Genomic DNA, 60,948 nt, shown 5'->3' with positions numbered 1-60,948 from the left:
GTGTTACACCGGAGGGAGAACACTGCAAAATAATGGCAGGGGATAATAGATGGCTTGTTTATTAATTAATTAAACACAGGTATGACTACAGTTCAAATGCAGAACTAGTGTTATATTAAAATTTTATGATATGATAATACACATGTCTACAGTTGGTACATGTTATTTAAAAGTGTCTAGGAATGTAAAAGACTTTTACACTGAAAATAATAATTAAAATCAACATAGAAAATTGCATATTGTGGGCCTGCAAGCACAAGCAGCGGTGGATCAATCAAGCTAATCAGGGAAAGCTCTTCACCCACAGCCCTGGAATAAAACACAAGACTATCTGCCCACATTCAGAAAATAGAGGGAGGTCCCTAATTCCACAATAGCCTATAGGGCTTCAGATTCATGTAGGAACCTGTCAGAGGAAAGAAGCATGTTTATGAATGAACAAGCTGCTTCTCTGCCCGAGTTCAGTGTGTAGTCTGTTTAGCAAACGGGTGAATAAGGAGTCCTGTGTGATGTGGAAACATCCATCATTGCATTTAATCATGTTTTGTGCGTTTTACGCATTTCCTTATTATGAATGCATACATTAAAGCCTTAATAATGTGTAAAACAACAGAGATATGGGCGGTGCAAGACATTTTTTGCAGTTTGTGAGCTGTGTACAGTGGCTATTAGAAAGTTTTCACATCCCCAGCTGTTCGGTTAGCCAGCTGATTTACAGAATATGATTGTGATGTTTGGGTTTTACGCAGTGGTTTCTGTATCTCCGCGGCCTCAGAGATGGGTATCCGGCTTATTGATAGTGGTGAATGCCAGCGGGCATTAGAACAGCAAGCGGCCATCTGCCAGCCTAGCGAACTAGCAACCCCACCAGCTGCAGTCGCAAAACGCCCTACAAAGCAGGACATGCATGCAGCTTCTGACGTCTGCGGCCACACTGCGCTACAAAGCCCAGAAAAACCAGGAGCGGAAACAATGAGAATCAAGCTTATAGACGCCGCATAGGTCCACGACCAGCAAGTTTTTGAGAAGAGGCAGCCGTTAAGTGCACATCAGTTCATTTTTGGATGACCGGTTTGTGCGATTATTTCCCCACGTTGAAAAAATATATATAAAAAGACTCATGCAGGGGCACTTTAATACCCCGACATGGCGACGGCAAGAAAAGGGAGAGAGCTTTTTACTATTTTGGAAACTAGCGCGGACACAGAAAGTACCACGGTGTGCGACAGTCAAGACTCTCCGCTTAATCTTTCAGCCGATGTGAAGTGGTTCGAAATCCCTTACAGAAAGCCCGACTCGGACGAGGAAGACGAAGTGCGGGAGGAGGAGGAGGACGGCGAGGGGGAGAATGGATTCACGAGCACGGCAGCCGCGGCGGAGACTGCAGACGCGGCCAGCTTCATCGCAGGAGGAGGCTGCAACATAATTTTGGTCACTGGTAGTAATGGGATCAAACACGACGAGGAGGAGTACGCAGAGGACTGTTATTATTCCACATCCACTAACTGCTCTGATACCACCTCAAACGATTCGGATATTGATTTCTCCGATTTGGAGGAGGAGGAGCGCAGGAGTTTTTTCAGCTTTGAAGATGACTTGGACGATGACTGCACTTCTCCCGACTTCTGGGGTGAACCTGACCAGGTCATTTCAATCGAACCATTCTCCGCTGTCAGCGGCCCTCAGCACTCGCTGGGGGACGATGCTGACACCCGTGACTATTTCCGGATACTCTTCCCAGATTCTCTTTTTGAACACATGGTAGAACAAACAAACAAATACGCCCTCTATCGGCAAAGGAGGAGTGGAAAATCAGACCCCCACTGGCACCCCACAGATGTCAGAGAGATGAAAGCCTATGTAGGTCTGAATATTCTTATGGGCATCAACCAGCTTCCAGACACTGGCATGTACTGGGCCAGTGACATTTTCATAGGCAATGCAGGCTTTAAAAAAACAATGACAGCCAGGCGCTTTGAAAAACTCACCCAGTATCTCCAGCTGTGTGACCGTGAGTCTGAGCCTGTGCGTGGAGAGCGTGGTTATGATGGCCTCTTCAAAGTCAGGCCTCTCCTTGATGTGGTGGAGAACACCATGTGGGATGCATACACGCCCAATCGCTGTTTGACCATAGACAAGTGTGCCATTGTCATGAAGGGACGCTTCTCCCCCACCCAGTACATGCCCTCCAAGCCACTGAGGAAGGGGCTGACGGTGTGGATGCTGTGTGACTCACGCTCAGGCTACTGCCACCGGGCCAAGATCTACGTAGGCAAGCCCAGTGAAGACGAGGCAGCGGCTTCCCTGGGCTACAGGGTGGTGACCTCCCTCGTGCGTGGCCTGGAGGGTCAGTACCACCATCTCTTCATGGACAGCTTCTTCACCTCAGTGCCCCTCCTCCAGCGGCTGCTGAGGGATGGACTATACGCCTGCGGGCCCACCATGCCAGGCCGCAAAGGTTACCCAGAGGTCCTCCGTCCCCGTAATGTAGGAAAACTGTCCCAGGGTGAGTTCTACCAGTGCCAACGGGGAAACCTGGTTGCTACAGTGACACGGGATGTCAAGGTGGTTAGCTGCCTCTCCACCAACTCTGCTCCAGGGATTGTGGGTATAAGTCCAGGCAGGCAGCAGCGAGAGACAGACGGGGAGGGTGAAAGCGACAGCATGGAGAGCTCAGGTTTGTCTTTCGGCGTACCTCGACCTCTGCCCTTGCTGTTGTACCAGGAGAACATGAGGGGCGTTGACCTGTGTGACCAGCTGAGGGAGTGCTACCAGGTCGGCAGGCCCTGTAAGAAGTGGTGGCGCTACTTCCTGTGGTTCTACGTCAACCTGTGCATCGTCAACGCCTACATCATCCTGCGGGAGAGCCGAGGGGGAACGCCACCAGCAGGCTTCAACGGCAAGCAGTTCACCCAGCGTCACTTCCGGGTGCGCCTGGCGCAGCAGCTGATTGGGGACTACCAGGGGGCGAGAGGCATGGAGCGGGCAGCACGCAAGAGACACGCAGATTCACCCATAGAGTACGGACACCGCCTGGAGCGCATGTCAGAGCGCTCTCGCCGCTGCAGGAACTGCACCAACAAGGGACTGCGACATGAAAGTGTCTTTGGCTGCAAGATATGCAATGTCCACCTATGCAGGGGAGGATGCTTCTCTGAGTTTCATAAATAAATTTGAACTTTTGTTTTTATATCCTTTGTGTAATCAAACAACTTGTGTCAAGGGATTTTTTAAACAGTAAAAACTATTTGTAATTCCAAAGGTTACCACTACAAGTGCACAATATAGTCACACACTTTATGTAGAGCTAGTTTTAGGATAGAAGTATTATTGCACGTATAATAGAGAAAATAAATGGCGAAACTGTAGATTATTTGAATTAGTATAGAATGTTTTGGCAACTTGCCTTCTGTAACTGACAGAATTGCCTTGTGTCACTTTTTTATACGTTTAAAATAATGAGAAGGATTTTATATGAAAAAGAAGAAATTGACTTTTCTGCACTTACGATAGATCAGAAAATGTTTACTATGGGAAGTTTATCTCTCTGCTTTTCCAAAATAAAAACTTCATTATGATGTACTTAAGTGAATCACCTGTTTCTTTATGCGCCACTGAAGCCAAGAGGAAAAATAATGTTAATGAAATCTGAGCTTGAAATCAATCTACACTGCTTTGAAATAGGCTCAGTTTTGGACGCTCCTGTTCTTTCACATATATGAAAATCTGTGTCTCCGGTCCTTCAAGGGGACACAGCTTGGAGCAATTAGAGAGTAGAAAAAGCCCCTCAGTACTCTCCAGCCAGCGGACCTAGAGATGCCATTTCTTCCTCCAACCGCACTACAGACACAGCCATCTGTGGCTCTATTACACTGGGTCCAAACCCAGAAAGTAGTACTTGTTACTGACATGATTGGAAAACGGAAGAAAGATGGCAGAAACACTGGCAGAAGAATCTTAATGTCAGATTGTTCAGAGTAAGATGAGTGAGGACATTCATTTAAATCATGTAAATCGGCATGGACACAATTAGTTAAACGAGGGTGTGCTGGATCAAAGCGGTTCCTGCAATCCCAAGAGAAGAGGACAATTGAATTAGGAGATATTCGTGACTAGTGAAACACAATGTTGTGTGTTTTCGTCAAAGCTTTTCTGTCCATACTGGTATCAGACTTGCGAGCTAAAGGCTGTATGTAGGCAGAGATAGGCTGCTTCAGCGGGTCAGACTAGTCGTCTCCTGTGTCTCCTTCTGAGGTCTCTCTCTCTCTCCTCTCTCTCTCTCCCTCTTTAGCACACTGTCTATCTCTCTCTCTCTCTCTCTCTCTCTCTCCCCCCCTCCTCAGGCTCTTCTGTGCCATCCTACACATCCCCACACACACACACACACACACACACACACACACACACACCCTCCCTTCCCCTTCACTCCGCTCTCTTGCTCTCCCTCAGCCGTTCCCCAGCTGGGAGAGGGTTAGTCAACTGGACGGCCATCCCGCTGATCTGCAGGAGCCCCTTTGGGGAGTTACCATGGCAACCGTGGCTGATGAAGACAGGGAGTCGCCAGCAGGCCCGCATGGTTGTCATGGTACTCGCTCTGGCTACGGAGGTGGGAGGTGCCAGAGGCCACACCTCCTTACCCCTACTCCAAAACCAGGCAAGGCTGTGGTGTGTGTGTGTGTGTGTGTGTGTGTGTGTGTGTGTGTGTTGTGTGAAGGGAGCTGGCTGGTTGACAGCCTGCACACTGTACACGGAGCCAGACTGGTTACCAGGCAGGCTTTGCTACAGCATAGCCAAGACCACGACTGCTGCCAAAAATGAACTGAATGACATGAAACTGCTGCTCTGGAGACGTCTTTATGCAGGTGTAGGATTCAGGGATTAGAGGAATTTGTCACACCGTGTTCTGCATCATACCAAACCGCACTGAAAGTTTCTATTTTAGTTTATTGAAGAACATGAACCACACTGCTGCTTTGCAGATATCTTCATGCAGGTGTAGGAGGCACAATTAGCTAAATCGGCATTGTGTACTGTGCCACATAAAACCACACTGCAAACTTCTACTCCATTCTATTCAATCGTACAGCATTAAGACCCTGTATTTTCCATTTCACATTTTATATTGTGTCAGTGGCTGTCAGTCTTCCTCCCACAAAGTCATTATACTATCAAACTTATTACAGTTGCTTGCAATAATTGATACATTAAAAGCTGTTTTAAGGAATTTTTATATATTATTTGAATTACCTTTTATGTGTTTCCACTCAAATATGAATACATTTTCTAAGAAGCTCAAGTGACACATGATGACAAGTCAATTATAGCAGATGTGAGCTGGAATGGTTTAATTTTCCAGTTCCCACAATAGCAGCGCAGAGGACATGTACACCAGAACAGCGGAATGTGAAGCCCATGTTTGTCACTCCTGTGCTTAATGTTCAGAGTCGAACATTGTCAATTTTCTTCACCGTTTTGTGGTCTGAACGTGAAATCGTGAGGCCCTATTTGTGCATCAGAATCAAACACTGCTCTCTCCCTCTCTCTCCCTCCCTCTCTCTCTCTCTCTCTCTCTCTCTCTCTCTCTCTCTCTCTCTCTGAGTAGGTGGGTGTGCTGTATGTGGTGTCACAATAGCCAGATCTAATGTTTCCAGGATGAATCCCAACCATAAAATGCTCAGCTCTCAACATGTTTCCCCTCCTGGGCAGGGAGAGATCTCTGAGTCTCTGATCAACACCATGGGCCTGGTTTCACTTAGGAACCGCTGGTTGGGTAACACATGTACTGTTAGAATCATGAATGTCTCTTTGTTCAATACTTTCCTGTGTTGCAAAAAGAGTGCATGGACAAGGATGAGCGTGAGAATCCCCAAACATCTAATTCTCAGCTCTTAGTAATTCATTGTTTGTCTCCCCGCTGCGATGTATGACTGTTTATTCCCAGCAGTCATGATGGTGAATGAATTCTTAAATCTAAATTGTTCATATCTGTTAAAATGACTAGTTTACCACAACATCAAAATTCTACTTTTTACATCATAATGTAGTGGTGGACTAATGAAGTAAATTCATTATAATTCATATTATATGAGTATGAGTATTATATTTTATACCACTACTCAATAGTCCCAACAATTCAGAGAGAAATACTGTACTTTTGTGCACCACTACATGTGTGCTGTTACTTTTCCCAACACACATTTTTACATTTATATAGAAACGTACAAACGTATATAATAGATAGATAGCGAAAGATTAAACCAATGTTTTCCAACCATTTTAGGCTGTGACCCTTTACAAAAAACCTCTTGTCACATTTCAGATATCTAGAGTTCCAGTTCCACCAAAGAGACATTTCCCCTCTAAACCTCTCACATGGTTTTATTTAAATAAAGTGTTTGAGGCTCAAAGATGTAAAATTTGCCAATATAACACAAAAATGAAAACAGCTTTGTGTGGCAGAAGAACTTTGTTTAATAAACTACACTACTTGGTGTAAAATAGTTATACAGCTGCACATTTCAACCAGCTACAACAGTAAAATGCTATAAAGTAATGCCGACAGTATGCATTGATACATCAATATAAACAATCTCATAATGTAATAGATTATAATGTTAGTCACATTTTGATGAGAACTTTAGTTGATAATACTTAGATTGACTTAAATGCAGGACTTTTACTTATAATGGAGTATTTTTACATAAATGTATTGGTACTTCTACTCAAGTAAAAGAGTAAAGGGGTGGATTTAAGTACATACACTCAAATACACTAAAATTAATCAACTGTTAAGACTGGTAGACTACTTCGTGACACACATCTCCCTCTAGTGGACAAGAGAACACACAGTGAGCAAATTCCCGGGCACTTGAGGTTGCTTGGACTTCCCCAAGAAACATCCAGCAGCATCCTTCTAAGCAGGAAGCTTTCTAAACCAGATGGATCTCTTTGGTTTCTGTTGATGTGGTTTTGGTGAACCCAAGAGAACAACCACAGGAAGTCGGATCTCTGGGTCTCTTGCCAGAGGGACATCAAACGTGACCTGTTACCAAGGAAACACAACTTTTAAAACTGTTTTAGCTCATGCATACTTTATCTGAATATGAATTACTTCAGTTAATATAAATTCAATAATAGTTCTGTAAAGTGCATGCTAATGTTGATACAATATTTTATTATATTTTATCTCACTGGAATCTTATTCTCTTCTTTTCATTGTACTGACTCTGGCTCTCTGTCACTACACCAGTGTTTAATGAAAATACTAACCTAATCCCTTTGGAGCTGATGGTAGGACAGAACAGGTTGGGCTGTAATATGACACCTTTTCCTACATGTATCTTCACTAGTGTGTAGACACGCCACAAGGGCTGTTCCATTCCCTCTTTCTCCCTCTGTTTCTGCGTCATACTGCCACTGTGTGGTGCTGTTGTCTTTGTGCGTGCTCCTTTTCAGTTTGACAAAAGGTTAACAGATGTGTTTTAGCAACCACCCCGTATCCAAGCCAAGGGTATTTTTCAAACAGCAAATCATCAATGGCATCTTAAAATGACCCTGAAGTCAAAAGGAGTTTTTCACGGTGCAATGACTCATCGTTTTTATGAAGAAATAAGAAAACTAAAACCAGATGTCACATGTTTAGGGTGTGGACATTTGCATTGCTCCATATTGAATTAAATTAATCCCCATTACACTGTGTTTATGAACACAGTATAAATACCTTGACTCTGTACTCGAGCTTCATCATGCAGCAGTTGAAGAAGGTAGGCGGGAGCTGTGGAGGGATGCTCAGAACTTTGGTTATAGTCCGACTGGTTTTAGCTGGAACCGAGTCTCCTGTCCCAAACAGGATGTCATTTGTGTGTACTATCCTCTTTGACTGAGCAGCAAAGGTCTGCTTCTCACACAGGTAGAATTTGGGTGTTACTGTGCGTGTGGATTCATTGAGTACTTCCACAGAGACTCCCATCGCCTCACCTATTATTTTAAGGAGGGAAAACACAGATCATTAATGTTTCTGTTGAGGCCATTCAGAAAAACATACTGAGTGAAATCAGCTTACCTTGCTTTACTCCCATTTTTTCAGAGGTAACATTCATAGTAACCTTTTCAAAGCCATAAAATGAAATCCTGGTCGCGTATTGTTGCTCCTACCGAATGAAGACATAAGCTGTCAGGGAGTAAAATCTTTAAATACCAGTTTGAGTCGGCATTAGCAGATCATTATAATGTTTGATACTGTTGACTGAGCTATAGGGATTACACACTTGACTGGAAAAACAAGTGGAAACTAAAAGAAAACCTGATTCAGTTACAATGGAAAATCATTTCCATACCTTAAGTCCGATGATTATCATGTCTGATTTGGAGGCAAAGGGGAACTCAGACTTGGTCAGGAAAGGGAACTCAGTCTTTGTTTTGTGGACAAGCCAGATTGACTGAGTCAGCTGTGCTCGCAAACTATATGTAATTTTGCCCCATTTCCCCTCATAAGATGAAGGCATATCTCTGTAAGGAAATATTTGAAATTAACAACATTATTTACCTTATTCACCTGCTGGAAGGGTTTATAATATACAAATTCTATGTACTGTGAAGAAGAATTACGTTAGAGAAGCAAACGTACACATTTGGAATCGCAAAGGTAAATGGATACACATTTCTCCCGGGGCTGATGATTTCTGAACCTTGTAAAAAGAAAATAAAAAGGACAATTTTAAATGTACATTAATCAACTTCACATCACCTTCAAGCTATTTCATTCTTTTTTTAAATTTGGCTTAAGAGAGAAACAATACGAACCATCTCCTTTGTTTTTGTCCTGAAGAATAATATGTTCAAAATAAAAGTATTTCTTCTTGTCGCTGTGAACCCCTGTGGCTTGTCCTTCCTGTTCATACCATGTCACCTTAGCTTTTCCTTTGGCTTTGACCAAAAAACACTGCACTTTGGTTTCCCCGCTGGTCACCACTGTCACCCTTCCTGAGAGGATGTCCCCAGGAGAGAAAGTACCTCGATCATTCACCTTGTTGTACTCCACTGAGAAATGTTTAACAGTCATGGTAAGACTACATCAAATAACCTTCCCAAAGGTTGGGGAGAGAAAGCACGATCCTCCTTGTATGAATTTACTGGAAGCAGGTTTGAACTGATCCACGGTGGTATTGAAGCGGGGCCTTTCGCCTTACAAAGATCAAGGCTGGCATATGCACTGTAGCAGCGGACCTCTCCAGAACCTGTATCTGTGTCACACATGATCACATGATCAAGAGCTGCAGGTGTCACTTTCACACAGGTAACTCTAGCCAGCAGCCCTGCAGGCTAAATTAGGCAAATGAATTTAAATTGACATTATGAATGTACTAAGGTAAAATGTTATAGCAGGATGCTATATGTGTGCAAATGCATTGGTGTTCCTCAGTGAATACTATTGAAACAAAGGTCAAAACCAAAATACAGCACTGCAAAATGAGCATACTTTATCTATAACATTATGTTTACAAAATTATATACCACTGTATAATGTGACTGCTAATGTGAATGAGTGGAATAATACAGAACCTACTATATTAATGATTCATGCAGTCATTAAGCATCAAGAGCCTTGATACATTTGTGCTCCAGAAGGTATACCTCTCCATAGAAGATGGTTCAGCATTCATAAAAGAATCACTACAGGTTGTTTTATTCAAGAGTTTTGATCAAAGAAACATCAAAAACAACTTGGCAACAAAGCAAAATGACATTGCGCCTGTTTTAAGGGTGGCCTAGTGATAACAGATTCAGAGTCAGTTCACGTTCCACAGCGTTTTTGTTCATAAGATAGTGCTGTTTACCTTCAGCCTGTACTCTAGCTTGATGATGGAGCAGTTTAGGATGGAGAGCAACTGTTCTCTAATGGTTGCTGGGACTAGGAGGGACTCACCTGCAAAAGGGAGACAAGAAAGGAAATCCATTTTTAAAACTGAATCAGTAGTTTATAGCAACATCACTGCTGCCTTTACCAATGTGAAATGGATTTTGACCTTTAGACGTCTTTACACTGAAAATATGTCGAGTATGTGCTATGTAATTGGAGTTACGTAAGTTTGAGAGCAAATAGAAATATATGCAAATTAAACATCAAGCTAAAGTAAAAATCACCTGTCAGGAAACTTAAACCAAGTGCTATGGAAATAAGAAAATGGATTATAGATTCCTTAGAGACCACCACGATGATTCTTCCATTAATGTTATCTCAACTTGTGAAGGTGTTTCTGCTGTTGATGGCATCATATTCAACTGAGACAACTTTGATGGTCATTTTACACAGAAAAATACACAGTGGAAAATAAAAATCTCATGTGAATCAAACAGCTGCTCAGCTCCATGCATGCAAATCTTGTTAAACCTGTGATTCTTACCTGTGGCCACAGGCGAGACACACGTCAGACAAACAGTGAAAGGAAAGAAAACATTCAGCCCTGCAAACTCATCACAGCTCACAAAAAAATATACATATACATTAGTTTGCTTCCTTAGTTGAGCTCAGCCTTGTATTTGTTGCTACCAGGATGCAGCTGTGGTAGCAACAAGAGAGAGAATTATTTTTGAATTAACAAATATATTAAATGGATATGTGCACAATGGAGATCAAAAATGAGTTGCAAGGATTTTGCACTGAAATGACAGCTGACAGCAACAGAGAAGGAGAACAGATTTAAAGTTGGACAGCGGCAGCGTGATTGGCTGAAGGGGAGATACATATCTGATTAGAAAGGAGAGTGTGAATGAATGAGGCATAATGAGAAGGTCGTCCTGACTGAACTTACGCTGAACTTTATTATGTGGTCAAGTTGAACCACCATGCCCAGAAGGGAGTTTTGCTGCTACCGTATAAATGTTGCAGTCTACAATTTCACCACTAGGTGGCAATAAATCCTACACACTGGTCCTTTAAGTTTTTTATTTGGCACATGCACACAGTCACAGTGAAACAGTTGTTGGCAGTGTTATCCTTGCTCTCAGGCTCCCTCCAACAATGCTCTGACAACAACAAAAGTCACAAAAGTAAAATGAGAAGCGAGCAAAAGAAAATCTAAGTCAAAGACAGCCCCCAGGTTTATGACAAGGAAGAAGAATGCATAGAATAAAAAAGATTATTATACCTTTTTTATATATATCTTTCGTCAATGTTCAGGAGTGCAATGCTAAATCTGTGGCATATTTATAGTGCACTGTGATATTTGTCAGACTCAATAAAGGTGGGATACATTGCATATGTCGCATAGGTGGGTGGGGCCTCCACAGGTAGGGGTGCTGCATGTTGTTGGGGTATTGTTAGTCGTTGGGGTGCTGTGTTCCGGGGTGCTTCCTTTGGGCTCGCAAATGCTTCAAATCCAAAGTCATCAGAAGCCGGTGGTTGTTTCTTAGCAGGAACCTCAGAGGCAGGAAGGATGACTATAGGGAGTTTGATCTCCGGGTCTGAAGCACATTTGACATCCAGATGGACCTGTGGAAGAACATTGTTGATGTTATATTGTTGGATTTAGGTAGGTTGTAGGTTTTCTCTCTCTTAACTTGAGTTGAGTTCACTAGTGTTCATTAGAGTTTAGAGCCTTTTTACAAGTTTCTTTTGTTACGTTTAGTATTTGCTGGGCTAGTTTACTAACAGTCAGTGAGAAAAATGTTCCCATTGCCCTTGTTTATATATATTATTATATATTTCTAGAAAGTATTTGTTTATAATATCGGTTGTTGATTTTTACAAAACTCAAAAGTGAAACTTCATTTACTAACTAAAAGTACAAATAAGACACAAACTAGCTGACCATCAACTTTACCTTCAGCCTGTATTCCAGCTTGATGATGGAGCAGTTCAAGATGGAGGGAGGTAGTTCCCTGGGGATGTTGATCACCTTGGTCACAGTCTCTTTGCCAGAGGATTCGACAGCCTCAAACTTCTCCTTAAGGATCTCATTTGTGCAAACTCTCCTGCGACCCTGCGCAAAGAAACTCTTCTTCTCATACAGTATGAATTTGGGCTTCACTGAACGAGATGAGCAGTTGTTGATTTCAGCTGTGACTTGGAAAGCCTCACCTGGAAAATGGAGAGAAGAAAGTTTGTCAATTTCTAAACCCAGTCAGTAGTTGATAGCTGATTATGATTGTGTAAGAGGATCATGTGTATGCAGTTTCTCTGTGATACACAGTAGGCTGATCAGTGGCCAAAGGGACACAAAAAAGTGCAACAGTATATTTTTACCAAAGACACAAAGAAATAAATAATTGAGCATTAGGTAGTAATAGAACAACACTAATGGTGTGGGTGTACATGTCACCCAGTAAGTATCAACAAATAATAGTACAGCAATACCAAAGCAGCTTTGAGCTAATTTAGAAACATATTTTGTCCAATAGTTTGATGAGTGGATTTTCCAAAATGTAAAATGCACATTATGTGTTTTTTTCTTTTTTTTTTTTAACCTATGGGATCCATTTAAAATTGTTTTCTTTATGTGTGTATATCAAAAAAATATATAATAATCCAACAGCACTGTCAGTCGGGCTATAGTAAATATTAAACTAAAGTCTAATATAATCTTATCAAATCTGCTAAAAACCTGTTAGTATAATCATTAAAACCATAAATATACTGCCTCATATGATGCCACTCAGTCTGTAATGTTGTATGTCACACAGGTTTTGCCCTCTTACACTGACACTTTAATAGTTTTCTATCTAAGTATTATATTCTATCTATTTCATTTTATCTAAGTATTTTATTCTATTGTATTTTATTGTATTTTAATGTACCTGGCTGCTATGACGACCCAATTCCCCTCCGGGGATTAAAGGGGAATTTGGCAACTATTTCAACTTAATAAACCCATTTAAAAATCATTTGGATGGTTAAATGGCCTGTTCCGGTGTTAATGGTGACTTTCCCCGCTCCCCCTAGCATCCCCAGGCGGAAAACCAACCTTGCAACTTTGGGACTACTGTCCCGTTAAGTTGGAAATAGTAAGTATCGTGAGAAGCAAGAACGAGCGAGAAACACAAACTGCTTTACGGCAATTCCACATAAACGCAATGTTCTATGATACTGTGTGTAATGTATTACCCACCTCGGTGGACATTGCTCCACACGAAAAAGTTGCCCGGCAACAAATGCACATCAGCAGCGATAGAAAGGGGGAGCAGGGTGCCGCAAGTGAGTTTTTTTACGACAGTTGTGTTAAATTATACGTCTGTAGGGGGCAGCTCGTTGAGAAAACATGCAACGACAAAAGTGAAAACCAGCGAAGAAATGGCTAGAGTTGCCAAGTTCCCCTTTAATAAAGTCTATCTATCTATCTATCTATCGATCTATCGATCTATCGATCTATCTATCTATCTAACAGTGATTCCACAAACTGAAAAAAGGGACTTAAAGTAAAAACATCTACAATCCCTCCCCACTGTTCCAACAGAGTGATCCCTTAAGGTCCAGCTTCATCAGCATCAGCTTCAAATGGGTGGACAGGTGGGCTGAGGCAAAAAATATGGAGCAAAGGAATAAGGAAATGTTGATTTATGGACACTAACATCCTGGTGCTGATTGGTATGTTTATGTTAAGGTGGAAAATACAATTTCCTCCTTCCAGATTAACACATGCACCAAAGCAAATATTTGTTGTTGGACCTGTATTAAGCCTCCCCACACCTCACACTCTTTGTGCTTTTGGTATGTACTATGTTCAAGTTCCCAACAAGTCCAATGTACGCCTCCTGGTAATCTAGCTGTCTTTCAAGAGAAAGTTTTGCAGTGTCATCTTTCTATTATGCTAGAGCATCAACAAATGAGGGTTTTCTTCTGCCAGTACCAAGTCATTCCCATGATTCCACTCCAGAGAGTTCACAAAAACATTTCTTCATGACACAGTGGGTTAGTTACGTAGGTCCTAAATTTTCATTTTCATGTTTCCAGTGGCTGAACAAGTATTAGGCAAGGAATCAAAATCCCTCTGGATTCTTACCTTGTTTGTATCCCATCTGCTTGGTGTGAACATCCATTGAAATGGTTCCAGAGCCAAAAAGTTTGAGAGATTTGTCCTTGCAACTGTACTGAGGTTCCTAAAAGAACAGACCCCCACCTTAAATTCACAAGTTCTACTCTGCTTAGACAACATTCATTATTAATTCATCACGCTAAGAGAACAAAAACATAGTGATTCAGATTTTCCGGTGATTATGCACTAATGAAAACATACCTAGGAATATTATATATGAATATAATATTAATGTTACACACTGGACCTTTAAATGGTTGCATTTTTAAGGGAGAATATTTCGTACCATAAGTCCAGGAATATCCATGTCTGCTTTGGACTCAAATGTGAAGTGGACTTTGGCCTTTTTTGTCAGCTTCATCGATTGTTTCAGCTCTGCCTTCAACTTATGAACAATTTTCCCTATGGAGGCTGTGAAAGATGATGGGATTTTTCTGTAAAGTACACAATACATTTTATTTAACTTAAGTAAACCATCAATCTAAAATAAAGATTGAGTAAAGTATAGTTACCTGTCAGGAATCTTGAAGGAAAAAGGAAATACATGTCTTCCTTTACCAAGGACTTCAGTTCCTGGAACAGAATTAAGTATTATATATCTTTAAACAGCATGTTTATAATGGTTATTATTGATTGCATTAGTTAGAATGTATCGCATATCAATGGCTGTATTAATTAAAAATGTTACCATCTTGTCTTGCCTCTCTCAAGATGTGGTGTTTTACATCATAATATTTCTCATCAGCCCAGTACACGCGATGTTGATTTTGCCCGTAATGTTCAGTCCAACGAACTCGAGCTATTCCTTGTCCAATGAAAATAAGCGACTGGATTCTACTCTCCTTAGAAACCTCCACAATGACTCTTCCATTAATGGTATCTCCATTTGAGAAGGTGTTTGTGCTGTTGATGGCATCATATTCAATTGAGAAATTTGTGATGGTCATTTTCCACAGAGATGTACACAGTGGAAATAAAAATCCACTGTGACTCCAAGAAGAGACGCAAGCCTTATAAACCCTGAACAGCTCCTCAGCACTATTTATATATCTCAAGCATGCAAATCTTGTTAGACCTGTTATTCCTACCTGTGGTCACAGGTGAGAGACACACGTGCACAAAAAGAGGCCCGAAAAAGTACTCAGCCCTGATGAGTCACCACAGTTTACTAAAAAATGAAAAACATCTTGCTTAAATTGCAACTTGATGGTCCTAGTTAAAGCAATTCATCATTGGAGAAGATTCACAATGAAATAAAAACCTTTATGATTAAAAAAAAAATACACAAATAACAATGATAAAAGAACATTTTGAAATATGTCATATTATTTCACAATTTCAGGTTCATTTATATATTATGTACCATTTATTTCTGTGAAGACTTATTTCTTTCATTATCATTTAATATTAAACACTTTGGGTCTTTATAAGAATTGTATCCAGTTATTATTTACAATAACCACAACTACTTTAGATAGTTATGTACTATTTTTCATGGACATTAATAAGTACAATAGTTGTAGTGAGTAGTTAAGTGTGTTTTTCTCGCTGCCAGGATGCAGCTGTGATGCAATGCCTTAATCTTCAGTTTTAAGACAGTAAGTGGAAGGTGAGGGATCAAAGTTTGGAATTGGTAAGTAGTTTGAAAATGAAAAAGAATCTGAGGATTCTTAGAAATAGAATTTCTAAGAAATATGTGAGGATACGAGACCTCTGTAACCCGCTCCTCATCTGTGCTTGAGGTTAGTGGCTCAAGGCTACATTAGCCAATAGTAACATAACTCAACCAGTCACGTTGCATCATGTAAGTTTAAAGGTCCAGTGAGTAACATTTAGGAGGATCTATTTGTAGAACCTGGTATGTTTTCAATAGTGTAAAATCAGCTGAAAATAAGAATTGTCTTTTTTTACTTTATAAGGAGGCACTTTTATGTGCAGTGGGTGCAGGTCTTCTTCTATGGAGTCCACCATACAGTAGCCCAAAACAGACATAATACTGCCTCTAGATAGGGCCTTTTATGTTTTTCATGAGTTCACAGTTCACAGTTCGTGATTTCTCCTACATGCTTGGAAGGCGAGTGGTATTTAGCAAATGTTGCAATCTGCAATTTTACTGCCAGATGTCAATAAATCCTACACATTGGTCCTTTAAGTTTTTTATAAGTCATATGCACACAATCACAGTGAAACAGTTGTTGGCACAGAAATTCTTGCTCTCAGGCTCCCCCCAACAATGCTCTTACAATATATACAAAAGAAAATCACACAAGTAAAATGAGAGGAGAGTAAAAGAGAATCTATGTCAAAGACAGCCCTCAGGTTTATGACAAGGAAGAAGAAGGGACGTACAGTGGCTCGCCTGATGGAGCATGCATCCTATGTGGGCTGAGTCCTTGCCAAAGTGGCCTGGGTTTGGTTCTGACCTGCTGCCCTTTGCTGCGTGTGGTCCCCAATCTCTCTATAGCCCCTTTCCTGTCTATCTTCAGCTGCCCTATCAAATAAAGGCATAAAAAGCCCAAAGGAAGGAAGAAGACTGCATGGAATATCTCCGGTTCTACTTTAACGATTTAAAAAAATAGACTTTTTTAACCATCCATTGTGAGTCTGACAGTGTTTCAGGAGTGCAATGCTAAATCTGTGGCATATTTATAGCGCACTGAGATGTTTGTCAGAAACAGAAAATGTGGGATACATTGCATATGCTGCATAGGCGGGTGGGGCATCCTCAGGTTGGGGTGCTGCTTGTTGTTGAAGTGTTGCTTGTTGCTGAGGTGTTGTGTTCCAGGCTGCTTCATTTGGGCTTCTAAATCCAAAGCTATCAGAAGCAGGTACCTCAGAGGCAGGAAGGATGACAATAGGGAGTTTGATCTCTGGGTCTGAAGCACATTTGATATTCAGATGGACCTGTGGAAGAACATTGTTGACAATTATTTACATTGTTTGCGCACAATGAAAGAGGGATGGCTCCAGATAATGGTTGGTATTCATAACTGGAAGGTTTTTGTACTAACTAAACCTAATTCAGTAACTTAAAGCACAAATAAGACACTTTAAAGAATGAAAACAGGAACACAGACTCATCACTCAAGCCTCCAACCAGTAGCTAATCTAACAAGCTGTAATCGAGACTATCAACACAAGAATGTCTCAGAAACAGGAAATGAAGGATTACTTTCCACAAACTAGCTGACTATCAACTTTACCTTCAGCCTGTATTCCAGCTTGATGATGGAGCAGTTCAAGATGGAGGGAGGTAGTTCCCTGGGGATGTTGATCACCTTGGTCACAGTCTCTTTGCCAGAGGATTCGACAGCCTCAAACTTCTCCTTAAGGATCTCATTGATGCAGAGTTTCCTATGACCCTGAGCAAAGTAACTCTTCTTCTCATACAGTATGAATTTGGGCTTCACTGAACGAGATGAGCGGTTGTTGATTTTAGCTGTGACTTGGAAAGCCTCACCTAGAAAATGGAGAAAAGAAAGTTTGTCAATCTCTAAACCCAGTCAGTAGTTGATAGTGGTTATGATTGTGTAAGAGGATCATGTGTGTGCAGTTTCTGTATGATACACAGTAGGCTGATCAGTGGCCAAAGTAACAGTATATTTTCACCAAAGACACAAAATAAATACATTATTAAGCATTAGGTAGTCATTTAATACCAGGCTGACATACCGAACATCACTGCTGGGTATGGGAGGGTGTGGTGAGCAAATAACAGAAGTGTGTCATATGACTGAATAAGTAAGGGCAGTTAATCAAAATCTCTCTGGTTCCCTCTACCAGATTAGATTATTACCTTGCTTGTATCCCATCTGCTTGGTGTGAACATTCACTGAAACGTTTCCAGAGCCAAGGAAATTGACAGATTTATCCTTGCAACCATACTGAGGTTCCTAATCAGAATCAGAATCAGAACCAGAAATACTTTGTTTGTTACAGTTGTTCAAGGTGTTCACAATGTTGAAGAATAGAATTAATACTTATATTACAATCTAACACAATATATATAGAATATAAATGTATATATAGGTGTATACATATAAGTAAAAAATAAAAATGGAAATGGAAATATAATAAGAGCCAATATACCTTATAGTAATAATAATAAAATATATACAATATATGCTATATATAGAAATATATTCTACTTAGACAACATTTATTATTAAATAGTGTAATTTTAAAGATGATGATTTCGTACCATAAGTCCAGGAATATCCATGTCTGCTTTGGATATGAATGTGAAGTGGATTTTGGCCTTTTTTGTCCGCTTCATTGATTGTTTCAGCTCTGCCTTCAACTTGTGAACAATTTTGCCTACGGAGGTTTTGAATGATGATGGCATTGTTCTGAGTACAATAATAGAAAATTAACATCTTGAAGTACAAGATCAATCTAAAATAAGCATAATAAGTAAGAAAAGTATAGGTACCTGTCAGGAATCTTGAAGGAAAAAGGAAATACATGTCTTCCTTTACCAATGACGGTGCCTGGAACAGAATTAATTATAAATCTTTAAACAGCATGTTAATAATGGTTCATTATCAATGTCATTGCCTTAGTTACAATGTATCACATATCAATGGTTGTATTAATGAAAAATGTTACCATCTTCATTTGCATCTCTCAAGATATGATGTTTGACATTATAATATTTCTCGTCAGCCCAGTACACACAATGTGCATATTGCCCGTAATGTTCACTCCAGCAAACCCGGGCTTTTCCTTGTCCAATGAAAATAAGCGAATGGATTCTACTCTCCTTAGAAACCTCCACAATGATTCTTCCATTAATGGTATCTCCATTTGTGAAGGTGTTCAGGCTGTTGATGGCATCATATTCAATTGAGAAATTTTTGATGGTCATTTTCCACAGAGAAATACACAGTGGAAAATCTAAATCTCTGTTGTAACCATGAGGAAACTCAAGCCTTTTAAACCTGAATAGCTGCTCGCCACCGTTTATGTATCTCCAGCATGCACATCTTGTTAAACCTGTTTTCCTAATGCAAATCTGCACACCATTCATTTTCATTCGTGCATTCAACAAACAGAGGCGTGACATAATGCTGCTGATTTTATCCAAAAATGTAATTTTAAGTATTTCGGACATCAAAAATGTACTTTCATTGTATTTGGGTGGCAGCAATAGGCAGATATAAATTTGTCTGGCCAACTGTTATAACTGTTTAATTAAGTTTTAAATCTGTTATATGCTAGCCCTTCGAAATATTTGAATTGACGTCACCGCTCATGTGAATCAAGCCTCTATGTATACAAGTGCTGTTTAGTATGATATAATTTCTGGGCAAAAGCAAGGATGTGGTTTATTTCCAAAGCATTTCATGTTTACAGAGTTTGTGCCATGTTCATTCTTTTGAAAATCATTCTTAACACAAATAAAAAGAAACTAGACGTTTTCTGTTGCTTTAAACCATAGATGGAAAATGTGAGTGTGACTTTTACCTACTGCTAGTTCTTTCAGCATGCAACTACAAACCGGTTTAAACTACAATGTTTACCAGTTCAACATTTCCTCTATGTACTCACACAGTCAGAAGACAAAACAAGAGCAAGTACTGAATTATCAGACACTTAAAAAAGAGGCTGTACACGGTTTGAGGTATATTCTAAGGCCACAGAAGAGTTCAGTGAAAACAGAGCAGAGAACGGTTAACCAACAATGACATCACCAAGGTTATTCGTTCAGACTTTAGAAACACACTCAGGTCTTTTTAATGACAGTGTGAACAGCACAAATCACATGGAATCTGATCTTTTCAATTCTGATTTGAGCCACTCTTGCAATATGAATATCAAAATGTATGTGACTTTTACATCATTCTAGAGTGACATTTGTCAAGTGGGTCTCTTCAAACTGGAATTTGATATTGGCCACATTAAAAAAAAAATCCTGTGGCCTTCTTTCTCCCTAAGTTAATCTGAGCCTCACAGAATCACAAACAGGGCAAAATCCTACAACTTAGGAGGGATGAAGACACAGGTCCCTGAACTCATACAAGGATCAGAAAAAAACACAGCAAAACAAACATGTTTCTTGCACCGACACTGGTGATATGTCAACACTGGAAAATATACTACTGACTACTGTCCAATACATAACACTAACACTACCCTGTATACAGGACAAAGTAACTATGTAACACAGGGCATATATAGTGGTGGTTTTACTCTGACCAGAGGGTTCGATAACAAAAACCTTGCTTTTTCAATTAAATATTGTAGCTGTAACCAAAAAAATACAGATGCATAAAAAACAAAACCCAGGATAGCCAAGTGTCTGTCCAGCTATCCTCACAGGCCTGTCACTAATATTTTTTGCCAAAATCTGTCAAAGGAGGGTACATTCCATATGCTCCATAAGGAGGTGGGGCATCCAAAGGTTGAGGTGCTGTTGGTGGTTGCAGTGGTACGCCCCATGCTGGTGGGTTTGTGTTCCCAAATGGTTCAAATCCAAAGTCAGAAGCAGCAGGTGGTGGTGCCATACCAGGAACCTGAGTGGCCGGCAGGATGACTATGGGAAATTTGATTTCTGGGTCTGAAGCATATTTGACATCGAGGTAGACCTGTGGAAAACATTGTTGATGTTATATTGTTGGATTTTATTTGTTCTTCTTTATATTACCAGAATTATACTACAGTTTTACATACAGTCACATTTATTAACATTCTATGTGCATAACCAACTAATTTAAAAAAACAACATTAACAACTAGAGAATGAATTGCTGTCTTTGAAACAGTTTGAATGATGAATAAGATCTGTTTAACAGGTGACACTACGCTGAATTGCTGGCTCTAAAAGTTAAATAATATTAATGTAAAAATGTATTAATAAAAAGGTGGAAGATTTGAAGGTGTGTTAAAGAGCTGTCAATATACTGAATCGCTGGCTTTAATTTTTTGGAAGTAACTGAAGGAGTATTGTAGTTGGAAAGGGGCTAATTACTTTGAATGGGACTAAAAACTTGAATATATCATATAGGTTTAATATGGTTTCCAACTGATTGATTAGACATAAGTTGAAAAAGTGTAGCAATGAGTTTGAATACAATGAAACATAGAGGTAGACAAGTGAGAATCAAATTGCTTTGAAAGTTGAATGTTATAATATATGAATGAATATTAGAAAATTTAAAGAATACTTCAAAATCTGTCTGTCTGTGTCTGTCTGACTGTCTGTCCATCTGTCAATCTCTTTGCTCATCTCAATCAGCTGTGTGTTGCCATGGTGATGCTGCCTGCTCCTGTATGTCTCCCGCCTGAGAGGCTTCATTAGATAGAGATTTTAGCTGAGGTGCACCACTCATGTTTGTGTTTCTATGGCCCAGACCATAACTCCTATCACCAAAATATGGATAATATCGGTCAGAAGAGAGCCTGCTGACCACATGTGATAAGATTTGAGTCTATAGAGTCCAAAATGTGACCCACTAGCTGTTGGAAGAACTGGCTGCTTCTGCTACACTCCTGGAATTTCTTCCTTTCTCCTATTTATAATGGAAGTAAATGAGGCAGTTGGTCCGGGCTCTTGTCGCTTGGAAGCTCATAAAGACGAACCCATAAGTCAGTTTGCTTCCACAGTCACATGTCTGCGACCAGCACAAGTTTTCCTACACTTTGATGTACAAATCATGTATGTGGAGTGAAAAATTTAAGACACAATTTTTATACGATTTTGAATCTTCTGTCCACTCTAGTTATAATGTCCCCCACTCTAGCTCTGAACATTCAGTGCAATACACACTATACTAATGGAAAAATCGCAGAAGGGCTGAAATTTTCATGAAGTTTGAACTGAGACTGTGGCTAAAACTATCAAAAGGTAAGAAAAAGCTGAATTAATGCCAGAAAGTCCAGCTTGTCGTGAATGGACTTTGTGTGTGAATGTATGAATTCAAGGATTTTCTAATTGACTTCTATCGTAATTCCATTCGTAAAAATGTTTTTTGTTTTATTGGGATTTGAACGTCAAATAATAGCTAAAATGTTGGAAAGATGTGGAACATTTCTGTGTTTTAATGGAGTTTATGGAGTAAACCCAGAAACTGGGAATTATCCATAAGGAATGAATGGGGGGAAAACATCTGAAAAATTTGAATATTTTAGCAAGTATGAAAAGGTATTAATGAGAAATAGAGCCTACTTGACCTACTTGAGCTGAATGTTTTGATGTTTGAATTAAGTTTCTACGTTAAAAAAGTAGTAGTTAAACGCAGAAAAAACATGACAGGGAAAAAAAGTAGAAGGACATATGGTTGCTGACTCAGCATCCACACCCAATGAGAGAGTTACGGGTTCAAAAGCCTTCTGGTTCTGCAAAGTGCAGCTGTAGGGTACTAAACAGAAGTCAGGATGTGTGTAAAAACACTGACACTGAGGAAGCGTGCTATTTTACTGTGCTGCAAAGTCAGGAAGCAGAGAACTAGGAGACACTCATCTACATAAAGAGACATAACAATATAACCCAATAACCCAATATCCTTTCATGTTTGTCTTGACTTCCCCACAATGTCAATAAACCCCTTTTCAGGAGACCTGATTTTTTTGTGCATAAGTAACAATGGACACATGCTTACCCTGAGTCTGTACTCCGCTTTGATGATGTTGCAGTTGTGGATGGAGGGCTCCATATCATGGGGGATGGTGATGACTCTTGTGACTTTTTCATTAGCAGAAGGAGGGATGGTCTCTCCCACTTCCTTTAAGAGGTCTTTAGTGTGGACTCTTCTCTTCCCTCTTGCAAAGAAGCTGTGCTTTCTGTACACACAGTACTTGGGCTTGATCTCACGGGACGAGTTGTTCTCAATGCAGGCCAGAATTTTTAAATCCTCTCCTGCAAAACCGACCAGGAATGTCAAAACAACCCTTACAAGATGAGTAAGTGTCAATATCAATTTTAGGGGCTCTCACCTTGGAAGAAGCCTGTTTTTTCAAGATTCACATCCATGGCTACTGTTCCTGAGGTGAAGACTTTCATTTTCTTATCCTTAGACTCGTGCTGTGGTGTCTGAAAGAAGACCAGATTAATTATAATGCAGTACACTTAAACAACAACAGAGTGAAAAAGATGCCTAATTAATTCAAGTTCCTGATGTGGTAACTGAGCCAATTCAAAGGGTGTATTGCTGATTTGATTTTTTATCAATTTCAATTTACAGCAACAGCAACATTGAACCGGTTGTGTACATTTTCAAACCTGTGTTTATACAGTGTGGGTTTGCTGAATGCAAATGAATGCAAAAACTCTCTCCTCGAGGCATATGGAGTTTAAACACTCCTTGCAGGTACTTCAGAAAGGCTGTATTTTGGTCATGCGACTGCTATCACCAGCCCACACAGATGTTTTTCCCTGTTGGAATGCCAGGAATGAAGATGTAACTCAGCCCATACCATTAGCCCAGTGTCACAGCTCAGGTCTGCTTTCGTCACAAAGTTGATCTTCGTTGAATCTTTCTTGTCGATCCTCATTGATCTGCTCAGCCTGGCCTCCAGTGAGTACACGATTTTACCAACAGAACCCGTGAAGGAGGAGGGCATACTCCTAAAGCACAAGAGCAGAGGGCAAGAACAACACAAGGAACTGACTGGACATTTTCATTTTTTTTGTTATGCATTGCACATACTCAAAAGCAAACACTCAAATAATTATACAGTTGGTTGATAAAAGAACACAGCCTAATTTAAACAGTTCTACAAAAATAAACTACAGTTGCAAAACCAGAGGATGATCTATTAAGATGTAAGTGGATCTATCATTATTTTACTGTTTAGAAATCTAAGTCTGGAGAGGATATGGGTTTATCAAACTCATTATGGAACCATTAAAAGAGTGATTACTTACTGGAACGGGATCTGAAAGTTGAATGGGTAAACATGGCATCCTGGGGCAACGACACTGCTGTCTGGAAAGCAACAGGAAACTATTGGTAGCTGTTGGTGGTTTTACAACCACTGCAACGAGCTTTTTGCATGTAAGGGCCTCACCACAGACAGAATTGTGAAATACTTACATGTTTCTCCATTCTGGCTTGTCAGTAGTGTTTGGTTGTCATCTCCTGGAGAAAAATCAACACACTGAATTAACAACTATTAAACATTTGTTACTTGGGCTATTAAACGTTTGGTCTAAAAATTGTGAAAATTGCAATTTTTAAAGCTTAGTATCACATTAGACAAACCACAAGAACACTCGAGAGAGCGCAGACACCTACAGTCACCGCTGAGGTGTTTTGTTTTCACAGCCGGTATGTTTTCCTGTATGTTCACACCCCAAAACTTAATGTGTTCCTGTTTGGCACTGCTTTCACCAAGCTTCATTCAATTCAGTTTTTTCATAATCCTGCTGACAAACAGTACCGAAAACATCTACTAACTAATAAAAGCAATATCACTTCTCACAATTGAGTAGCGGGAACAGACAATAGATAATCTTTGGCACTTGCATGACAAATGACAACTAATTGATTATCAGAATCAGTTTGTGATTCATTTCCTGTTGATTTACCAATCAGTTAAAATGCTGATTATCTTACTCTAATCATTTATTTTACAAGCATGCAGCAGATAAAGCAACACTTCGGTTTTCATTTGGCAAGCCTCCTCCACACGTGGCTCACCTGCCGCTGTGAAAGAAATACTAAACGTGAGCTATGTTTCTAGGGCGACTATATAAAATATATAGATACTGCTGACCACGAAAGGTCAACAGAGCAGAAACACTGGTCTATAGCCTGTTTGATATATGGAGAGTGAAGCAGGCAGAGGCAGGGCAGAGCAAGCTGGTTTGTGTGTGTGTGTGTGTGTGTGCGTGTGGTGTGTGTGTGTGTGTGTGTGTGTGTGTGTGTGTGTGTGTGTGTAAAAGAGAAGGGGAAAAGCAGATTTAAATATTTCTAAGGTGGAGAGTTAAGCAGAACTAAAATGGTTAGATAGGAAATGACCTAGGCTACTAGTAGAGTTGGGAGGGGTTACTTTAAAAAAGTAATCCGATACAGTTACTAATTACCTGCTCAAACTGTAGTCATTAACCTAATCCAAGTATCACAATATTACAGGAAGGTAACAGGATACTTTCTGTTACACCAAATATGTGAATAAAAACAAGAGAAAAAAAAGAAAATTTAAATAAGAAATTGATGCAAGTGTGTTCTAAAAGACAACAAACCCATGTGACCTTTGAAAAGGTGGAAATGGAAATGGAAAAACATGTTTAGCATCAAAAACGTTTCCTCTGCTCTGCATTTTTAAAGAAAAAAATTTAAATCCTTCTGAATAATCCACATTTTTAACTACATATAACTGTAATCTGATTACGTCTTTTTTTCTATAAATCATCTGATTACGTGTATTTCTTTAGATGTCCCTCTCTACAAACACTGGCACAAGCAAAAGCTGGCGACCTGCCACGTAAACACGTTCACGCGCCTTCCGACGGGCAGCCAATCATAGCGTGCCAACGTGGTGCGTCATCTGTTCTGCACGACGTCGAGCCGAGCCGCCTGAGGGACTTTAACCTGCTCTGATTTAACTCCTGGTTATCGAGGAAGGTCCAGGTAAACACACTGGTTGAATGACAGGTGGTGACACTTGGCACTGTGGCGGTGATTAAGATGTCTGAAGCTGTGCGCGTTCACAGACAGAAAAAAGGGGGCGTGTTCGGATATTGCACAATGGTTCTTACTCCCCCAGAAGAATTGGTTACTGTGATAATATCAGGACGTGAGGAGTCTGAAGAAACCGGACTGATCTCACTGTAGTAGGAGTCAACAATGCCAGGCATGCATTACAGACAGAGTATATTCATTGGTTACATTACACACTGTCCCTGCAGGTGTTCTGTTCTCTTATTGTTGATCTGTGATCACCTGGACACACCTGGCGGGGAGCTGCAGTCTGTGTGAGCTCTTCTAGTTAACCCTTCAACATGGTCACATTATTGTGTTACCTGTACACATTGTGAATAAACAAACAAACAAAAAAGAGTCAATAAGGTAAAATGCTTTCTTAGAGGCTGTTTGTTGTTTTGAACGTGCGTGGAAGTTTGTCAAAAGCGCTGCAAACTGTTTTGTTTTGTTTGTAATTTTGCCAAAAGCCAACATCATCCCCCACACTGCACCCCGCTTTCCATATTAAAACTGATTTGTTTCCTGGTTTTGTTTGTTTGTTTGTTTGTTTGTTTAAGTGACATATATCAGCATGCCGTTGATATCGGAGAGCCTCTATCGTGGAAACTTGTGCGCAGCAGCCAATCCATGCAAATAAAAAAAGGTCGACACTTTGTTTAATTGACCCACTTACCTTTCGCATCCTTGTCTCGGATAAAGTAATGTTTATTGCTGAAGTATTTTTCCTTGGAGTGGTAGACGACAGTAGTCTGACCGTGCCTCTCGGTCCACAAGACTTCGGCTTTCCCCTTGAATTTAATTAACAGCGAGTTTATTTGGCAGTCTTTGGCCACTTCCAGTGTGACCTGACCAGAGACCCAGTCGCCATTGGTAAAGGTGTTTTTCTCATTGATAGGGTTGCAGGTGACTTTGAGGCTCTTTACGGTGCTCGACATGATGCGCAATTAAAGGTAAAGTCAGGCTGACCGAGGAAATAAGAGGGACAACCACGTCCCACTTCCGCGCTGGGTGTGTCCCATTCCTGAGGTGTACCCTGCTTTCCCTCCTTCCCTAACGCACTTATTCATTCAAAATTCATTCATTAGTGTTCACCTTAGTCACCTTCTCTGTCTAAGATGGAAAGAAGGTGAAATCTAACTACTTTTATTAAAGTACCATACTTGAGTACCTTGAATGTGTATAAAAGGTACTGAGTATTTCTATTATACAACTTTCTTCTTTTCTAGATATAAATGTTGTTGCTGCTTTTTTTTACTCCACTGCATCTTTAAGTTACTAATTTACTTTTCAGATTACACTTTTTCATACCTCATACCCAGTGAAAACTATGTATCTACTATATGTATGTAATTTTCCTGATGAACTAAATGATTAGATTAGGGTTTTCCTTTATGGGCTCCCACTTCTTAAACTCCCCCCCCATCATAGTAAAACACTGAGAGGGACCATTTTACTGCACAATGAGTACTTTATTTTAACACTTAAGTACACCTTGCTAATACTACTTACAGTATATAGGTTACATTTTACTTTTGCATGTAAGACTTTTACTTGACTGAGCCTCAGTTCATTATCAGTTTGCTAAACAATTCTACATACAATAAAAAAAAAAATGAAAGTACAAAATGTTACTCCAACAAGGTAATATAAGGTGATATAGAGAGGTATACATATTGCTGAGTTTTGCTAGAGCTTTACTGAACAACAAGATCATAATCAAATGTTCAATCAATTCATAATCAAAGGACTTTGGTCACAGCGCAAACAAAAAAGTGGAGGATTATACACTTTAGGTCACAGTTTATCATTTACATCACTACATCACATTTACATTACTTTTTGAAAAACAAGACACACAAACGTTTTTGCAGGATGGATGAACTTCCTGACAAAGCATTCATCACTCTGCTTCTCACAATGTAACCTGACTATCCTGCATTTAGAAATCCCCTGATGATTGGTAGGCACTCCAAACATTTGGTAACTTGAGTCTACCTAAATTAGGACCCGCTTCAGAGGAGACTTCTGTGAGGTATTGTTAGAGGTATGCTCTGCTGCATTCCAGCATGTTTCTGTGGTTAGAAATTGTTGCCAGCTTTGTGTTTTATAGTGTTGTCAAAGATCATACAGAAAATATTGTAGTACTATCTGAAACAGAACAGCTCTTTGATTATAAGTTTATTAATGATATCTGCCTGTTTTTTTAACCCGCTCTCTGTAGATAAAGACGACTCATGCGGTAATGAAAACACAATTCTTATTTTCCGGTGATTATACACTTATAAAAACCTATGATATATACGGTATTTCATAACTACAAATATATCTATATGTTACATACTGGACCTTTAGGTTAGTGTAACAGTCTCGAAGTCAAAAGTGTAGCCTTCTCTCTCCATGAGTTACTGAGACCGTCACAGAATCACATACAGGGCAAAATCCTGCAGCTTAAAAGGCACTGGTATCTGAGTGTATGCAAGGATCCACTATTTGTAAAGTTATTTTGGAAATGATGTGACATATTTTAACACTATTGTCCAATATATAAACACTTCCCTTTACATAGAACAAAAGAGCTATGGAACATAGGGCGCATATAGTGGCGGTTTCCACCAAACAGCTTCACTCTGACCAGAGAGTTCAGTGAGAAGAATCTCACTTTTTGAATTATATACTGTAGCAGTAATCCAAAAAATACAAATACATTTTTAAAAAGTAAAAAGAAAGCCACTGTATTGTGATACATAACCAGTCGTTTGTTCAACTTCCTTCGCAGGCCTGTCACTGATAGTTATTGCCAAAATCTGTCAAAGGAGGGTACATTCCAAATGCTCCATAAGGAGGTGGTTGAGGTGCTGTTGGTACCACTGTTGGTTGCAGTGGTACAACGCCCAATGCTGGTGGGTTTGTGTTCCCAAATGGTTCGAATCCAAAGCCAGAAGTAGCAGGTGGTGGTGCCATAGCAGGAGCCTGAGCGGCCGGCAGGATGACTATGGGAAATTTTATCTCAGGGTCTAAGGCATATTTGACATCGAGGTAGACCTGTAGAAAACACCATTGATGTTATATTGTTGGATTTTATTTCCCCTTCTTCACCAGAGTTATACAACAGTATTACAGTAGTATTAATTTTATTAACATGACTAAATACCACATGTTTGATTGATGGTGAAATCATATGTGGAAAAAGCTGTAGATGAATCAGCAATGCCAGATGGTAAGATGAAAAAACTAAAGCTCAGACTTTGGATTAAAAAACACAGATGAAGTTTTAAACGCACATCACTACTACATTTCAGTATATGCCTTCCTATAATTGTGTATATATATTACAGGCTACCAGCCTCTGTTGGTACACTGTGTTATTTTAGTGGAAGATAAGCACTGGTTTGTGGATCAAATATAGGCCGAATTAAACACTGACTCATAACACTGTTAATAAATTAAACAACACAGTTTGCTGGTTACTGTACCGCACCTACCATCCGCACACGTTGGCCTATTCATGAGCTATTTTGCATTGACATTTATGGATGGATGGATTTCAGGATGGAATCTAGGCTGACTTTTATAAATGAGGCCCCAGGTCACATTAATCCTTACCCTCACTCTGTACTCCGCCTTGAGGATGCTGCAGTTGAGGATGGAGGGCTCCATATCATGGGGGATGGTGATGATTCTTGAGACCTTCACACTATCAGAAGGAGCAATGGGCTCTCCCACTTCTTTTAAGAGGTCTTTAGTATGAAGTCTTCTCCTCCCACTTGCAAAGAAGCTGTGCTTTCTGTACACACAGTACTTGGGCCTGATCTCACGGGACGAGTTGTTCTCAATGCAGGCCAGAACCTTTATTCCCTCTCCTGCAAAACAGACCACAAATGTCAAAACAATCCTTGATATGAGAATAATACGTGTCAATATCAATTCTCACCTTGGAAGTAACCTGTCTTTTCAATGTCCACATCCATGGCTACTGTTCCTGAGGAGAACATTTTCATTCCCTTGTCCTTACACTCGTGCTGTGGTGTCTGAAAGGAGACCAGATTAATTAATGCAATACACTTAAACAACAACAGAGAGAAAAGAAAACACTTAACCTATCAAATGTCCGAGTCTGGTGCCTGCTTTGCTAACTGAGCCAATTCAACAGCTCAACAAGGAGTTTTTAACTGCTTATGGAACAGTGTCAATTTAATACTGATGCCTCTATATGACCTATATTAACCAACAAGACCATCAGCCAGAAGACTGCATATTTCTATATAGTTATTTTTAATGCCTGCTACCGGGTCGGATTCGCTCAGATTCCCCTAAAAATCAGACAAAACAAGCTGATGGAAACCATTAAATAATACCATTAAATAATACCTCTACAAGTGACACAAAAAAAATCCTATCAACCATTTCAATTTCAGTGTATGGGCCAAATGTGTTTCACCAACAACCCTGATTTGGTTGTGTGTATCTTTAAAGCTGTGTTTACACAGCGTGGGTTTGCCAAATGCAAGTACGCAAATCGCTCCTTAGGTACTCCAGAAGAGCTGTATTTTAGTCATTCACAGGCTATCACCACCTCAAAGACTTTTTCTCCCTATTGGAATGCCAGGAATGAAGACGTTACTCGGCACATACGGTTAGTTCGGGATCACAGCACAGGTCTGCTCTTGTCACAAAGTTGATCTTCGTTGAATCTTTCTTGTCGATCCTCATTGATCTGCTCAGCCTGGCTTTCAGCGAGTACACAATTTTCCCAGCAGAGCCGTTGAAGGAGGAGGGCATATTCCTAAAGCACAAGCGGAAAGCCAGAAGAACATGAGGAACTTATTGGACATTTTTTAAGCACTGCACATACAAAAAGTAAGCACTCAAATGAATTAGTGGGTCTACAAAATAACACAACCTTTAACATTTCTAAATGATTTAATGAAATGTATTCTATCAAAAGAAACTACAGTTGCAAAACTCATGGTTGAATATATTAAGATGGGTTTTCATTAGATAATATACAAGTAGGCCTACGATATTAAAATAAAGTCTGGAGAAGATAAGGGTCTGTCCAATTCATTATGGAACTATTAAATGTGGAGTGTGTAACATTTAGGACGATCTAATGGCAGAAATTAAAGAATATTCAAAGGTATTTGTTCATCAGTATATACCTGAAAATAGCATTTGTTACCTTAGAATGAGACGTTTTTATTATTTTTTTAACAGTCATCGCCCATGGTGTCCGCCATCTTGAATTGCCATGTCTCCACAGTAGCCCAGAACTGACAAACCAAACACTGGCTGTCGATAGGGCCTTTTGTGTTTTTTGCGAGTCCCGCAGCCACCGTAGTATCTCCTACACACTTCACAGCCGTGTCTATAAATACTGTGGTATTCAGTTCCCTGCAATAAACTTCACTGCTAGACGCCACAAAATCCTACACAGCTTTAAAAGATTTAAATTACTTACTCACCGGGGATCTGAAAGGTGAACGGGTAAACATGGCATCCTGGGGCCACAACACTGCTGTCTGAAAGGCAACAAGACGCTTAAAGGCTAAAGTAAAGAAGATGTTTACAACCAAGTTTTCAAGTGTGAACTACAGTTTTTTGGATGTGAGGGCCTCGCCACAGACAGAATTATAAAATACTCACATGTTTCTCCGCTCTGGCTTGTCAGTAGTGTTTGGTTGTCATCTCCTGGAGAGAAAAAAAAGCACACCAAATTAACAGCAATTAACATTGCTTAAGTATTTAAACATCGGCTCTAAAAATGTTAGACATTAGTGAAAAGTCCCAATCACAATTTCTGTAAAATTAACCTTAAAAAAAAGTTTACTATCACATTATAAAATTAAACAGAACATTCTCTGGTATTAGTGGAACCAGGTCATATTATCTGCATGATAAATAAACATCTCCTGTTGATTTTCTCATCAATTAATCATTACCAATCATGTATTAACATTTGATGAATTCCTATGTTCAACATTTTGTTTTAGCTTTTTACACAGCTTACACAGGACACACTGTAATCTGTCATCTGTTTTGGATGAAACTTTGCATGCACATCACCAACCAGTGGGCATCTCTGCATCCACATTACAGCTGATTTGTGTCCTGTATTAGGCTACTATTGTTTTTATATGTATTTATGCAACATCTTTACGTGAACATGCTGTTCTTTTCTGCACAATTAAATTATTTTTTTATTCAATTTACCTACCTTTGAAATCTTTGTCTGCAATAAAGTAATGTTTAATGCTAAAGTACTTGTCCTTGGCGTAGTACGGGACAGTAACTTGCCCGTAGGTCTCGGTCCACAGGACACGGGCTTTCCCTTTTAATTGAATTAACAGGGACTTTATGTGGCACTCTTTGGCCACTTCAAGTGTGACCTGACCCGAAAGGCAGTCGCCGCTGGTGAACGTGTTTTCCTCATTCACGGGGTTATAAGTAACTTTGAAGCTCTTTACGGTGCTCGACATGATGCGTAAAGGTTACGGAAAAAGGTAGAGATAAGCTTAAAAACTCACAACAAAGAAAAAAGCTCGAACTTTTACGGAGGGTGGGTCCAGGGGCGCCGTGGTTTGGGTATTCGTGAGAAAGTTAGGACTGGGGTCCTAAAAATGATAAGAACTTAGGGTTAGTTTAGTTTCCCCCCCGGATATTAAATCATTAATAGAATACTGTATTAACATTGTTACAAGGGTACTGATAAAATTAACGGGTTATTTAAATGTTCTTGTTTGCGGCAAAACTGTAAACAACCCCCCTCCGTATTTACACGAAATGGTTCGGTCCTGCTCCCAAAAACTAGTTATCAGTAACATGCGGATGCTTGATCTAATGCTGGGAGTTTTAGTTCTTATTTAATGATCCAGGTTTTTGGCTCAGCTCAGCAATAAGAACCGGCTCTGTCGGCTCTCAATGGGATCTTCATTTCGTGCCACCTCTTGTTCTGTAATTCAGCCAAAGTTAGCAATGTTTTGACCCATGATTGGTGTACACATAGGCTACATTAAGGCTATATCACTTCAGTTATTCAGTGTAAAACCATAATTTGGTGCATAAATAAAGTATAAACATAAAAAACTATTACACATGTGTATTTAAATGTAAAAAAAAAAAAAAAGTTTAAAATGTATATTGAACTATGTTTTTTTTGTAGTTGGTGACCAGTTTAGCATACAAAAGCTTCACCATGCTTGGGTCTTCGTGTTGTTACCAAAGTGAAACATTTCTGGATTGTGTTCAACAATTACGTCATGGGCTCATCTTATTTTTCTGTCTTGTATTAATTTATTTTTAAAAAGAATGAAAAAAAAATGCTCTCAGACAATAACTTAACATAATCCGTGGCATCTATAGATGAAAAAGGTTCATTCTAAGGTATCGAAAACATTATTTTCAGGTGATTATACACTATTGAAAACGTATTCAGGAACTATATTCCATTTCTGCCGATAGATCTTCCTAAATGTCACACACTGGAGCCGGCTTGATCACAATGTTTTAATTTCAGATGACTGTTCTCTGGCTGTAGTGGGGATTTCCTCATTGAGGTGGTGCATTGCTGCCAAATAAACAATCAATAAATGCAATCCAGTTGAACACCACCACTAATTAGGTAGCAACTATAAAATCAAGTCAAGTCAATCAACATTTCTCTGACACTGTGTCACAGAACCTGAAAATTACAAGCTTCATCGTAGCATGATTTGCTGGACTGTTGTAATGTAATGAGTTAATTTTGAGCCACTTGGATGCTTGCCATTGTAAACTATTATGAGCCCTACACTGTTTTATGACTGTTGTTGTAAGATATCAGCATTCTAAAGGGTTATATAAAACATCAGGTAAATTATCCGAATATAATTAAATACTTCTAGCCCCAGCTATTACTAATAAAATACAAATATATATACCCTGTGGAGTATATGTTTAAAGCATAACCTTTTTCAGAAGATTGTTTGAGTAGGGTTAAGGTTTTTTTTATGCCTAAAAAGTGTTTCACAAAAATTCCTAAATTAAATTCCTTCCATCCACTTTCTACACGAGCATGATCTTTATCACCTTAAATGTCAGAGCTGTCTCACATGAAATCAGCAAACACAAGACACACCCTCCAGCCCACTTTTGATCATAAAGGTCATTAGCTTATTTTCCTATGAACAATAATCACAACCAGCTTGTGACTCATTCAGATTTTATTTTCCAGTGGAAAGAAAGTACACATGTCAAACGTTCAGGCTCACTGGTGACAATAGAGTATGGCATCTCGTGACTGATGTCTATCTCGTGGAATTTTTCCATACACAATTTTTTACTATGAATCCATTTCTACACAGAGATATAAAGAGAATAAGAGATTAAAAAGTATGCAGTATCTCTTTTAGAGTGCTCCTGTTTGTCAGATCCTCTTTTTCCACTTTTTTACATATACTGTAGCTGGTGGCAAAGAGGTTAGATTACATATTCAGAAATGCATCTGTTACAAAGTTATTATAGTTTTGAAAGTACACATTTGTCATGTAACTATTCTGTTGTCAGACACCAGAAATACTGAAAACTGCATTTTCTCTGTGGTAAGGTAGATTCGCCTACCTAAGAGAGTCAGACACCCCCCCTTCTGTAACCTGACTCAAACACGAACAATCATTTTTTGCACTTTTTGCACATTATTAAACTGTACATTTGATCTTTTATATATATATATATATATATATATAGTTATATATATATATTTTTTTTTTTTATTGTTCTTAATAGATGTTGCTTGTATAATATATGTTGTTTGTATATCTGGAGTTTGTAACTAAAATAATTTCCCCCTGGGATTATTATAAGTATTTTTGATTCTGATTCTGATTATATTTATTGTTTATTTAAGCATATCTAAATCCACATTCTTCATGACATAATCTACAACATTTCAGTATTCATCATTAAAGACAAAACCATGAGATCAAGTGAAGTAATTTACTGGCCATGCAGACATCGTACAGGAGCTGATCAATGCCCCTCGTTACTTAATTTATTAAATTAAATCATTCTTATAAATATCCTAAATTAAAAAAAAGACATTGTTTCAGTGTCATCATTCTTGCCATTTTACCTGGACAACAAGGATTAAGCAAAATGTTGTTATACTACTATACTATACTTTGTTGCAGTAATTCCTAATTTAGAGTCATGTCTCATACTGTGAATTTAAAAAGAGTGCTGCACCCTCTAAATTTATTTTGAGCTTCTTCCATTGAAGTCCATCAAGGAGGGGTACATCCCATATGTCCCATAGGGTGGAGGTGGAGCAGAAGGGCCTGAGGCAGTTGGGTTTTGTAGGAAGCTTGCTCCTCCTGGCATGTCTGAGCTTGCAAATGCTTCATATCCATAGGTAGGATAAGCAGGCACATCCTCCCCATCAGGCTCCTGTAGAGCCGGCAGAATGACGATGGGGAACTTGATCTCGGGGTCTGACGCGTACTTGACATCCAGATAGACCTGTGGTTTGAGACATAGTCAGCACTTGTCATAGCGATCGTGCAGCCCAGTTGACATAAAGACATAGTGATATGATTTGGGAAGAGAGATACGCACCCTGAGCCTGTACTCTGCTTTGAGGACCCTGCAGTTTAAGATGGACATACCCATGGTGGGAGGGATGGTGATGATCCTGGTGACGGTCTGACCTGCAGAAGGCGGGATGGCGTCGCCCACCTCTTTCAGGATGTCTTTGGTTTCGACTCTCCTCTTCCCCTTTGCAAAGTAACTGTACTTCCTATACAAACAGTACTTGGGCCTAATCTCACGAGATGATTTGTTATGAATGGAGGCCACAACCTTTATTCCTTCTCCTGCAAAACAGAGCAGCACTTATTACACAATGGTTGTAATCACAAAACATGCTCTCTTAAATATGATCACGCCTCTTACTCTCTTAAATGTCCAATGTGTAGCATTTTGGAGTATCTTTTGGCATTCATGGTATATGATATTCATAGGTATGTTTTTATGAGTGTACAGTCACCTGAAAATAAAAATCCTTGTGTTTTAGTTACCTTAGAATAAGCTGTCTTTATCTACAGAGGGAGCCGATCCTCTTTTTATGGAGTCTGCCATGTTAAACTACCATGTTTCTACAGTAGCTCAGCTTTCGATCTTAACTTTGCTTACAATAGCCACCATAAGCATAACGTGATATTTCTTTTTTCAAAAGTTATATTCTAGATTTGAATACAAAGCCTGACAATTATTTTCAAATTACATTTCTGAAATTGCTCGGTGTGTTCTGAAGGACCAATACCTTCAACCTAGAGAATTTATTATCTCTGGTCTCATTTGTTGTTGTCGTATCTTTAGACCATAAAACATTTCCATGAGCAAAGGGACTTTGAGCTACACATGATTCAACTGTGAACCCACTGTTAAGATAATCAGTGAAATGAATGTATAATTCAATCTAAAATTACCTTGGTGGAATCCTGTCCGGTTAATATTTACATCCATGCCTACGGCTCCCGATGTAAAGAGCTTCATTTTCTTCTCTGTGTTGCTGTGCTGTGGAGTCTGACAGGAAAATGACAAATTAGTTAGATATAGTGTTACTTATCATTACTGCAGTGTCAAAGCCAACATAGTGTGTGTGTGTGTGTGTGTGTGTGTGTGTGTGTGTGTGTGTGTGTGTGTGTGTGTGTGTGTGTGTGTGTGTGTGTTGTAAGGTGGGTACCATCAGTGATGGATCACTCTTTAGGTTCCCATTGTGGACGAGAGTGAACTTCGCCTTAGCTTTGCTGTCTATTCTCATTGACCTGCTCAGATTTGCCTCCAGTGTGTACACAATCTTTCCTTTTGAGTCTTTGAAGGATGATGGTAGGTCTCTGCAAGAGGTGACAACGTGTTATACAAAACAGAGTGGATGTGACAGTAAGACCGCATTCAGACTGCAGGCCAAAGTGAACCAAATCAGATTTATTTTGCTCATATGTGACTCAAATCATTGTGAACAGCATAAATCACATGGAATCTGATCTTTTTCGATACAGGTCTGATATGTGACAGTGTGAACAGTTATATCAAAGTTCATGGGACTTTTACATCCCTCATCAAGATTTCAGGACCATGACCTGTTCACTATGGAATCTGATATGGGCCACATTAAAAAAAATTAAGGTGAACTGCCAGACAAATCAGATCTGAGGACTGAATCAGAATTGAGCACTAAGGCTTGCAGTGTGAACATAGCTCTTTCAGTAGCAGTATATTTAGATTGTCGAGCAAAGCATCAAGAGGAACTACATTATATAGCTACTCATGCCACTTGGAAATTAAAGATTATATACATTATGACACATGCTTATTAATAATAATAAAAAATAAAGAACAAAATGAAATGTGCTCATGTTTAAAGACATTTAAAGGTAATATTGTGTTGATTAGGCTAATTACTCACTGTGCAGGGATCATAAAGGTGAATGGGTACACATGGCAGCCCCGGTCAACAAGACTGTCTGAAAGGCAGTAAAGTTAAAAGTAAAGTAAAGTTGAATTAAGACATGTGTAGCTCTTAGACTAACTCTTGTCAGTATGGTTGTCCACTTTCACTGGCAAAAGTCAAAAATCAGGAAGTGGGAGAAAATCTAAGAACAAGCTTCCTGTGATATCCTATGTTTACTGTCAGTGTGAGTGGGTCACAAAGACACAAACATCAGACTTGAATATTAGGTCTTGTGTCTTGATTTTTCTAAAATCCTGCAGTACATATACATGTTTAAATGCAGATTGTGGCATTTATGTAACCTCATGTATATCCTTAAATCTTGAAGAAATGCCCCAAAAGTATATCATGCTGCGTATCATGTTTTTATGCAAATACATTTAATGCAGGATAAAAACAGTGTAGGTGACAAAATAAAAACAGTCCTAAAACAATTGATAGTATACTGTATGTAAAAAGAGTTCCACGATTAAATGAATTAATGAATCTGATTACAATAGGTTGTTTCTAAATTGAATGACATAAGTAGGTGACTTACCCCGGCCATCCACAAAGATAAACTGCTTGATACTAAAGTATTTCTCCTTGGCATGGTACCTTACAGTTGTTCTTCCATAATTTTCAGTCCAATTGACTTCTGCTTTTCCCTTCAGCTTTACACAGAGTGAATCTATTTTACATTCTTTTTCCAGTTCTAATGTAATCTGTCCTGTGATTTGATTGCCACTGGCGAAAATATTGCTTTTGTTTATGGGATTATATCCCACTGAAAAGCTCTTTACATTATTCGACATGATATTCTGTGTGACCGCCAAGCAAAGCTGTAAGTACAAAGTAAGTGGCAGGAGAGATTGTGAGGACGGAGATGAATGGAGACGCTTTGGTTTAGCTAATAATTAAACCATAATACTTCAATAAATCTTGCTTACTTGTTAGAACCAGATTCATAGATGCAAAACAAAGAATTATTGGCTCTAAGAATATAAAATAATGCTTTGGGGAAAGGAAATTGGTGTAAATAGAATATTATATGCATGCTTCTTGCATAAATAAATGCAGTGGTTTAACACCACCATTTAATGAATGAGCTCATTCTGTATGTAAGTGCCGTCAGCTTTATCACTAGCATATGCTACTACAGGCAGCTGCTACTCATATGGGTGTGTCTAAAACCTGTCAAACACAGCAGTGATCATGCAGGCAAACATGTTACTGGAAATAATGAGTATATGGAATCCAGGGAAAGTACACCTAAAGTCTAAAGGTGTGAGGATAAACATGCTTGAAAGCACCATGCAGAAATGGGTGTATCTTATTCCGGTAAGCTGTTTGTAAGTCATACATTGCTTCACGGGTACAAGAAGTTAATAATTACAACAGATTTTATTTCCATCTTGTGTCAGTGCCCTACACACTATATCATAACCCATATTGCAGTTGAGTATATTTCCTATTATAGTACGATATACAATTTAATGTGAAAGCCCATAGCCTGAATGGACAATATATAGTAATATAGTAATTTAGATGTATACCCCAGGTGAAACGCATTTGTATCTGCTGGTATTTTGTGATGTAAAAGGCCAAAAAAAAGAGCTTGTTAAAATAGAAAGTCCATAGCCTGGGGATATCAGTCCTTAAAGCTGTCATGAAAACAGCTGTGAGTATGTGGCCAGCTGTCAAGGTACTATCACCAGTCAAAGAGTCACCTTGCACAACAGATGATTTTTTTACTTTCTTCACCTTTGACAGTGACGTCCTTGTTATTTGCTGGGGTTGATATGATCACACACATCATCCACTACGTGAAACGTGCAGTTTTCAGCACCCATTTGACAGGTTTATGGCACTTTGTCAAAGAAAGAGAAAAAATGATGATACAGTTGGCGCCTCACACTGTAACCCTGTGTGTTGCTGCCCCCCATAGGAAACTATATGCACTGCACCATATTTGCAGCCAAAACACAGCTGTAAAAAGGGCAAAATCAATGTTTTTAAAAGATTAAAAAAAGAAAAAAATACCTCACGTAAAGCATCAAATTTTGATTCCACTTTATTTAAACATTATTCTACTATCCTACTACAGAGGGTACAATTCTGTAAATTGGTTACAAACACATTCAAACGAAAGGCCTGAGACAATATGAACCCACATTGGCATCAAATAATGAAACTTTAAACAAAAGTCTGTAAACAGGGTTAGATGTGCAGAGCTGAGAATATTAACATACTGGCTTGCTCAGAGTCAGTGCCCGGCTGAATAAAGAGGAGACGGCTCTCCTCCAGGAAATTAAGCTGATGGTGTTCAAAATGATACGTAATTAGGCTAAAAAGAGTGAATTACGTTTACACGGCACTTGCAGCATCGGCCCTGCTGAAGGGAGCAAAATAAGTAATTTGGTGTACTGCACTGAACCTGTTCAGCCGAGCATTGAGCTGTTTGCATGGTGGATCTCTGTTATCATCATTTACTTCTATTGCGCCCAAACTTCTAATCTAGTCACATTACTTCTTTACACATTTTACTTACAAAACAGTGTGTATGCCATAACAGTTGATACGTTTATTAAAATAATATGGCAAGTCCAAAAGGACTTTACAATGCATTTACAATTAATGCAGGTTCTTCATCTCAGACAATCCCTTGAAGATTCAGAAGGGACTTCAGTAACATAATTTCTATTCAGGCAAGAACAAGAGAATCTTATCTGATCGTTAACGGTGGACACTGAAGGGGCCTGTCAATAATAAAGATCTTTGGTATGGCATAAGTGGTGATAACATTCAAAGAGTACCATATCTTCCCCAAATGCTTCAATCTACTCAATCCCAAACTGAAACAGAATCCACAGTGAACAGTACCCAGTTGAAAACACACTCTGAAAAGTTAATTAAGGCAGTATGATGCTTTAACTTTATCCTAATGCTAGAACACAGTTTCATCAAAGCTGTCTTTGGCTTACATTTAATAAACTGAAGAGGTACTTGCTGAATAAACAAAGCACTATGGTGTGTCAAAAATGACACCAAACATACAGCTGTTATAAAAAATATATAATTATAACCGTAGTGTAAATAGAAATGTTTACTTTTCAATGACTGCGCATACAGTTATTAAAAAGCTGACAAAACCATGAGTAAGAGTAAAATCATGAGTGGACCATCATGAACAGAATGATGATCTGCAGTTAAAATGCTCAGTTGCTGTTATTTTCTTTGTAACAGAAAACATGAAATTAATTTAAAATAATAATAAAATAAAGAACAGCAAGAGAGCATAATGCCTGCTTAAAACATACAAGGACATGGAAAACATCAAGTAGTACACGATAAAATAAAGAGACAGAGTTTGACTGTGGGAAGAAAAAAGGTCCAGTGTGTGACACTTAGGAGGATCTATTGCCAGAAGTGGAATATGCATAACTGTGTATTATTTGGTGTATAATCACCTGAATATAGGAAAATGTTTATGTTTTATGTTACATGAGAATAAGCCATTTATATCTACAGGAGCCCAGAAGGGGAAAAAACACTACACTACATTACAAAGGTAAAGTGAGGGAATTGGGATCGAGCCGTGTGTTGCCTAACAGAAAGGCATTGCACCATTGTGTAATATTAGCTGCATTTAAAACAAATTCTACTCACAAATAAGGTGGGGGATTTGCGTTTACAGGGGTACCACACAGGATGATGGGAAAAAGCACTTCAAGGTCCGGGGCAGCTGTTAAGCTCATGATCACCTAGAAGAGACACAAGAGAAAATAAAAGACTTTAAATTCATCCTGAAGCTGTTTTAAAGAACCAGTGAATCTCTCTGAACAAGTGAATGAATGATTTCTTCCAGCATCGGGTAACAACCTCAACAATGTAGTCAACTTCCAGGATGCTGCAGTTAGAAATGCTGAGTGATGCAGACGAGGGTATGGGGAGCATCATCTCCGTGCGCAAGTCGGAAGCGGCAGCACGGATGGGCTGTCCGGTCACAGATGCCATGTTTTTGATAACATTCCTCTTACTGACCCTGTTGTGGGTGTAGTGAACCACTTTCTGTAGCAGTTTCACCTTCAGAGTAACTGTGCGTGACGAATAGTTACTGAAGTTGCAAATGACTTTCACAGTTTCACCTGGAGGAAGAACAGACACAGTGTTTGGATGTGGTTATTTTAAATGGAAGTTTTCAAGTTTTCCCTATCATGATTATTTCATTCAGTGGATGGATACAATACCAGGGATGAAGGCTTTCTTCTCTGTGCTGGCTGTCACTGTGATTGGACCCGAGGCACACCACAGGCAGCACAGTGTCATGGTGTTGCGGCCTGAGAGAGGAGCCTGCAGAAAACAACAGTGGAATATGTGGAGAAAATGCAATTTCTTATATTTTACTTTTTTGTGCAATTGCGAGTACCATTTCCATTCCTCGGTTGTATGCTAACATGTTGCACATTTCTGAATCTATGTGCTCAATCAAACTACTGGTCCCAGTGTGGCATGGTCATGGATCACTTACCGACAGCTCTGGGTTGCTGGTATCAATGCGGTTCACAAAGTTCAACTCTGTCACAAAGTCCTTGCTCATATGCCAGGGTCTGTAGATGCCCACTGTCAAGCTGTACATGGCATGTCCATGAACCCCGTGGAAGGTGGATGGGAAGTCTCTGCATTGTTGCAATATAAGAATAAAAGAAAAAGAAAAAAAAGAAATAATAAGAAGCAGATGCAGCCTGGAAAGAAGACGCTACTTTTTCTTTTCGTTTTTTTCTCTCCAAAAGATTAAGCTGAAGATTCAGCAAACTCTGATGTTTGAGTAGGCTGTCACAATATTTCTGGACCCTGGGGTTTAGTTTGCAACCTTGCTTTAAAATAAAAAATGTTTTCCCTTAAAGATCATGGTAATCCGTGCATATCAGTAGGCCTATATCTAAATCCAAAGCAACATGCGACCCTCATTAGTCTCTGTAGAAGAAACAAGAAAAAACAAAGTAACAAAATCCCACCCGAAATGGAAACGGCTCATACACACCCCTGCGGGATCTGGCATGAGAACGGATACATATGCGTGCCGGGCTGAAGTTTTGCTGGCTCACCAGTAACTGCAAGGGGAAGACAAACTGACTTATTCAACAATTACTGGTTATTTTGCAATGCTGCCCCTGCATGCAAACGTCCTTGATGAGCACATACCACTGTTTTCTTGCAAGAGGACGCTTTTCAATTTAAATAATTCCAATTTGGCCGAGTAATTTCTTCGGCTTCTTTTCTTCCCCCCACCGGTTGACCAGTGGACGTTCACCTTTCCTTTCAGTGCCATTGTTATTGAAGAGACCTTCGTCTCCTTTGTGAGCTCGAAGGAGATGTGTCCTGCGATCAGGTCCCCGCTGGAGACAGTATTCCTCTCATTCAAAGCGTTATAATTGACGTTGAAGTTCTTTATCGTCGGCTGGAACATCGCTGAACTAAACCAGGCTCTAAAGAAAATCAGAAAATAAAACTAATCTAGTTCAAACGCCCTTGCAGTGAAGCAATCGATTTGGTTAATCCAAAAACCTGAGGAATCACTCATTTCAGTATTACCACAGTACTTTAAACAACATGCAAAAACAAAGGCTAAGCTCTAACAAACCGCGCAGGCGCAGAACCTTCAAGACACCCAACCCTGATTTTAGGCGGAGCCAGGGGCCCCAAGTCCGATATATGTCATGTCATGTGAGTCAGTGTGCTGCACAGGACTGATAAAGTGACAAAAAGTGTAATTTTCTACACATTTTCTTTCTTTCTAAAATCTATTCAAAATATTTAAGTATACACACTTCATTGTGGGAACTGGAAGTGCTGAGTCCTAAAATCTGGCATAATGAAACTATTCTATCATAACAATGTTTAAAATTATAATGACTCTCTCCTTTTCTACTGGGATTTACAGATACACACTGGTATTTTAGTAAGTGCAGAAAGGAAGAGTGGTTTTAGATTGCTTTTTTTATCCGTTTTATTTGCTAAAAAATTTGAATCACTATTAAATAGACAGCCTGGTCATTCAAAGGAATGCAAAACCATTAATGTCACGCTTTTAGCATTTAGCATTTAGCATGATGTTATTATATAGACTGACTTTCTCTCACAATTCACTCCATACTGCTACTTTTCACTTTATGCTGCAACAGCAACAGCAAATAGACGCATTAGTGAAAAAGAAAATGCACTGAAAAAAGCAATTAAGTTTTTAATTTAATTACAAAATGCATTTGTGAAATGTAAACACCAAATAGATTTATCTTATCTGCAGTGTATAAGGAGTTACTTCACTGTATTATTTCAAGCAGCAGAATTTGATTAATTTATCATGTGGACTTACAAGACACTAAACAAGAACAACCAAGATGATTATGTAACAGTTAATGATCTAATTTACTTCATCCTAAAATAGAGTGTGTGCTCCTTAGATTTGCCCAAATTAAAACTTCCTTTGGATTTTGATGTCCTGCATCCTGCATTGGTGATATTTATATGATGGCTATGATCACATTTTTAAAGTGTCAAAAACTCATTACTCATGGAAAAAAACTGAATTTATCTGGCTTTTCTGCTAAAATGTCTCTACTTTTTGTATTTTTTCACAAGTCTGTGAGTTTAGATGGAAGTCTTAAGACAGACTGGGGACTTTGTCTCTGGTGACAGAGACTGAAGGCAAGGAACTTTTTGCCTTTATTGTATAAACTGTGTGCGATCTGCAGGATATTTATCTGATGACATGAATGAACATGATTTGTTTCTTGCTTCCTTTCTTCATCTGTGATTTAAATAAAAAAAAGAATCCTGATGTTCTGGCCTGAGGTTAGTGCCTAGTGTGTTTCTAAATTTCTGAATCACTTTATCTCAACACTAACGTATTTGGAAAACTCTATGGTATATCACAAACTAAAATATGAATATTTGAAATACACATTTCCAGAACACAGTCTGTAGATAATCATCATCATGAGAAGACATAGTTTATCATACATACTAGCATCAAAGTTGTTCAAAGACTTTTGCAGCACATGATCAAAATTTAGGTCTTGAAAATGAAAGTCTAATTCTGGTGGAGATAGCGGACTCCCACAGCACCTCATACTGGAGGCTCATTGAAACAACCACCAGGATATTACTGTTAGAAAACCAACAAGATTCTGAGCTGAATTCAGCTCTGAAGAGGTTTTATCCAAACTCCTGTCCACTTAGCACGTTGTGTCCTCCATGGAGCCAAGAAACAAGACTTTAAGACTTAAATGATGTTTTTATGGTTTACGGATGGAGTGCTGTTTTTGTTTGTTTGTTTAAAGGGTTTATTCACTCAGCTACAGTGCACGGTAGCTTTGGTTTTTTATTTGCTCAGATTTTGAGATATACATGTAAGATTTGTGCCACCACCCACATACAATAGAGTTACATTGGAAAATACATTTAAAAAGAGTATCATCTCTTTTCGAAATAATGTCCCTGTTAATGTGAATAATTTACATAACATCTAGCATTTCCAGAACAATCCAGAGGAATATGAGCATTGTTTCAGTATATAGTTTTTCCAATGCTATGAATACCACAAAATTACATTTATTGGCATCTAGGGGATGAAAAAAGTGATAATAAAACAAAAGCTGCTGTTGCTGTAACCATTTAACCACTAGATGGCACTAAATACTTTATTCTGATGCTCACTGTGCTTTATGTAGTATAAACCATGACTATACAGAACTTACTGAAAACATAACTTAATGTAATTTTAAGCCAGAATGTCACATTTCTTCCAGATGTAGATCAGTTATTTCCGAACTACTCCTGGAATCAGCATCACAGCGGCATTATAAACATAATGTTTTGTAATGCTTTAATAACAAGAGGTTAAATTGCTCTTTGATGGGTTTATGGTACACAATACAGCCATAAATGCTGATAACGACCCATTAAAACTGACAGCACAAGGCATATAAAAACTACAAGCACAAGTTAACTTCACCACATATCTTTTCATACCTGCTGTCTTGCTCTATTTGAGAAGGGAATGGACCTGCCAGCAGTTTCCACTAAAGTATGAGATTGTATTTGGAGTGTAGTGAGGCACAACATATTGTACAAATTACTTGTCAGCGATTGTGTTTGGGCTGTTATGTATGGAAGCCGTGCATTGCTTACCAGACCGCCCTATGGTGGTGTGTATCTACTGTACGTTGAAACATATTTAACTCTATATGGGAGTTTTCTCAATTGCACACAGGCAATGTCTTACAGTGTATCAACAACACTGTCAGGTGTGCATGTTTTTAGCAGAAATTCAGCCCAAGAGTTGCATGAAGTTTCCATTCCACCAAACTTGTACAAAGTTTTTAAAACCTCCACCCCCTTGTTTTACGCTTCAATTTATATTTGCTAAGTGCGTGTGCATGTGGGACTTTATCAAGTTAAATGTTTGACAAGACAGTTAGATCAGAATCTTGATGTAGAGCTTCAACCGCAGTTTAAAACAGGAAGCACTCAAAAGCAAAGGTTGCTTCAATCAACAAACTTTAATCATCATCATCTGTTATTCCATCCAACTGTCCATTAACTTCGCAAAGACTTAACATTCGGGCTTATAAACAGCCTGGTGGAAAGAATTTTGTTGTTGTAATGGCACTGGGAGACTCAGATAGTGACTCAACTCTCCTGGAAATAAATAAGAAACAATTAACAAATTGAAATAACACACTGTGTGATAATAATCATGTTGCCTTTTTGCCTCCAAGGCTGATTTTCTGTCAACAAAATAACAGATATTTGATTCAAAGTCCTGGCCTTAATGTTATAGTGTGACATGATTTCAACAAGTCCTATAGTGAATCTTCTGTGAGAGCTAGCTTCTGAGAGCTAATATGTTTCTATCAAGTAAAAGAGTCTTAGCAACATGATCTTGTGATGCAGATCTACATGTTGGACATTAATGTGCGTGTGTATCTTTGGTTGAGTGCACTCACACACACAACCATTTATAATAGGCTTTGGCTTCAGCTGTCTCTGATAAGGGCACCTATCAGGTTTAGTTGAGCTCACAGTGACTTGACTTTGCCTGCCAACTTGGTAAACCAACCACACACAGTATGACGGCTGCACACACACACCTATCTCTCCATCCATCTCTTTATCTCATAGATATCGCATCACGTTGTTAATTGGATCATCCAGACGGCAGCAGTTGGTATTTTGATCTAGCTGTGTCCAGTACTGGTGAAGTAACATCTAGATGACAGCTTTATTTTTGCTTTTATTTCTTTTTCAAGCTTATGTGGTTTGACTTAACCCTAAATACACCCAAACATAATGTTTACTCTGACATCCTCCATTCTGAATCTCTATAACAGCCTTCACCAGCTCCCATAATGAGGCAGCTGCATGGTGTGTGCAACATGTTTCCCTCATCATCAAAGTTCCTGTGTACCTGTACCTGTCCATTTTTCATGTGAGCTCAAACAGAGTAATTACTCTCTGTTTTCCTGTCATTATTTCACCCCTTAATCACTCTTCTGTCTTTGTCTAACAATTTCTACTTTCACTTTGTTACCCAGTTATAAACCTATTGTTTGTTGTACAGGAATAGAGTAGACATTTCAGCTTATCAGATCTAAATCCAAAGTGAAGTAAAAGAACCCAGAGGATAAGCCACGTTATTGATCTGTAGTTTCTACACACCGCCTCTCTCCTCTAGTTAATCCACAGGGTCAGCTCTAATGACATTGAGGAGCTCCTCTGGCAGTCAGCACTGCTGCCATTTGCAATTTAGATAGACGGAAAGGAGAAGAGGAGGAGGAGGTGTATGAGTGAAAATAAGGAGGGAAAGTGAAGGAGAAGGGAAACAGGAGAGGAACAGGAGGGCTGAAAAAAGTGACAGGGAGGCAAAAGAGATGATGGATAAAAGGAAAAGACAGGAAAATGGTTTGAAGAAAGGAGAGATACGAAGTAGAGTTGGTGGATTTGAGTGACAGAAAGTGAGAATTTCAGTTTGAGACTGTGCTGACTGGGTTTCGTCATGTCTCACACAATAAATACATTTGGCAACTTTCGCTCAATGCATAAGGAATAGTTTGACATTTTGGGAAATTGCTTTCTTTCCAACAGACTGATGAGAAGATTGACATCATTTTTTTATCTGTCCGTTACCACCAGCAGCCTGTTAGCTTAGTTTAGCATAATTACTTGTCAAAGGGAAAACAAATCCACCTACTAGCACCGCTTAAGTTCACTAAAAACACCTCATATCTTGTTCATTTAATACATAATTTAAAGTGTAAATAACAATAATTTGCCATTTTATGGGGGTGGCTTCCTGCAGTCAACCAATGGTGGCAACCTCATGGTGTAGACAGGACTTTAGGATATAGTCTTGCGCATAACCCCCATAAAATGTAATTTTTTCATTTAACGAATGAAATATAATGTTCTCATTAGTGAACTTTAAAATTGTAAAGTAAAAATGTGGATTTTGTTAAACCTTCAAGAATCTGTTTCCCCCTGCTTCCTGTCCTTATGCCAAGCTAATCTGACTGGCTGCTGCCAGTAGCTTCATATTTACTTTGCACACAAGAATGGCATCAATCTTTGCATCAAGAAAACAAATAGCCTAAAGTGTTATTTCCCAAAATGTTGGACTTTTCCCAGAGATGAGCCTGAACCTTAGTGTCTCACTGATGGAAACATGAAGCCTACAATAAAGTTTAAGAATGATGCGTTTCTTGAGTGCTGGTTTTAATATTTGAGTCTTTTGATAAAGAGTGTGTTGAGAGGAAATGGTTAACTACGTTGGATTTGTGCAGTTATGTGCTGTTTTTTTTTTTTGTTGTTTTTGTGCACCCGCCAAAAGAATTCCTGCGGCAAAACAGGAAGGCGCAGAGGGAACAGTTGGCAACCCTAATCTTGTGCAGATCCACTGATAGCTTTCTTCTCCACAAACAATGCCGGTCAGGGCTGAGGAGGCTCTGGAGGGGCGTTGAAAGACCTGACAACCAGGCAAAGCCAAGCTCTTTGTCACCCTCTGACTGATCAACACTCAGACAAGTTCATGTACTGTCAGGAAAAGATAATTTTTGTCACTTCAAAATGCCCCCCAGTGTCCTTTTCACTTATAGTATATTACATTTAAAAGCACAGGATGTCCACTGTCTTTTAAGAACTCTTGATTTTCCTAGGTCTGTGTATCATCCATCGATATCCATGTCTGTATGTCAATGTTGGTTAATTCAGTCACAGTCTGTCTATCCAATAACTGCTATATATGAGTCAAACAATGGGAGAAGACCTGTTTGGGGTTTCCTGAAAAGTTAACCACACGATGAAGTCAGAATGAAAGAATGCTTTTTTAAAAGAACCTCACAGTTCGCTCACTCTGCGGTCAGACATAAAGCAATACTGCTACCATGATGTCATTACCACAGGGCCAATACTACAGCTAATGAGTCGGGAACAATACGGAGTCTCATAATGTAGTCTACGTGGACAAATCAGTCTCTGTCTGTCAGTCAGTCTGTCTCTCTCCCTGTGTTAACACACAAACACCCTGACACACTAACACAAAATGGAACCGCCAACCCAGATGTTACATTCATGTCTAAAGTTCATGTCTAAAGCAGTTCACCATCGCAGAGTATAAGAGTTACCTCACTAAAACAAAAGAGGTGCTTTGTTCCATCGTCAGGCTAAATCCTCCCTCAGCAATTACCGTTCACCTTCCAAAGACCTCGGCGAGGAACAGAGCAACACTCTTTCTTTTAAAGCAGGCAGTGGAGCATGAAGACACAGGCGCTCTACAGGCGAAGCCCGATCACTCTTCCTTTTCAGCTGGCTTTAGTGTAAGCTTTGAACAAAATGTTATGATTCTGCACCTCTGTGGGTGCAGCCGGTATTTTGACCATGTACAGAATATGCTTCTGTCAAATTTGTATTTTTGCAAAAAATTATTGCTATTATGAGATACATCTATATTTAACTGCGATTGTTTAGCATTTTAAATGAAGCTAAAGGTAACAAATGTTGTGGTTTGAAAACACAGAGTGAGAGAGATGCTGATGCACAAAGGGACCTACTGGAATTATTAGAGGTGTTTTTTTATGAGCAAATTCTTTAGGCCTTATGTGTAACACTTAAAGGACCCATGTGTAAGATTTTGTGGCATCTAGTGGTGAAGATGCAGATAGCAACCAACTGAATATCGCTCACCTTTCAAGCATGTAGGCTGGCCGCAAAACTGAGGACCATAAATATTGTTACAAAATGTCATGGAGATTCAGCTGGTAGTTATTGAAATATTTCAGTTTGGACCAACCAACCATCTATTCAATTCAAGTTTTATCTCAGGACACTTTACATATAGTGCAGGTCTACTCTACTATAAAACTATTTACAGAAACCCAACAATTCCCACAATGAGCGAGCACTTGTTGTCAGTGGCAATGTCGTCATTAGCATGGCTAAAAATACATTATTATAATTTCTCTCTAATATATGAAAAATACATGAATCTTTCTGTGTGTTTCTCTACATAAAGAAAAATGCAGGTGCGAAAGATATGTATAAGATACTCTAAACTCACATCATAATCACCACTTGAAGTATTGCCGCGGCAGAATAGGAGAGTGAGCTGTCTGTCAAAGCTTGGTCAAATACTTGCCTTGAGCTGTCCTGCTGTTTCAAGACAAATCTTCCAGCCTATGACAGAGATCCTTGGAATCAAATCTAGTTGATCTCCCCTCTAAACTCTACTTTATGACTCAGTGAAGAATGAGACTCCGTCACTCATACCACTGTAGTCCTTACTCTTACTCAACTTGTTTTCATTTCCTGTTTAAGGGGAATGCAGCGTGATCGCATTATGAGGCACTAAAACACCATAAAGGACAGGTTGTCATAAAAAATGAAAATGCCCCTTTTCCAGGGAACTGCCTGTGATATATATTTTATCCACATGATGTATGTTCGGGACTGCACTCCCCTACTGTCTCTCACTACACAGCCAGTGTTGCTGCAGTTGTTTACATCAGGGCCAATGGGAGGCTTCCAGGCACAAAGGCTCTGACAGTCTATCAGTGGAAGAGGGTAGTTAATATGGGCACACAACCTCTGTCCTGACCTTGATGCAGGACCATCCATCATCTAGGCTTAGAGAAGGGATGAGGTTGAGAGGTGTATCCAGATGGAGGACATTTTAACCCAGGTTAGAGGCTCTGCGTCCTAGCCAGTATACAGCCTTTGTCCCGACTTTTCTGAAAGGCGAGAGGAGTGAGAATTAGGGAAAATGACTGCTATTGTTATCATATAATGAACGCATTAATATTAAATACATCCGCCTATTTAAAACACATTTAAAGTCTGATTTTAGCTGTTTTATGCTGTGAATTGTGAATTGCAATTGTGATAGATTTACATGCATATGGCAAAATTAAAGATACAATATTTTGTAATCAGTTTTATCAAACAAACAGATTTGAGAACATCTTGACACACTGACACAAAAATGCATCAGGCGAAAAATATAAATGCACTAAAAGCTGTAAATGTTGCTTTCACGGTTTCATATTAAATCCCTGATGTGTAGGATTTGAAGATTTATGACGACCTCCAAGTCGTAGTACAGAAAAAGACAGACGGCAATAAACATGATACATCTCTCTCCCTTCCTCACTGATCTGGTACTGTCAATAAAAGGCTGAAAAGTAGCACAGCTCCATTTATACCTGTGAACGTCCAAATTTTCTAAAAAGAATACCATATCAGATTCATTTGAAAGATTATGTCATATTGTTCTGTGTGTAACATAAAGAGTCTACAGTTTGCATTTTGTTGTACAACCCTTTACAATAAATGAATAGACCTTGAATCCTTGATCAAATAAAAATGATCCACATAGAGGCAACTGTGAGAGCACGGGATAAGACAGATGTAGCTATCTTACATCCACTCTCTGCCTCCCTGGTTGTCCTCTTTAAAATAAAAAAAATCAACCAATGCAAAATGGCTATGCTAGTTCCTCCTTACTTACTTAATTATCACACTGTAACATTTAAAACTACATTAATTGGTTTTTGGCACGCTGTAAACACAACACACATACCATCACCTGATTAAAGAGAAACTAAACCCCCAAACCACTTTTGTCAGCTGAAAACCATGGATATTTAGTAGTGTTTATTTATTTTGGTCCAAATCTTGACATTTTAGTGAAAAGTGTTTGAATTGTACATATTGTGTTATAAATATGCATAGCAGCCTCTACTGGTTGAAACACAGCTGTTGTAAGTCAGTGTTGCTATTGGCTGATCTGAAGGCAGGTGACGTATATGGTGGTGGCTTTTGTCACCAGCAAACCCCACCTCCCCACCCCCTTCTATAAAACCAATGTCTGACATTCCCCTACAGAGAGTAAACCTCACAGACCTGCTAGCTTAGCTAACGTCACAACACAGGTACCACACAGAAACTTTCACAAACATCCGTGAATGTGCTTCCAGTGACAGTCAAGGGCCCAGGAAACTCTCTATGACTCCCTTCACACCTTGCATTGAAGCTTGTTTTGGGTGATCAGATTGGAATTGGATGGTGCTTGACTACATGAAAGTACCGGTGTTATTGAGTCTAAGATGCATTGAAGACGGATTGTCAGCTCATCGGCCAAACCCCCTCTAGAAATGGTCAAGAACGTATTTTGACCTCAAGTTTAAATGCAAATGCATTGTCAATCCACACACAACAACTTCCCGTTTGCAGTCATCCACAAATAAGATCAACAGTTGAATGACGCATACAGGTTGTACATGCACATGCTTAAATGGAACATTATGTAACTTTTCTGTCTTAAAATAACAGCTTCAAAATCCTTTTGATGATACACTGACTTGTAAAAGGGTGAATGCTGCCTCTGTCATTCCCACTCTGCACCCCTTACACCTGTTCTTGCGCTGTAACTTTAGGGAGCTCAGAGCACCGGGGGAGTGTTGATGTTTACACTGGTAGCACTGGAGTTTTGGACCACCGGTTTCAGAGACAGGGGGGAAATGCTGATGGAGAGTGGAGCCAGTTGAGCAGGTAATGTAAACAGCTTCTATGGACATAACTAATGGCAGAAATGAAGAGACCTAAGAAAACAACCGAGAAGAGAAAAGGAGAGAGAAGTAAGTCTGGGACTGGCTTTTAGTCGTTGGTGAGAGCGTTATGAAATAAAAGGCTGCAGACAGACGGTGAGCTGGACTTCTTGCTGTTGTACAGGTTAGTAATATAAGATGACTTGATGTTTCTTGTGTTGTACTTGCTTAATGTTTGGTTGTGACTTGTTAGTAGCTAAATGCTCTACTTTGGAGTTTGGCAGGTAGTGTACAGTGGGCTGTGAGCTTTTTCATTGAAAACGGCGACCTGCTGTGTCTGGAAGTGACACTGATGAAAGCGGGGGAGAGTGAACCAGAACAGTAAAGTTTTGGGCCGGAAAACTAAAACAATGACCAGAAAGACGGAAAAGCTCCGTAGAGCTGAGGGGAACTGCAGAGTGTGGATAATTCTCTACAAGCAACCCTTTTTACATACAAGTAGTAATTTGATCCATCGTTAATGTAAAGTATTGATTATAGCAGCTTTAACCTCTTATTATAGAATATTTAAAAGACACAAAATCTTGCATGATAACAGCAAATCTACAGTGATGTTAAAAATAAAACAAAAACCCATTGGTAGTAATGTTGAAACTGACCTCTTCTACTATAGAAAGAACTGAATGTTTTTTTTTTTTTTTTTTATCCATAGACTCATAAGCTACAATAAAAACAACACTCATTACTAATTCTGCCTGGTTCTTTGTGTCTGTGTGTGTCTGTGTGTTCAGTACTGTCTGTTCTTTCACACAAGCATGTTTTACTCTTTGGAGAAGTCTGGCTTGGGGTCATCTCAGTACTGCAGATCAGAGTGCTTTTGGCTGGCGGCATAAGAAGTGTTGTTTCTTTTTCCCACATGCACACAGACACGCACATACACGCACTCATCCAATCCCCACACTCCCATTTTGTTTTTTTGGGTAGCACTCATCTGCAGCCTTATTACCCAGAGTCCTCTGCGGCAGCCCAACCGGTGCTCCGCTGCTGGAGTGTTCTGTTAGTCACATCAGCACCCAGCGCACGCTCAACCCAGCTCAGATCATCAGGAATTTCACCGATGGAAAACCTGCTCAGAATTCAGAAAAAGGCTGTGCATAAGTCTAATTGTGATGGAGTTTTCCACCCAAGCTCAACTGCTCTTTTTCTCTGCTTAGTCCCAGGATAAAAGGCTGTTTCATCTTAGCAGTGTAATTAACCGAAGAAATGAAATCTACATTACATAAGAAAAGTCTGTTTTACATGTTCAAATCAAGATGGCTGGGTTTTATGCTCTCCAAGTTATATTTCAATCATCATGACAAATTGTGACTATTTAGTGATGATTACAATGGCTATAGGGTTTTTATATTTACATCTGCATCATAACCATTAACATTGTATCTCATTTTATTTTTAGTGGCATCACTGCATATGACTCAGTCATCAAAATGAAGTGATATCATCTGTATGATTTCTGAACATCTGTTGAGTAGAAATGCCAGAGGCCCTTTTAGTAATAAACCATTTAACAGCTGCCTAATTGCTGCACAAATCAGTATCATAGTGTGTAAAATGGTCGAACAAATACAGGGTATGCTCTTCTCTCGTCTGCAGAAGTTTGATTTCTCAAGTCTCTGTCTTTAGTAACTTAAATACTGCATGTGAACAGAAGCTGCATCTTTTGGCCAAATTAGAAACAAATGTGATTGTATAAGAGCCACATGCGCAGATGACATCCATTTTAGACATTTTTGCACAATGCCAAAATTGTCTGTCCCTTTCTACTTTGAGCTTTCAACACTACTACAGACACTGCTACTGTATCAGTATGGGCGGAAAAACTATTTTAAAAGTGACTTAGAAAGAAGAAGAAGAAGAAGAAGAAGAAGAAGAAGTCATAAAACATCATACAATTAAGTAAATGCAACAACATTTTCAGTAAACTTAACAAGTAGATATAAAGTAAACACAACTTAAGACTAATAGTTATATTTACTTACCTTTTTCAAGGCAATCGATTTCCTAGATTTGTTTAAGATCAGCATATGAGATTTTACAGTGGGAAAAAAATCACATCTATAAAAAATATCTTCTTGAATGGTTCAGTGGTTCAACACATATTGGTTGGTTGAATCTCTGCAAAGAACTGACAGGCTACTTTGCAAACAGACATTAATCATTTGAGTCAACTAGCATCAGAGTAGACACAGAAGGGCTTCATTTTCAGGACCACTTAACTTTAGATGTCTGTTAAATCAGCAAGACATAGAATGCTGCTAGAAATGCTTATAAGGATGTTTTCAACTCTTGCTTTCCTGTTGCATCAGCTGTTGAAAGCAAACATTTTTTCCTTGAATGCCAAGTTTATTTCACAGCCTAGCCTGGATGATCTTGAGGCTTCAGTACTTCCATGTTGATTCCTGTTAGATAAACTGTGTTACCAGTTTGTAAGCTGCCTCTGTTTACACTGCTGATCAAATTACGCCCAGAGGCAAGTTGTTTGTAGAGACCATATTGGAAGTGCCATTGTGCTTATGAAAGCAATTTCGACGTTTTTTAGCCAGTCGTAGAGTGGGATTTGTAACTTTTTCCACCATTAACAAAACCCCTGGTTGGGACACCCTCTTCATCAGCAGAGAGGAGGGGGAGGAGGGAACAGCAAATGTTGTTTGGGGCAGGCAGTTTCAAGACGCCCCTGGACCAGAGGAGACTGGGACCAAAGAGTTCTATTTCTTTCCTCCTGTGTACCATGTTTGTGTTTGTGTTTACATATGTGAGCCTGCATGTACACATTTGTAGATGCGATTCCTCCTTGACTGTGTGTATTGCATGAGCGTGTGATGTATCTGTGTTTGTGCTGTGTGTGGGTCCATGTTTACAGCATGTGTTTGGCACTTGCAAGGCTGACAAGACTGTAAAGCCGCTTCTTCCGCTGGGGTAACAGATATGGTTCATTTCACCACAGGAACGAAAGGGGTACGGATGGTGAGGTGATGTAAAGCCCTCATACATGCAGCGGGTACAGCAGCTACATGGGCTGCGTGAAGTAAATTAACAGAGGAGTATTGTCATGCAAGACAATGCCTCTTTACCATATGCTAATGATGATTATGTTCTGTCTTTATTTAGACTGAACATGAATGAAATACATAAATGAAATAAAAGGGGACATATGCTGTCATCGTGTATAGTACTCCATTGTCCACTTTAGAGATCCATTGTCGAGCTGTGATATATCCTTAGTCCTGACACCAACAATTACTCATCTGAGAACAAAAACACAGCGTGACAAGGTGTACTATTGTTCATGCTAAATTATTTACTGAGCCACAAGCTTTTGTAAACTTCAGCGCCAATTAATCTCAAGAACCTCTTTTGTGTGAGTGCTTAATCGTTTGCTAATTAGCGTCCTTGCTAACAGACACTCTCAGTGGAAATATACGATTACATAGCCCATCGACAGGCTCAGTAAACAAAGGCTGTTTGCCAAAATGCCAAAGCAGTTGTTGCAAAGCTGGAGAGGGGCAAATCTTTCATTTGTTTGTGTATATGCGTGTGCAGCCTGTTGTATGTAAGTGTGCGTGTATTTATGTGTGAACAAGTGACTGAAGAAAACAGAGAAAGTGAGACACAGGAGAGACAGGGAGGAAAACAAAGGAGGAGTGTGATTCTTGGACGCATTTTGATTTTACTCTGCAACTCACAGTGATGGCATATTAACCAGACTCAAGTGAACATGTTGGTTAGTTTGTAAGTGACAGTGCTGGGAGTCCATGGTCTAGACAGCCTGGAATAGATGACCTCAGGCAGATGGCTTGGCGCTGCAAAACTGAGAGAAAGGACCTGGTGGGTGGACTGAGAGACAGAAAGAGAGAAAAAGGAAGGAGGAAGAAAAAGAGATGGAGGAGAGGAGGGTGGGCAATAGGAGTGATGTTATCTGACAGAAAGGCATGTTGTTTTTGACCAGTGTCCGGAGTAAATAACCAAGTACATTAAGTACTATATTTAAGTAAGTTAATACCATTTCTATACTACATTTTCGAGGGAAATACTACCACTATATTTGACAGCTATAGCCACTGGTTGCTCTTTAAATTAAGATTTGTTTATATTCTAAAAACACAATTCATTTTAAAAATACTTTTTGTCCTGTGACCCTTTACAAAAAATCAGTATCTAGTTTGGGCCGCTTACGTTATATATGTCAATGAGTTGTTAATAGTTTCACCAGACAGTGACGTGCTCCTTTCTAAACATTTCATTGAAATAACTGTTTAAGGCCAAAAGCTGTATAATGGTCCAACTATTTCACAGAAAAAGCTTAGAATAGTGAATAATTACAAAAAAATGTATCATTAATACCATTAATCATCTCTCAAACTCTCTCTATTTTGTGAGCCTTTGGAGGGGGGTTGACCCCTAGGTTGGGAACCACTGAACTAAAATACCAAACTGTATGCAAAGTAGTTCAAAAGAGCAAAACCTTGACCAGATACAACAGTAAAATGCTGTAATGTAACACTAACAGGGGCTATTTCCCTGCAGAAGTAGCACTTTTACTTTTGATACAAGTATATTTTGCAGATAAGACTGGATTTTAAAGGCAGGACTTTTACTTGTAATGGAGTACTGTTACACTGTAGTACTTTTACTTTAGTAAAGGATCTAAGTACTTCTTCCACCACTGGGTAAGACAAACAGAGCTGCAATCACCAGAACTCGTCTCTTTCTATCTTGTACACCAGTGACATTTCAAGGGGTTAAGGCTCATGAGAAAGAGGAAATACACACGGTTTTCTATATACACAGATGGAGCTAGAAAGAAACAGTGGTAGAACTAATACAAGAGAAAACGTTTGCTGCATAATCTGAGATAAGATTAAGAAAAATGAATAGGATGATTTGTCTCTTTTGTCTCATTCTCACTCTTCTCTGCCTCTCTCTCTCTCTCTCTCTCTCTCTCGGATTACATCATTTGCTCTCATGACTGCAGTTGTGTTTTTCAGTGATGGAGTGTAACATGCTGGGGCTTAGTTTTGATTGTCACCACAGGCCCACACATTACATGGTGCCACAGTCAATGGGAAAGGAGCTAAGTCCCCTGTGATGGAGCACATCTACAGCCTTCCGCCAGCCTGCCTTGCGGGCATCCAGCCAGCTGGGAAACCTGCTAGTCAGTCAATCCATCAGACAGTCAGTCAGCCAGTTGGTCAACGAGCCAGCCGAACTGTCGCCAAGTTTATCAGTCAGTAAGACAGGTTTCACACCATTAACTCTACTTCTGTACTACCTCTTTTCCTTGGGGAAAGAATGGAGGTTGAAGTGATCTACTATGATCAGACTCTGGCCCCCTGCAGTACAACAGAGGTCATCACACCATCCCACCCGGAAGGAGTGAACAAAGGGGAAATACTATTGATGTATTCAAATCTAACATTTTAATTTACAATGATATGAAACATGAAAGAGCTCAGTATTGCACATTTGAATAGTTAAGGGTTTGGCATTTTTGTTTGGCAAATGAAAACTAGTCACTTGTCATTATTGCTCTTCATACATTTTATGTCAAACTGAGGCTTTATTCAACTATTTTTTCTCTTTCTGCTTTGGTGACGTTCCTTGATTTTGAAATACCGTTCCTCACCAGCTGGTAATGTCAATGTAAAAATTTGCAGACATTAAATAAGTAAATAAGGAGGTCGCTGAAAACCAGAGGCCCAGAAAAGAAAGTGAATTAGTGAAGAAAGAGGGAGAAGAACGATGGAGAAACAAAGGGGGGAAGGAAAGTTAATCTACGCACTCAGCAGAGGCTAACTGTTCATTACCACTGTGAGGATTGGAGCACCGAGTTGTTAAAAGAGGTCAGCCTCCACCACTTCTATCTATCTATCTATCTATCTATCTATCTATCTATCTATCTATCTATCTATCTATCTATCTATCTATCTATCTATCTATCTATACTTTTACTGGTGACAATAAGGATCATAGCAGATCCCTGAATCCATGAATATGATGATATTACCTGAATCATCTGGGAACATAACAACAAACAAGTGATCCAGTCAGATCATATTTGATCTGATTTGACTTTTTACGTAACATGACCTGCAAACCTTTACATCTTCTCTCTCTCTCTCTCTCTCTCTCTCTCTCTCTCTCTCTCTCTCTCTCTCTTGATAGATATATATCTTCCTCATTCTTTCTCTCATCCTTCCTCCTCCTCCTCCTCCTCCTCCTCCTCCTCCTCCTCCTCTGCCATCCTCTGGAACACATGGTTATCGCCTGCTAGTGGTTGTCATGGTGATCGACCCCGAGGGACTCATCCCAAAACCAAAAGTTCTGCTTGTCTGAAATAGAACCTCCGCCTCTCTCCAGGGGGAAGGGGGTTCATTTTGCACATGGGGAGGCAGGGAGAGAGTGAGGGAGAGAGGGAGAGAGAGAGAGAGAGAGAGAGAGAGAGAGAGAGAGAGAGAGAGAGAGAGCAGGAGAGAATGAGGCAGTGTGCATCCATTCCAACTGGGTCACATCACGGGAGCATTGCGTAAGCGTAAACACTGCTGCCCCTGTGCTATGCCCTTAGCACACACACACACACACACACACACACACACACTCACAGACACACGCACACACACAAACACATACACACTGTGTCTTTCGAGAGCTTACTACTGTCTGGGAATCAGCCGTTTTGTACGACAGTCTGTACTGTTTTTCAGATCCTGCATGGCACCAAGCTGTGGTCCATCTCTTTTCTCTTGTGCTCTTTTCTCTCCGCGGATTTGCAATAAGTACATCGTGACAGTGGAGTGAACCCTCCTCTCTGTTTGCTGCCAGACTGGACAGCAGCATGACGTAGCACTTCTTCCTGCTGCATATCCAAAATACACATGCATACACACACACACACACACACACACACACACACACACACACACACACACACACACACACACAGTTTTATGTGAAGAACACTGTATGTTTCTACAGCCATCATGACCTCTAAAGCAGGACTGTAAATCTACATTCCTGTGATCATCAGCAGTTCATATCACTAGTGAAGGGTTGGTTCATACAGTGTGAGGCCATCAGGGGATTTTAACTGTTCATCAAACTCTCATATGTATCAGTTACTCTGACAGGTCATCATTTACACTTCCACACTGCATTCATCCCACAGTGCAGTATCACAAACATTTCCTCTTGGTGGTGGAGCAGCTGCACAGTAGCCGTGCTTCAAACATATATATGCCTGTACAGGAAGGCTTCTAATGTGGCCACATCTTCCCACAGTGCACCCTGTGCATGCTGGGTCTGTTGTTTACAGGCCCTCAGTAGTGCTCGCCTGTTCCCAACATGCTCCGCTCTACACGTTTGGATATCTTAACACCTTTGTAAATAAACACCAATGCAAATGCGGTTCATATTTGCGAGAGTTGTTTGCGCAGTGCGCTGTGTGTGCATCGGTAGAGGGTGTGATTGTCTATAAAAGGAACAGCCGAAGCCAGTTGTTTAAAATCCTAGTTGGACGGTTTCAAATCCCCCCCTTGCACTGAGAGAGGAAAATAGAGGGAGGGAGTGCGGATGTGTGTGTTTATATATGTGTGTGTGTGTGTGTGTGTGTGTGTGTGTGTGTGTGTGTGTGTGTGTGTGTAGGCCTATGTCAGTCTGTCTGCATGTCAGGAGAGCCTTTACAATCAGGGATAGGATGGGAGAGACACTGACAGACAGACAGCCTTCAGACAGACAGACTGGGTAAGCAGAGGGAAAGAGCAGAGTGGAGGAAAGAGAGAGAGAGAGAGAGAGAGAGAGAGAGAGAGAGAGAGAGACGGGGAGGGTGGAGCTATTCCGGCAGGGGCGTGGCCACGCAGCTGTCACTCACTGGCGGTTGCCATAGCGAGCGGGCGGTCCCGAACAGCGGGGCATCCAATGGGAGACGACGCTGCTTGTGTCACCATGGTGACGGGGCTGTGCCCAGGGAGGTTGTGATGGGTTGACAGGTGCGTGACAATCGGAGCTCTCTGCAAGCATGTACGCCAAAGGCAAGAGTAGCAACGTGCCGTCCGACAGCCAAGCCAGAGAAAAGTAAGTTTTATTTATGGGGGAGGAAACCGCGGCTGCGAGGGAAGTTCATGAGCGGCCGGGGGCAGTCACACACGGAGCTGCGGTAGGGGAGGGCACACGGCGCTACACTCAGCGGCATGGGGCTCTCTGCTCAGCGCTCTGGAAAGGCTTGGAAAGTTGACTGCTTCATTTATTAGAAGAAAGATAAACATTTTGTCTGAGGGTTTTTTTTTTTTTTTTTTTACTGTAATTAGACAAAGTAGGTTCCAATGGAACCCGCAGTTTCTGCTTCGCTGCTTAATTTCAGGTTCAAGACGTTTTTTATTCTGAAATCCAGCAAACATATGGTGAAGTCTTGGCATTTCTGCGCTTGTTGTCTATTTCGTTTCATTCCGAACTGTTTTTTTTTTTTTTTGGTTTTTTTTAACGTTCACTCGCAGTTTTACATGACGCTTATGTGTGTTTTTACATGTGTATTTAACTGTTCCGACTGAGTGGAAATGAAGCAGTTTTTTTGTAAACATGCGGAGCGGAACTCGACCGTCCGTCGGCGGTGGAAGCGGCAACTAAAGTCCGCGCATTTGGCCGCTCACAAGCCGCTGT

The 60,948-nt window shown here is 39.7% G+C and overlaps 8 protein-coding genes across 12 annotated transcripts in view; 2 read left to right on the top strand and 6 right to left on the bottom strand.

The window, feature by feature from the left end:
- The first annotated feature begins 1,146 nt into the window (after positions 1-1,146).
- On the top strand, positions 1,147-3,171 carry LOC127376126 (piggyBac transposable element-derived protein 4-like). The gene has a single exon (XM_051422730.1). The coding sequence runs from the start codon at positions 1,147-1,149 to the stop codon at positions 3,169-3,171; it is 2,025 nt and encodes a 674-aa protein (XP_051278690.1).
- Positions 3,172-6,447: 3,276 nt separating this feature from the next.
- On the bottom strand, positions 6,448-10,784 carry LOC127375464 (arrestin domain-containing protein 3-like). 2 transcript variants are annotated; one of them, XM_051421344.1, is made up of 7 exons: positions 9,837-10,784; positions 8,803-9,242; positions 8,627-8,687; positions 8,337-8,508; positions 8,063-8,150; positions 7,721-7,977; positions 6,448-7,042 (listed from the first exon to the last, which is right to left on the bottom strand). In XM_051421344.1, exons 2-7 carry the CDS (start codon positions 9,059-9,061, stop codon positions 6,914-6,916), a joined length of 966 nt encoding a protein of 321 aa, XP_051277304.1. In that variant the 5' UTR covers positions 9,062-9,242; positions 9,837-10,784; the 3' UTR covers positions 6,448-6,913. The 2 variants fall into 2 exon arrangements, with proteins under 2 accessions (XP_051277304.1, XP_051277305.1); XM_051421345.1 differs by lacking the exon at positions 6,448-7,042 and adding an exon at positions 7,055-7,447.
- A 146-nt stretch (positions 10,785-10,930) lies between these two features.
- On the bottom strand, positions 10,931-15,057 carry LOC127375462 (arrestin domain-containing protein 3-like). 2 transcript variants are annotated; one of them, XM_051421340.1, is made up of 6 exons: positions 14,719-15,057; positions 14,543-14,603; positions 14,317-14,464; positions 13,998-14,094; positions 11,823-12,079; positions 10,931-11,491 (listed from the first exon to the last, which is right to left on the bottom strand). In XM_051421340.1, exons 1-6 carry the CDS (start codon positions 14,975-14,977, stop codon positions 11,207-11,209), a joined length of 1,107 nt encoding a protein of 368 aa, XP_051277300.1. In that variant the 5' UTR covers positions 14,978-15,057; the 3' UTR covers positions 10,931-11,206. The 2 variants fall into 2 exon arrangements, with proteins under 2 accessions (XP_051277300.1, XP_051277301.1); XM_051421341.1 differs by having other exon boundaries at positions 14,317-14,441; positions 14,719-14,802.
- Positions 15,058-15,178: 121 nt separating this feature from the next.
- LOC127375459 (arrestin domain-containing protein 3-like) lies at positions 15,179-18,979 on the bottom strand. The gene is made up of 6 exons (XM_051421335.1): positions 18,639-18,979; positions 18,463-18,520; positions 18,232-18,379; positions 17,827-17,923; positions 17,234-17,490; positions 15,179-16,934 (listed from the first exon to the last, which is right to left on the bottom strand). The coding sequence occupies exons 1-6, from the start codon at positions 18,895-18,897 to the stop codon at positions 16,677-16,679; spliced, it is 1,077 nt and encodes a 358-aa protein (XP_051277295.1). The 5' UTR covers positions 18,898-18,979; the 3' UTR covers positions 15,179-16,676.
- A 352-nt stretch (positions 18,980-19,331) lies between these two features.
- LOC127375461 (arrestin domain-containing protein 3) lies at positions 19,332-26,695 on the bottom strand. Of its 3 annotated transcripts, none has more exons than XM_051421337.1 (7): positions 26,348-26,695; positions 24,064-24,108; positions 23,895-23,955; positions 23,444-23,594; positions 22,964-23,060; positions 22,630-22,886; positions 19,332-20,617 (listed from the first exon to the last, which is right to left on the bottom strand). In XM_051421337.1, exons 1-7 carry the CDS (start codon positions 26,607-26,609, stop codon positions 20,360-20,362), a joined length of 1,131 nt encoding a protein of 376 aa, XP_051277297.1. In that variant the 5' UTR covers positions 26,610-26,695; the 3' UTR covers positions 19,332-20,359. The 3 variants fall into 3 exon arrangements, with proteins under 3 accessions (XP_051277297.1, XP_051277299.1, XP_051277298.1); XM_051421339.1 differs by lacking the exon at positions 26,348-26,695 and adding an exon at positions 25,224-26,289; XM_051421338.1 differs by lacking the exon at positions 26,348-26,695 and adding an exon at positions 24,232-24,839.
- A 427-nt stretch (positions 26,696-27,122) lies between these two features.
- On the bottom strand, positions 27,123-32,437 carry LOC127375460 (arrestin domain-containing protein 3-like). The gene is made up of 7 exons (XM_051421336.1): positions 31,889-32,437; positions 31,318-31,362; positions 31,133-31,193; positions 30,307-30,457; positions 29,606-29,702; positions 29,278-29,534; positions 27,123-28,716 (listed from the first exon to the last, which is right to left on the bottom strand). Exons 1-7 carry the CDS (start codon positions 32,148-32,150, stop codon positions 28,456-28,458), a joined length of 1,134 nt encoding a protein of 377 aa, XP_051277296.1. The 5' UTR covers positions 32,151-32,437; the 3' UTR covers positions 27,123-28,455.
- Positions 32,438-34,630: 2,193 nt separating this feature from the next.
- Positions 34,631-42,802, bottom strand: LOC127376125 (uncharacterized). Its single transcript, XM_051422729.1, has 12 exons — positions 42,344-42,802; positions 42,183-42,252; positions 41,670-41,817; positions 41,389-41,491; positions 41,021-41,286; positions 40,834-40,902; positions 37,698-38,052; positions 37,115-37,172; positions 36,392-36,542; positions 36,135-36,231; positions 35,263-35,519; positions 34,631-35,166 (listed from the first exon to the last, which is right to left on the bottom strand). Exons 1-12 carry the CDS (start codon positions 42,606-42,608, stop codon positions 34,903-34,905), a joined length of 2,103 nt encoding a protein of 700 aa, XP_051278689.1. The 5' UTR covers positions 42,609-42,802; the 3' UTR covers positions 34,631-34,902.
- Positions 42,803-60,268: 17,466 nt separating this feature from the next.
- ssbp2a (single stranded DNA binding protein 2a) overlaps positions 60,269-60,948 on the top strand; it is a 55,436-nt gene continuing 54,756 nt past the window's right edge. The window contains exon 1 of the mRNA XM_051421342.1: positions 60,269-60,366. Coding sequence (XP_051277302.1) covers positions 60,311-60,366 — 56 coding nt within the window. The 5' untranslated portion in view covers positions 60,269-60,310. The remainder of the gene's footprint in view (positions 60,367-60,948) is intronic.

The sequence above is a fragment of the Dicentrarchus labrax genome, unplaced genomic scaffold (assembly GCF_905237075.1).
Source record: "Dicentrarchus labrax unplaced genomic scaffold, dlabrax2021, whole genome shotgun sequence".
Lineage (NCBI taxonomy): Eukaryota > Metazoa > Chordata > Actinopteri > Moronidae > Dicentrarchus > Dicentrarchus labrax.
This window is presented reverse-complemented; position numbering and strand designations above follow the sequence as displayed.

Excerpts from the sequence above, each read along its gene's own strand:
- LOC127376125 (XM_051422729.1), bottom strand. The coding sequence starts at position 42,608 with ATGTTCCAGCCGACGATAAAGAACTTCAACGTCAATTATAACGCTTTG. Across the intron at positions 41,287-41,388 it reads GAAGAAAGCCTTCATCCCTG|GTGAAACTGTGAAAGTCATT; the intron begins GTATTGTATCCA and ends TTCTTCCTCCAG. Across the intron at positions 35,167-35,262 it reads AAGCAGAGTACAGGCTCAGG|GTCTATCTGGATGTCAAGTA; the intron begins GTGCGTATCTCT and ends CTCAAACCACAG.
- LOC127375464 (XM_051421344.1), bottom strand. The coding sequence starts at position 9,061 with ATGACTGTTAAACATTTCTCAGTGGAGTACAACAAGGTGAATGATCGA. Across the intron at positions 8,509-8,626 it reads ACCTTTGCGATTCCAAATGT|AGATATGCCTTCATCTTATG; the intron begins GTACGTTTGCTT and ends ATTTCCTTACAG. Across the intron at positions 7,978-8,062 it reads AAAAATGGGAGTAAAGCAAG|GTGAGGCGATGGGAGTCTCT; the intron begins GTAAGCTGATTT and ends TTAAAATAATAG.
- LOC127375460 (XM_051421336.1), bottom strand. The coding sequence starts at position 32,150 with ATGTCGAGCACCGTAAAGAGCTTCAAAGTTACTTATAACCCCGTGAAT. Across the intron at positions 30,458-31,132 it reads ACCTTTCAGATCCCCGGTGA|GAATATGCCCTCCTCCTTCA; the intron begins GTAAGTAATTTA and ends CTTGTGCTTTAG. Across the intron at positions 29,703-30,306 it reads GCTGTGATCCCGAACTAACC|ACACCACAGCACGAGTGTAA; the intron begins GTATGTGCCGAG and ends GTCTCCTTTCAG.
- LOC127375462 (XM_051421340.1), bottom strand. The coding sequence starts at position 14,977 with ATGACCATCACAAATTTCTCAATTGAATATGATGCCATCAACAGCACA. Across the intron at positions 14,604-14,718 it reads GAGAGAGGCAAGACAAGATG|GAACTGAAGTCCTTGGTAAA; the intron begins GTAACATTTTTA and ends ATTCTGTTCCAG. Across the intron at positions 12,080-13,997 it reads GCAGATGGGATACAAACAAG|GTGAGGCTTTCCAAGTCACA; the intron begins GTAAGAATCCAG and ends TCCATTTTCCAG.
- LOC127375459 (XM_051421335.1), bottom strand. The coding sequence starts at position 18,897 with ATGACCATCAAAAATTTCTCAATTGAATATGATGCCATCAACAGCCTG. Across the intron at positions 17,491-17,826 it reads GCAGATGGGATACAAGCAAG|GTGAGGCTTTCCAAGTCACA; the intron begins GTAATAATCTAA and ends TCCATTTTCTAG. Across the intron at positions 16,935-17,233 it reads AGCTGGAATACAGGCTGAAG|GTCCATCTGAATATCAAATG; the intron begins GTAAAGTTGATA and ends GTTCTTCCACAG.
- LOC127375461 (XM_051421337.1), bottom strand. The coding sequence starts at position 26,609 with ATGTCGAGCACCGTAAAGAGCCTCAAAGTCACCTGCAACCCTATCAAT. Across the intron at positions 23,061-23,443 it reads GCTGTGACACTGGGCTAATG|ACACCACAGCACGAGTCTAA; the intron begins GTATGGGCTGAG and ends GTCTTCTTTCAG. Across the intron at positions 20,618-22,629 it reads AAGCGGAGTACAGACTCAGG|GTCTACCTCGATGTCAAATA; the intron begins GTAAGCATGTGT and ends TGTTTTCCACAG.
- LOC127376126 (XM_051422730.1), top strand. The coding sequence starts at position 1,147 with ATGGCGACGGCAAGAAAAGGGAGAGAGCTTTTTACTATTTTGGAAACT.